This window comes from Ambystoma mexicanum, chromosome 12 (genome assembly GCF_040938575.1).
Source record: "Ambystoma mexicanum isolate Mex_15411 chromosome 12, UKY_AmexF1_1, whole genome shotgun sequence".
Lineage (NCBI taxonomy): Eukaryota > Metazoa > Chordata > Amphibia > Caudata > Ambystomatidae > Ambystoma > Ambystoma mexicanum.
The window spans coordinates 1,103,221,749-1,103,293,837 of NC_090936.1; positions in this window are offsets into that span (position 1 = coordinate 1,103,221,749).

Consider the following 72,089-nt stretch of genomic DNA (forward strand, 5'->3'; position numbering starts at 1 on the left):
TGCAACAAGCTGATATGCTCAAATGTCTGATTTACAAAATGTGTGCCATTATCTGACCTCATTACTTCACATACTCCCCATCTGGGAAACAATTCCTGCACTAAGAATTTAGCTGCACAGGTGGAATCTGGGTGTGTACAAGTTCCTGCTTCAATCCACCTTGAAAAGGGACACACTATAACAATCATGTATCCATATCAATTACATACTTGTATCATATCGACATAGTCGATGTGTAAATGCTGAAAGGTGCCAGTGGGTCTTGGAATAACCCCCTAACTGTGCTCAGTGTATACCCAGCTGTGAATTTTTGACGAACTATACAATTTGTCATAAAAAATGCAACATGCTCTAACAGATTTGGTACAAACCAATCTTCAGCAATCGTTGCTGCAAGATTCTCCTTAGTTGTGTGCGCAGGGTAGTGTAGCTGGTTCTCGAGCGCGACCATCAGCACCACTGGCTCTGCAGCCTCTGCTGAATAGTGAGACGGGAGTCGTGCACTTACCAATGTCTGAAACTCCCCATTGGCTTTGTGCTTTACCAAAGCGGCATCCGTATATATCTGTCCATCATTTTGATCGATTCTTGAGGAACCCTCAATAAAAACAATTTCTCCACCTGGCAAGGCATTTTCTTTTATTCTTGAGATTTCGTCATTGAACTCTTCATAGTTCAAACTATCATGTGCATGCTCATCCTCTGCCAGTGGTTCGGCTACAAACATGGCAGGATTCACTACTCTGCATCAAACTATTTTAATCACTGGATTTGATATGACTACCTCATAGGCAGAAGCCCTTTGAGAAGTCAACGTTCCTTTTGGTTTCTCTAGAATGGCAAATAATGCGTGCTCTACAAATAACGTCATAGAGCATCCCATCACTATGCTTGCAGCTTTCTCTATGGCAAACGCAGCGGCTGCCAGCGATTGTTCACACGGAAATTGACCCCTCATTACTGAGTCTAGAATCCACTGTAATATGCAAGGGCCTTGTGCCCCAATGTGGTTCTCTGTGTGAGTACTGCTGTCATAACAGTGCTATCTGTATGTAAAAATAAAAAGAATTCCTAAGCATAATTGGGAATCCTAATACTATAACTGTGCAAATTACTTTTTTCAGCACTTCAAACCCTTCTTCCATTTCCTCAGTCCACACATTTTTTTCCTGTGTTGTCTGTGCCTTCTTTAAAACCTGCAATAAAGGGCTTATTTATGAGCTGTAGTCAAAGACCCATGCTCTGACATAATTACATAATTAGAAAAATCTCTGCATGTGATTTATCGTGTGTGCTTTTGCAGTTTTCAAAATAGCCTCAGCTCTCTCAGGAGTAACTTTTTTTCCTTCCTGTTAAATCAATTGGCCAATGTACAACACTTCTTATTGAAAATACTGTAACTTCTCTTTGTCAACTTTATATCCTTTGTCAGCAAGTATGATCATCAGCTGAACAGAATCACATCTGCACTCTTCCTCTGAAGTGCTATAAACCAAAACGGCGTCCACATATTGTAGGACAACGCTTTCTAAATCGATATTGCTTAAGTCCATCTGCAGGACTCTACTGAAAAACGATGAAGACTCACAATACCCCTGTGGCAAACGAGTGCTTTTCAGACATGTTTGTCTCAAAGTAAATGACGTCAGATCCTGCAAGTCTTTGTGCAATGGGATTGAGAAAAACGAATTTTACAAATCAATCACAGTGAAATATCGTGCTCCAACAAATATATTACATGGAATCGTAGACGGGTTAGGAACTAGATGGAACTCAGCTTCTACAATTTGGTTTTTTGGCCTTAAATCTTGAATTAGTGTCCAAGACTCCCCATAGATAGGATACACAGCAGTATTTCACAGTGACTCTGATGTCACTAAGATACCCTGGTCCATCATGGCGGAAATCGTTTTAAAAATACCTCATCTGCCCCTTGAGACATGGGATACTGTCGTGCTTGAGGTCAAATTGCTCCTGGTTTCAATTTAATCTTCACTTCTCCGATCCCCTTCAACAGGCCTGCGTCATAGGGACCTGTAGTCGATAATGAAGCTGGCACTTTTGCCATGTCTTCATCAAAACACTCAGGAAGTTTTTGCGCTATCATCATTTTCTGAGGCACCTCTTGTTTGATTGCTTTTCCCCAATAAGTGATGCACATTTCAAATATCACTTCATCATCAGATGGATGATCGCCAAATAGATCATCATCAGTGACGTCAGTTCATCTGTAACCTTCCCCAATAGCATTAATGCACACCATCATCTGCCTTTGTCATCATTCCCATCAAGCAAATCCATTTCACCTTGCACTATGGCTGCTTGCATCGTTAAGGGAAAAACTTGTCCTTTCTCTTCTCGCATAGGTATTTTTTGGCCTAAACAAAAATTTGTTAGGTATTCTCATTGCTCTGCCCACTAGACCTGGTAGATATGTCAATAAAATGCATACTCCATAATGAACAAACTTCTGGTTCTAAAGGTATTGTTTGCATGTCTATTTGTCCTGAAAATGCCATAATAATTTTGCACACGTTTAAATAATGCATCCCTGGTGTTGAGCACACTATGCCCTCATCGGTAAGCGAGATTGTCATATTCAACTTTGTCATTAAATTTCGACCCAATATATTGACAGGTGTCTGTCTCGAATATTGGAAAGGCACCTTCATGTTGCATTCTCCTATAGAGACTGGTAATTCTTCAGTGGAAGGAACTCTGCTTGTAGCTCCTGAAAAGCCTTGAGAATTCATGGCAGTGACAGACATCAAAAACATTCCCTCTCATATACATGAGCGCGTTGCACCCATGTCTACTAAAAACGAAAAACATTTGCCTCCTTGACGTCTACCCTTGGTTCCTCATGAGGATTCAGCGTCACAGATAGTGCTGAACACATCAAGTCTCCCAGTGAGCTGTCCTATTACGGGTACAGCCTCATTCCGTTACCCGTGAAAGGATTCCCTCCATGGACAGTGACGCCCCCTATTCTAGGAGTCGTTACTTGCCCTGTACTCGCGCTCTGCTGGACCTGCATCGGCGTGTGCTGTGACTGCCCTTGTGGTGGATCCACTGCTACCTGCTGTGTCTGCAAGCCTTGCTCTACTCTTGCCGCTTGCTGTTGCTGCTGCATCGTGTGATTCTGAGCAAACCCATCACCACGCTGCTGCAAATATGCAGGCGGGTTTGACGTTCCCCCTCTTCAAAATGGATCGTTTTGCACAAACCCTTGACTTCTACACATACGAGCAAAATGCCCTGTCATTCAGCATGTCCAACATATAGGTGGCTTCCTAATATGCACATCCTGCATGTTTTGACCATCATTCTGCATATTTTAAAACCCACCTTGATTGCTCTGGAAGCTTCCCTGATTATTCTGCCAATTTCCTTGATTATTCTGAAAACCTTTTCCTCGAAATCCACCCCTTCCACACGGAGTAAACCCATTATTACTCTGATCAAACTGCCTTTGGTTATTCACTTGTGGCATATTTGCAATCTGCTGTGAATTTGACCGATCTACGCTGGTCAACATTGCCCCTTCAATAGCATACATAGATCGTTTTTCCTGCACTAATTTTGCCTCCTCACTCTTTCGGGCATTGTCTTTTTTGCAATTCTTTTCCTGCAAGAGTCTGCAATAATGCGCATTGGTCAGCTGAATCTCTGACCACGGTTTTGCCTCTATACCAACTAACTTCTTGAGCTGCTTCTGTTCAGGGTCTGGTAGCCCTTGTCACAATATATGATAAAACACAGGTATAGATTTTCCCCAAACTTCGCGTGTCTCCATGCCTCTTGAAAATTCTGAATGTAAACGAGCGGATCATCTCTGTCCTGCACCTTTTTTGCCATTATAGCTCTCATATCGGACGTGTCCGGATACAGTACTCTAAGCGCTTTCCAGACTGCTGCCCTACAGTTATTGAATGTTGCTCCACCATGAGCAGTGTTGACTGCAGTCACACCAGCATATCCTGCCCTTGTCCATTTGTCATCAGCTCTCTCAGCTCTCTCACCAAGTATGGTGATTAAGAGACCCTTAATGTCCGCTATAGCCAGCATGTTTCCTCCCGCCATTTTCTCGAACTCATGTATCCACTCCCCAGTGCCAGAAGTTAAACTCAGGAGTTTACACCTTAAATTATCCTTGTCCATCTGGGGCCACGGTATATACTGTGATATGACCCCTCCTTTCTCTAACAAGGGAAACTGTGATGCCCCAAACTCATTCTCATCTATCATCATTTGTCTGGCCAACAGAGGGACAATGTTACCACACCGCCTTCTTCCTGGCAATGATCTTAATCTGCTCACATAAGGCTGCGACACCCCCCTCTCACCATGGAGTTGCCCTTTAGGTTGATTGACTGTGTCAACGGTTCTAACGCCGTAGTTACAGGTGTGTTTAAATCTGCATTCTTTCTCCATTGAAAAACATCCCTCAGGACCGCATACGTTCCCTCTTTCTTCCCCATGGCTAGTGTCTCTGTCTTTGTCCGACATTTCCTGTGCCCAACTCGTGCAACTTCTCTTCTCGTCATCTCTATTTAGAGACAGCTCCTTTTGCCTCGTACTACATGAGGCTTCCCTTGTGTCATACAACTGAGTGCTTTCAAGTCGATCATTTTTTCCCTTCCCTTTAATTCTTTCTGAACTTTCATGTCATGACAAACTTTAGCGATCGCTTCCCCAATGCTCCTAGAGTCAAACTCGTCTTCTAGATTTACTCTTGACGGGCCTGGTAATGACTCGTATTCGGGAAGACTTCCTCTATGTCCTCCCATGCTACTTCTGGCTCAAGATCTCTTATCTCCATTTCCAGGCGATCAATATCGCGTGCTCTCTGCCTTCTTTTAATTTCCATATCATCGTCAAATTCTGTTTGTTTCCTTGCTTCCTCTCTAACTCTGTCTTCTTCTTTTTTCTTCATATACCTCCTCTCATTTGCCCTGCGTATCTCCTCATGTTTTCGTCTTTCCATTCTCTTATCCTTTGACTTCTGTCCCTCCACTTCTATTCTTTTTTGTTCTTACCTCTCTTGCCCATCGATCGCTCTCTGTCTGTTATCTCGTTATCTTTGCTCTTCTGCTCTCTTGTTTTCTTGACTGCTCTTCTTGGTATAACTGCTCTCATCTTTGCCTGTCATTCCTTTTTGCTCCTTCGTCTTTCAATCGTTCTTCTCTTTCATTATCTTTTTTATCTTGCTCGTCTTGATCTTCCTGTTGTCTTACCTCCTTAATGCCTTTACCATCGAGTTTTAGTAAAATCTGACCACCCATCTATTTGTTCTGTAAAAGCGCTATCTCATCAGCTTTATCTCTTTATCCCTTTCATCTTTTTATTTCTCTTCCTATATCTAGAGGTGTGCTTGATCTATCTCTTCGCTCCTTATCACGTCTCTCCTTGTCCCTCGGGACCTTAGAGATTACATCTCTCTCAGTATTTTTCTCTGTGTCCTCGTCACTGCTTTGCACATGGGACTCATATGCTGGGTTACTGTAGCCTGTTGCTGCCTTAAGCTCCCTCAATGGGTATTGCACATCATCTTTCTTGCTCTCGTCTCCTATTTCAGTTGGGGTGGGGGAGCAGAGGGCTCCTCACCCCCCTCTTTGCATACATTAAGTATCCAATCTATAGGAGGCGGTTCATCTCGCTCCTCTTGGTACATCTTTCAAAGCTCTAAACTAGCTAATCGTTTGTCCAGCTTCTTTCCAGTGTATGCTACATGCAGATATGCCATCACATGCTGTAGGACTGCCTTCGATAGTGACCCTCCTTGTGGCCATGACATGAACATTTTATCTGCGGTTCCTTTAACCCATTTCGCACTGTACTGTCTAAGCTTGGGTGCATGTTTCGGCCACAGATGCACAAGTGAAGTATTATCTTCCATTCTCAACTCGTCTAATCTTAACCTGTTTGACACTCGTTTATGTTTAATCACAGATTAAAAAAAGGTACGCTTCTTAAAAATAATACAATATGAGCAAGCACCAATCGTCGCAAGTTTCAATCACGCTAACCACAATTTTTACTTTAATCTTGCTAAAAAACAACCATCAGGTTCAATTCTAACCAATCAATAAATGTTTTGTACTTATGACATCATCTCTTCTAAAAACCACATAAAACAAACAGACACACTCAACCGGTTACATAAATCTCTTACGATCTTTTCTCCAAGACTCATCTTGCCCTCTAAAATACTTTGTACCAAGTATAAATTACCCCTTTAGATCGCCTTCAATCAGATCCGTGGTCTACGTGTTCCACTATGGGACTCTGGGTTCAAATTTCTTCTGTTACGTTTGTGAAAAACGCAGGCCAGGGTGTATCCTCTTATTGTGGCCTCTCTCACGATTATACATTGCTCGGCCACACTCGAGTCAATATCTCAATCCCCATATATATATATTACACTCTTACTCTCACGTTATATTTTAACCCGCCACCCTCCGCTACTCACTTTTTTCTTCACTCATCACCCATGCTTTTTGTCAACTCACTAAACTTTTTACTCTCTGATCGTCCACCATTTTTATCTGCCTTTTCAACCTTCCGATTGATCTGCTTCACGTAGAAGTGGGAGGGGATTCTTTGGAAACTAGGGGACACGTCACACCCGGTCTTACAAGACTTTTTAAGTACACTAACCACTATCTACAGGGAGCTTAACGTCCTTTCAGACAAATGGCAAAGATCATCCGATATTGCCGAAACTCTAAAGTTTACTTAGATCGATGGCTCTGAACCATCCTCTCCATGCTACCAAGTGAAATGGATAGTCCAGCTCCTTTGATGAGTAGCAATTACCCTGGAGATGGATGGGGATGCAGACTTTACTCATACATCAATAATAGTGCCGACTCAGGAAGTTGACAAAAGGAAGACTGTTTTATTATCAATTTTCTAAAACAGGGAGCATAACGAACATCAACGCAATCGCTCGCTCCTCTTACTCGATGCATGTAAGAAAAAACTGAATATTTATAAGCAATATTCGCCATCAATGACGTTAACCAACGTGTGTACTAACGTCATGCTATGTGGCAAACTAAAGAAACGTATAAGCATGAGTGATTGGCTCTGAGTGAACATCTAAGTATATGATCCATACTAGACTGAAAAAGTGTAACTATGTGATTGGTTACTTAACATCAGGTGGGGCAACTAAGCCGTTCCCTAAAAATGACCACTATGAACGTCACTAAATACACGACGTCCCATTGGTTTACACACTATAGGACCTGTAAATGCGCAGGTCTTCTACAATTGGTTGACACTTTATCCTCCTTCAGTACTTTTCCACCTATGTTAGGAGCCTGCAGGCTGGCCATCCAGGTGCTGGTGAGGTTGCCTTAACTTTGGCTTCCCATCAATTAGCATATCAATCTATCATCACCTCAGTGGTCTACTGTCATTTACACTTTTGAAGCTCACCCTTGAGAGTGTTCTTAGCTCTGGGAAAATTAGGGAGTGAGTAGCACAGTCTGCTCTGCTTCCGTGCGTAGGTGTGACCATCTCGTTCATCCAACTTAATGCTTCCATGTGACTGGAGATCATGGAATCGAGCCTTTTCGTGCATTCAATATTATTTTTTAATAAACCTCTGACGTCTTCCTTGTTATGTTCGTGCCTTCTGAACAGGAGTCTTGTTCTTTCACATGACTTTGTAGCCAATGTCAGTTCACTCCAGTTTGATAGGACCTTGATTTCTTGGCTCGTCCAGCCTCGCCTTCTGAAATACACTTGTAATTCAACTTGCTTTTTAACTGTGAAACGCTGAAAAAAGGCCTTCTTTGCTACTGTCCAACCTGCTATAATACGTTTAGTGGAAACATCCATAGTCCTCTTATTCTTATATAGGTATACGTTGGCACTTGCCGCAATCTATTTCACTATAAGCTTAAAGCTAGCTTCATAATTACTTTGCTGCTTGCGTTTCTTTTGCGTCTGTACACGTGTAAAATAACTTGATATCTTCATCTGTTTCTGTGGCATAAGGTTCTTCACCTTAACCCAAGATGTCACTTATCCTTGTTACTTTCTTGATGCCTTATAGAATATCTGCATTCTCTAGCCACGACATCTGTTCTATGTACATCATCTTCAGATTCATGTAACATATACTGGTAATGGTTAGTGACATTACCATTCATCCTTGCCACTTATTGGCTCTGTTTCTTCAGGGATTTCATTCAAATGGCCATCATATTTCTTTGTATACAGATATGGTTTTCTCAATGGGTACCTTGGCTCCCAGATTCTCTCAGATACTGGCACTCTCACTGGTACTGGACTGAGTCCCTACTCTGCTCTTTGTCGATTCAACTGTTCTGTGTATGTCACATACTCTGGTTTCCAGCATACAGGTAAAAGGGGCGGGTCGGTTGAGGTGGGGTACTTGGCTCCTCCTCTACAGTTGGTTGCATATTATGTAATTGGCAGTTATTAGAAATGGCTGAAAGTTGTTAAAGACAAGCTGTTAGACCTCAGCTGTAGTTATTTATGGAGTGAGCCAGGCAGCTTTGACAGTAAAACTAAAGTCACTTTAAAAGAAGCTTTGGACAATGGGGCCCTGTTACATTGGGTGAATCCTATGGAGTTTGGTGTGAAGACCAGCTAATACCTTGACATTAAAAGTAACTGGGGTTTTGAAAAGTATCTTTCTTGATTGGAAAGCCTAACCCATAGCAGCATACTGACAAGATTTTGTTTCGATATTCTCCCTCTAGCAGCTGTTGCCTGCAAATGGCCGCCAGGTCGCCAGGTACAGGGCGCCAAGTACTATCCGTGCGATTGTGATGTTATTGAAACATGTCATGTGACCATATGTTATGTACATAAGGATTATTGGCACGTCATAATACACTTGTCAGTAGATGTGTACATAACTCTATTCTTTAACCTATTTTTGTTGTTGTTTTGACTTGTTTTTTTAGCAATGCATTGCATTTTAGATTGTGGTCGTTCTTCTTTTTAATTGTATTTACTTTACCTCCCATGTTGGGGATCAGATAGACTGAACGTTTCTGAAGGCGTCTATTGATGCCTGCACTTTCATGGCTTCTTGCTGAATAAAGTAAGGCTTAATAATCAACTGCCGATTGTTGGAGTTCATTTTTGTGAATCCACTGTCAATTTGTGAGTAAACATCGAGAAAAGTGTTGAACGCATTGCTTAGATTAGTAATTTCTATTTCATGATGTCTATGTATGGATGCTTGTGCGAAGATGCAAAGTAGTATGGATGCTTCATGTTAAATGAAAATGTCAGCGAAGCTAAAGCAGTCCGACTGTGGTGTATTCTTTTTAGTTATATCCCTCAGTTATTTGTAGTGTTTTAAAGTGACCTCCCCGCGTTGGAAGTTAGAAGACCGCCTGAATTTCCTTCATTATTATTTTAAATAGAAATAAATATTATGATTTAAACAGCCTCTTCCTTATTCCAGATTTTGCAATGACACCCCGCCCCCCTCCCGCGGGGTTGTTTCAGGTGATCTGGCGTCCAAGGCGGCTGTCCACTTCCTTCCTCAGCACTCCATGCAGGTACTGAGCTGAGGACACTCCTTCCCCAACAGAGGAGGTTCCAGTCTCTGGTCTGACCTCTGAGTAGACAGGTAGATTCTCTCCCTTGCTGGAACCTTCAAACATATATCAAGACAAACCCTGATGATTCCACAATAAAAGATTACATTGAAACTTCATAGAAGGCAAACGTGTTACAGCTGGGCAATGGACACAACCAGGTGTGTGCTCTGCTGCTCAGTGTTAATGCACCACTAACAGGTATTTGCAAAGCACAGTATTTTACACGTGCATTGCATTTTGGCACTGGCGGCTGTTGGGGAAGTGCTATCTCGTGCTGAGGGTTGCAGTGGTGCCTGTGACCCAGTGGCCATTAAAGTTGTGTCCCTGTGTTTTAACATTTGTGTCAGGCGTCTGTGTCCCTGATAGTGTCCCCTTGCCCTTGTATGTGTCAGGGCCAGATTCCTTGGTCCCATGATCCCATTTCTCTGTCACAGACTCTGTGTCCACATGTATGTATTTTGGGGTCCATGTCCTTTTCTTGTCCATGCCAGAATCACAGTGTCCTGGTGTTTACGTGCTCGCTTCCATATGCCAAGGTCTACGTGTTAGTTTCAGAGTCAGTAATCGTGAAGATGTCCTAGTATCAGAGTCGGTTTTCTGAAGTCCCCTTTGCTTTGCTCCTACAGTCAATATCTCAATGTCTTTGACCAAGGCCATTAACTCCATCTTACAGTGCCCACATCTGTGTCCTCTTGGCCAGGCAGTGTGCAAAGCTAAGACAATACCTGACATGCCCAACCCGTGACCGAGGTTAATTCTCACCATCTCATGTATACAAATACTTATCCAACTGAGAGCTCTATAACCTCAAAGTATAACTGAGAGCTCCATACCCTCAAAGTATAACTGAGAGCGCCATACCCTCACAGTTTCACCGGGAAGCTGCAGCGAATTCATGATCGCCTATCTTGCATAGGCCCAGACACGTGGACAAGATCCTGCCTTTAGCAAAATATGTATCATCCCAAGCAGACACACCGTGCAGGGAATGACTCTTTGCATTTAACGATACATCCCTTATCACCCACCTCAATGGTACTCATTTTATCAACTTCAGGCGAATGAAAGGTTGAGTTGGCCCTGTCAGGATTCAAACCTGTGATATGCAAGTTACATCTTTTTAAAGCAGGTGCCTGTACCCAGTGGGCTATCAAATGGCTTTGCTTTTGAGGCAAAAAATTCTGAGGAAAGTGTAATTGTGTCTGTTTGTGGAGCAGGATTTGAAACAGTAGTGGAGGTGTGAGGGAGGTGGAGATGTTTCATAGAATTTAATGAGGAGACACAAAACGCTGCCAGATGTTTCCCTGCACGCTCTTCTCCAGCTGTTGAAAATCACAGTTACCTTTCCTCACTTGAATGTGTCATTCGCTCCCTGATGATCAAAGGTTTTATCTCTTCCCTAATCCCAGGCTCAGATTTTTGCTTCTCTGAAGTCAGCTACTGGCTCTATCCCACCGTTGCTAGGGAAGACCTGACTTCTGATCCCAGCTACACCACTTCATGTGGAGTGATCCTTGAAAATGTATTGAATTACGCCGCACCTGGCAACATTGGGGCAGGTGTGCTTAGAAATATGTTAAACGCAAAAATTACTGCCTTTATCAAATCGTGTGGTTTTAGGAAGCACCATTTTCATGCTGAGACTTCTAGCACAAACGCATAATGAAAAAAAGGCAAGACGCATATCCCAGCTTGCAGAGTAGTGTGGGATAACAAGGGCAGACTGGGAAAAAGTGACTCTTTTGCCCTAGGGGTAGCTGGCATCTCTGGGTGTAGCCACTGACATGCAGAATGCGACTCACCCAATCTTTCATTCCCCCTAGTAGCTGGTACTGTTTTTATTTATAATTTCTATTATACATCTTAAATCTGCCGTATAAAGACTAATGCTATGTAGTCATTGATCGCCCACATTGATCAGTGTTTTTTCCATGCTTAGCCATGCCCCCTCCACCATCCCCTCCCCACACCTGGATACACCCTGCCATTGAGAGGAACCTGATCAAGACAGGTGCTCCTACTTCACACATGGTGGGTTTGAGCAATGTTTTGAAGAAAATGTCAATTACATGGGTGGGGCGGCAATGTGAGCTCTTCAGTGCACCCGAGTCCCCGCTGTGCAATTTTCCACATTTGCAAGACCTAGCGCAAAAAAAGGTAAAGAGGTGAAATTGCCTTCTCTTCTTTTTTTCACCACTGCTTTTTTTAAAAGGTGCAAATGCTGCACGCCAATTCCGCATTGGCAGACCGCATTTCCCATTTATTTCTATGGAATCCGCCTGCTTTCATCAAGAACATTTACAGGCGATTTCCATAGGTATTTGCTCATTTTAGGCCTGGATGAAAATATCATGCAGGTGTGAAACCAAACGATTTTGCAGGAGGAGAGGAAATGCTAAGGAGGGGGGGGGCAACCTAAAAAATCGAGTGCAAAAACAGGAGGAAAAGCGGGCGTGAACCTATTCCAAAAATGAATACTATGAAGATGGACAGACCCCCTGCTGACTAAAACCCTGCACAATGTGTCCAGGAAAACCCAGAATGATGTCCTTTTTCGGCCACATTTTCCACCTGTTTTTGCACTGCACAGATTTGGAAATTGATTTCCCAAAAGGCCTCCGGTGTAGTGGACGAGCGTGCTGCGTAATCTGTTCCACTCGACTCTCTTCCAGCAAATATCGCTGTGCTTATTTCATGAAACTTGGCCGATGGCCACGCTATTGATTTCCTCTTTATTCTCCTATTATTGCCAAATCAAATGAACCAAGAGACACTGCAGTCAATTGGTGCCTTGCCGTCTGCTCTCTCCGCTCTCGCAGTCCCATGTCGCTAATATGCGGGCCTATTGGGGAAACAAATGCAGCACCATAAGTGATGTTATTGGAACCAAGTGGCGCAGTAAATCGCACACGCTCTGTTTATTGGCTTCAGAGAAAACCAGCAACACAATATCACAATAAATCCAACAGATGAGCCAGGAGGCTGCTTTTATTAACGGCCAATGCCAAATAAGGGGATTTTGGGGCCCAGGGCACAGATGCCTTTTGGGCTCCTGACGCCTCCGAATCAAAGAAAATAAGGGATACGGAATGTCTGGTGGTGCTCTTCCCCGGTGCTGGAAATGCAAAAAAAGTTACTTGCACTGAGGTCGGGCTGGGGGCATTGCCCCAGGCAAGGCCTCATTACGACTTTGGCGGTAGCCATGTACTTAATAAGGGCATGGCTGCCACCAAAACCGGGTCCGGGTTCCCTGAATTGGGAATTAGCGGGCCATTCCGAGTTTGGAGGGCCCGGTAATTCCTCCTTCAGGGATCCCGGGCCCACACCTTCCCCATTCCCATTTGAGCCCCCATAGGGCTCAATGGGAATGGGTGCAGGGAGCTAACAACGGGCCGATTACGACCGGCCTGTTGTTAGCTCCCTGGTCCCCTCGCGGGCCCCGGTAAGGACGTCTGGTAAAACCAGACGTCCACATCGGGTCCCGCGAGGGAACCTCGTAATGAGGCGGAATGGGTTTAACGGGTCCGCCACCATTAGCAGCACCCGTTAACCCATTCCGCCAGAGTCGTAATGAGGCCATCTCTTCATAGAATCCAAGCCTGGCGATTTGCATAAAAGCAAAGAGCATTATGAGAACATAGAAATGCCCACAATTATTAATTCGAAACATGTCTGCTAGTGATTTATCAAGAAAACCTTTTGAGCAAATAATGGAAGTTGGACTCTGCTATTTTCCTTTGTCACAATACACAGCCTAACAAAAATAGTCTGTAAATGTTAAAATGTCGAATCTTTGATTGTATTGTTTATATGCTTAATAAATAAGTAAATAAAAAAAAGAACAAATTCTGTAATTCGCTCGAAATATATATGAACATATGGACAGCTGCCAAACAGTTTGTGAGAATTTGGCTGTTCCCGCAATCAGTCTCCTGCGCCAAGTCTTCTGAAGCGGGACTGCTTGTGCACACATGAGCCCTACAAGAGAACAGATGTGGGTGTTCCTTGGGCTAGCCCCTGTGCCCCTCGGGACAGAGCAGCTCTCTGGCAAGACACACATTGCCAGAGCGCCGATCCAGCTCAATTCCAGTGCTGCTCCTCCCTCACTGCAATCACAACCCATACTCTCTCCAGATTTGCTGGAACCAGAATAATAAACAAGTGGCTTTTCAAGGGCAACGCTCTCAGTCCACAACGTGTGTCAATGTGCACCAGCATAGCAACAGGATACATTTTAAAAATAGGAGCCTCGAAGAGGGTGTAGGCTTAGATGCAGGGCAGAGATCAGTAGCGTATGAAAAAAGCACACAGGGCCCAGCATAGACAGAGGACTGAATGCCCGACATAAAAAGAGGACTGCATGCCCAGCATAGACATAGGACTGAATGCCCGAGCATAGAAAGATGACTGAACGCCCCAGCATAGACAGAGGACTGAACGCCCCAGCATAGACAGAGGGCTGATATCCTCACTCTTTCACAGAATGTAAAAGTGCTCACGCATGGAGGCAGATTAGAAGCAAAGAGAAAGGTGCACATATCATCGCATAGAATAGATAGTGGATATGAGTTAGAAGCTACCAGAAAAGTGCATATATGCTAACATACAACGAGATTAGAAGAGAGCTGGGGTTTTCAAGCGGTATTGCTATTGGTCAGCAAAGAAACACATGACTTTGTGGTGGGCAGGACATCAAGGCCACTATTATTATTTGGGAAGCAACACTATAGCAAGTGAAAGCATGACTGAGGCTTTTTTGAAGAGCAAAATTCAATCACTATTAGGGGCTGACACTTTTGATATTTTTAGAGATTGGCATTTTTGAAAGGTTTGACCCCACAAGATTAAATAGGTTGCCCAGGATCACAACACGTTGGTTAAGAGGTGAAACTTTGATTTGAGCCAATCTCCAATGTTTGCACTTGACACATTATTTTTCAGGTCTTATCGCAGAGCAACGTGCAATTATTTGTGAATGTTTGACTTTCCTGAACTAAAACCATACTCTGTTTTGTAGAACTGACTTGGAGAGTACACAAACAACATAATCCAACTTTCATGTTCTCCATCACCATGCACTGGCATAACACCTCCAATGCCACTGCCCCCCCCTGCTGGGCAAGGGCAGCATGGGGCCACTCGGATCGCGTGGGTGCCTCCATTACGCTAGTGCACCAAGGCAAGAATAATGATATGATATGATAGTTTATTTATATAGCGCATACACACAACGTGTTTCAAAGCGCTTCAAGGCAAGGGAGGGAACAAGGGAAAATACAATGACATTCTTACAGGCCATGAACAGTAAGGATGTGAAATTAACTATCGTACTCGGCCTTGTGACATTTCAGATAGTGCAAGAGCTAAGACATAGATAAGGAAGGGAGCGGGAGAGTGGGAAGGAAATGGAAAGAGACAGGCGACTACAGTACTAGGCCTGACGACATTTCTGGTAGAGCCGGAGAAAAACAAAAGGTGAGGGAGAGGGGTGCAGAAAGTGAGGGGAGGAACAAAACAAGCGACTATCGTATTAGGTCTGACAAAATTTCAGATAGTGATGGAGGGGGGCAATAAGGGAGGTGGTAGGAGACAGACGAGGTTGCTATCATACTAGGTCCAGGGACAATTCTGATAGAGTAAGTGCATAGAAGAAAGTAAGGTGAGGAGATAGGAAAAGGGAGAAGGGATAGGAGGAGAGAATAGAGAGTAAGCAGTCAAAAAGAGTGGGGAAGCAAGAGGGGGGAGAAAATACAATTGCAGAAGTCAGTAGTAACACATAATGTTGCAAGCCAGGATACAAGATGAAGATCGGAACAGCATGATTCAGGGCCACCATGAGTACAAGAAGCAAAAGAAGTCCAGCATGAGAGTTGAGAAAGGGTGACGCACCGTAAATCAACGAAGTCCATAAAAGTCCAATCCAGCATTGGCCACAAGACGGTAATGGTGAAATCAACATGTATCAGGACAGAGTCCTGCAGAAGTAGGCTCTGGGGGGTTAGGGGAAGCAGGGTACAAGACTGAAGCAAAACAGGCAACACCTGTGTGCGAGAAGGGTGGGCACAAGGGAAAATCATGAGGGGACCACAGGAGGTCAGGATGGCCTGTGGGGACAGAGGGTGTAAACATATGTTGGTGCATGCTTAACTGCTGCCTGAGCAGGGGGTCGGGCCCTGGATCCTCCTTGTCTGAACAGGTCCAAACAGGAATTGCCCTTTTCATTGTTTGCCCTTCACTTCAGACGCCCGGGTGAGAGACAACCTTGATCTAAGAGTTAAGAGCATGAAGGAAAAGGCAAGTCTAAGAAAGTTTGTGGTGCTTAGGCCAGGTGACCTAGATCCACTTGCACCTGCTCCCCAGCTGCAAAGGAAAAGAGGCAGGAGGGCTCCTTAAGTGGGAAAAGAGCGGCAAGCAGGAAGGCCTCAGGTGGGCGGGGCTTGCTAAGTGGTGAAAAAGAGTGGCAGCCAGGAAGGCACCAGGTAGGCGGGGCTTGCTATGTGGTGAAAAAGAGCAGCAGCCAGGAAGGCACCTGGGGGGCGGGCTTAGGGCAGGTGACCTAGATCCACTTGCACCTGCTACCCAGCTGCAAAGGAAAAGTGGCAGTAGGGCTCTTTAAGTAGGGAAAAGAGCGGCAAGCAGGAAGGCACCAGGTAGGTGGGGCTTGCTAAGTGGTGAAAAAGAGCAGCAGCCAGGAAGGTACCAGGTGGGCGGTGCTTAGGCCAGGTGACCTAGATCCACTTGCACCTGATCCCCAGTTGCAAAGGAAAAGAGGCAGGAGGGCTACTTGAGTAGGGAAAAGAGCAGCAATCATACTAGGTTCAGGGACAATTCTGATAGAGTAAGTGCATAGAAGAAGTAAGGGGAGGAGGGGAGGAGATAGGAAAAGGGAGAGGGGAGGAGAGAACAGGGTAAGCAGTCAAAAAGAGTGGAGAAGCAAGAGGGGAGAGCAAATACAATTACAGAAGTCAGTAGTAACACATAATATTGCAAGCCAGGATACAAGATGAAGATGGGAACAGCATGATTCAGGGCCTCCATGAGCAGAAGATGCAGAGGAAATCCAGCATGAGAGTTGAGAAGGGTGACACACCGTGAATCAATGAAGTCCATAAAAGTAAAATCCAGCTTTGGCCACAAGACGGTGATGGTGAAACCAGAATGTATCAGGACAGACTCCTGTGTGCGGGAAGGGGGTGCACACGGAAACAACACGGGGGGGACCAGAGAGGCCATGTGACCTAGATCCACTTACACCTGCTCCCCAGCTGAAAAGAAAAAGAGGCAGGAGGGCTCCTTAAGTAGGGAAAAGAGCGGCAAGCCGGGAGGCACCAGGTAGGCGGGGCTTGCTAAGTAGTGGAAAAGAGCGGCAACCAGGAAGGCACCAGGTGGGTGGGGCTTAGTCCAGGTGACCTAGATCCACATGCACCTGCCTCCCAGCTGCCGTCATACTAGGTCCAGGGACAATTCTGATAGAGTACGTGCATAGAAGAAGTGAGGGGAGAAGGGGAGAACACAGAAAAAGGGAGAGGGGAGGGGAGGAGAGAACAGGATAAGCAGTCAAAAAGAGTGGAGAAGCAAGAGGGGAGAGTGAATACAATTGCAGAAGTCAGTAGTAACATATAATGGTGCAAGCCAGGATACAAGATGAAGATGGGAATAGCATGATTCGGGGCCACCATGAAAACAAGATGCAAAAGAAGTCCAGCATGAGAGTTGAGAAAGGGTGACGCACCGTGAATCAATGAAGTCCATAAAAGTAAAATCCAGCATTGGCCACAAGATGGTGATGGTGAAACCAGAATTTATCAGGACAGACTCCTCTGTGCGGGAAGGGGGGTGGGGGCACAAGGGAACAACACGGGGGGACCATAGAGGGTGGGGATGGCCTGTGGGGACAGAGGGTGTAAACACATGTTGTTGCATGCTTACCTCCAGTCTTAGCAGTGGGTTGGAACCTGGATCCTCCTGGTGTGAACAGGTCCAAACAGGAATTGCCCTTTTCTTTGACTGCCCTAGCCTTTGGACCCCCGGACGGGAGACACCCTTGATCTAAGAATTAAGAGCAGGAAGCAAGAGGCAGGGCTAAGAAGGTGAGTGGTGCTTAGGCCAGGTGACCTAGATTTTCTTACACCTGCTCCCCAGCTGCAAAGGAAAAGAGGCTGGAGGGCTCCTTATGTAGGCTCCTTATGTAGGGAAAAGAGTGGCAAGCGGGAAGGCACCAGGTGGGCGGGGCTTAGGCCAGGTGACCTAGATCCACTTACACCTGCTCCCCAGCTGCAAAGGAAAAGAGGCTGAAGGGCTCCTTAAGTAGGGAAAAGAGTGGCAAGCGGGAAGGCACCAGGTGGGCGGGGCTTAGGCCAGGTGACCTAGATCCACTTACACCTGCTCCCCAGCTGCAAAGGAAAAGAGGCTGGAGGGCTCCTTAAGTAACGAAAAGAGCGGCAAGCAGGAAGTCACCAGGTGTGCAGGTCTTAGGCCAGGTGACCTAGATCCACTTACACCTGCTCCCCAGCTGCAAAGGAAAAGAGGCTTGTGGGCTCCTTAAGTAGGGAAAAGAGCGGCAAGCAGGAAGGCACCTGGTGGGTGGGGCTTGCTAAGTGGTGAAAAAGAGCAGCAGCCAGGAAGGCACCAGGTGGCCGGGGCTTAGGCCAGGTGACCTAGATCCACTTGCACCTGCTCCCCAGCTGCAAAGGAAAAGAGGCTGGAGGGCTCCTTAAGTAGGGAAAAGAGCAGCAAGCAGGAAGGCACCGGGTGGGCAGCGCTTGCTAAGTGGAGAAAAAGAGTGGCAACCAGGAAGGCACCAGGTGGGCGGTGCTTAGGCCAGATGACCTAGATCCACTTGCACCTGCTCCCCAGCTGCAAAGGAAAAGATGCAGGAGGGCTCCTTAAGTAGGGAAAAGTGCGGCAAGCAGGAAGGCACCAGGTTGGTGGGGCTTAGTCCAGGTGACCTAGATACACTTGCACCTGCTCCCCAGCTGCCATCATAATAGGTTCAGGGACAATTCTGATAGCGTAAGTGCATAGAAGAAGTAAAGGGAGGAGGGGAGGACATAGGAAAAGGGAGAGCAGAGAGGAGGAGAGAACAGGGTAAGCAGTCAAAAAGAGTGGAGAAGCAAGAGGGGAGAACAAATACAATTGCAGAGGTCAGTAGTAACACATAATGTTGCAAGCCAGGATACAAGATGAAGATGGGAACAGCATGATTCAGGGCCACCATGAGTACAAGAAGCAAAAGAAGTCCAGCATGAGAGTTGAGAAAGGGTGACGCACCGTGAATCAATGAAGTCCATAAAAGTAAAATCCAGCATTGGCCCATTGGCCACAAGACTGTAATGGTTAAACCAGAATATATCAGGACAGACGCCTAAGTGCGGGAAGGGGATTGGGGGCACAAGGGAACAACACGGGGGGACCAGAGAGGGTGGGGATGGCCTGTGGGGACAGAGGGTGTAAACACATGTTGGTGTATGCTTACCTGCTGTTTTAGCAGGGGGTCGGAACCGGGATCCTCCTGGTCTGAACAGGTCCAAACAGGAATTACCCTTTTCTTTGACTGACCTACGCTTTGGACCCCCGGGCGAGAGACGCTCTTGATCTCAGAGTTAAGAGTATGAAGGAAGAGGCAGGGCTAAGAAGGTCGGTGGAGCTTAGGTCAGGTGACCTAGATCCACTTACACCTGCTCCCCAGCTGCAAAGGAAAAGAGGCTGGAGGGCTCCTAAGTATGATATGATATGATATGATATGGCATTTGTAATGCGCCTATACACAAGTGTTTCAAGGCGCGACGAGGCGGGGGGTCAAGGGGTTGCAGACAACGATCCTACTAGGCCAGGTATCATTCAGATCGCACAAGTGCAAGGGTAGAGGGGAAGGGAAAAGTGCAAGGGGGAAAGGGAGAGGGAAAAGTGCAGTACAGGGTTAATAGCATACAGGATAAAAAACAAAGGCCAGCTAGTGGCAAGTGCGAGGTAAGTGCAGACAAGTGCTGGGAAGGGGGGCTGTAGGGATACAGACACAGTCCAGCAGTGCAGGGGTTGCCAGGGAGGCAGTGCAGGGGAGAGTGGCTGGGCCAAGGACCGAGAACGGTGAGTGGCCCAGTTGCAGATTCAGTGCAGTTTCAGTAAGTTTAGCAGGGGAGATGGGGAGAGAAAGCAGAGGCAAAGAGGAAGGTTTTGAGGTGCTTCCGGAACCGGAGATGGTTCTCCTCAATTTTTGGGGAGGCAGGAAGGCTGTGCCAGAGGGAGGCACCTGCAGCGGAGAGAGATCTGCCCCCAACTCGTTGTTTGGAGAAGCGGCTGACCCTGAGGGAGTTGGAGGCGAATGAGCGAAGAGCTCAAGAAGGAAGATATTTAGGAAGAGAGAGTTGAAGGTATTTTGGCCCAAGGCCCCAGAAGGCTTTGTGGACAATGCAGAGGGTTTTGAACTTGATCCTCGCAGTCACTGGGAGCCAGTGTAGTGATTTCAGTCCTGGAGAGATACGGTCCCTGGGCTTGAGGCCAAGGACAAGTCTCGCAGTCCAGTTCTGGATGAGTTGCAAAGGGCGGAGAGTAGAGGCAGGTAGATTTAGATAGAGGCTGCTACAGTACTCCAGCTTCGAATGAACCAGGGCTCTAGAGACAGTGAGCTTCTGGGGGAAGGAGAGGAAAGGAAGGATACCTCTGTAGAGGTGTAGCTGGTAGTGTGACTTCTTAGAGACGTCGGGTATGTGAGGAGAGAAGGAGAGTGCGGAGGTGAAGATGACCCCAAGGTTTTTTGCCTTGTAGGTAGGCGCAGAAAGAGGGCCAAGAGAGGCCGGCCAGAGAGCTGCAGGGAAGGAGGGAGTAGGTGTGCCGATGACTAGGATCTCAATCTTACTGGCATTAAGGCAGAGGTCGTTGACGGCACACCATTCCAGGATAGCAGAAAGACAGTCAGAGATGAGGGAAGGAGAAGAGGAGGCCGAGGGTAGCCTGAAAATGAGCTGGGAAAAGAGTGTCAAGCAGGAGGGCACCAGGTGGGCGGGCTTAGGCCAGGTGACCTAGATCCACTTACACCTGCTCACCAGCTGCAAAGGAAAGGAGGCTGGAGGGCTGCTTAAGTAGGGAAAAGAGCGGCAAGCAGGAAGGCACCAGGCGGTCAGGCCTTAGGCCCAGTGACCTAGATCCACTTACACCTGCTCCCCAGCTGCAAAGGAAAGGAGGCTGGAGGGCTGCTTAAGTAGGGAAAAGAGCGGCAAGCAGGAAGGCACCAGGCGGTCAGGCCTTAGGCCCAGTGACCTAGATCCACTTACACCTGCTCCCCAGCTGCAAAGGAAAAGAGGCTGGAGGGCTCCTTAAGTAGCAAAAAGAGCGGCAAGCAGGAAGGCACCAGGCGGTCAGGCCTTAGGCCCAGTGACCTAGATCCACTTACACCTGCTCCCCATCTGCAAAGGAAAAGAGGCTGGAGGGCTCCTTAAGTAGCAAAAAGAGCGGCAAGCAGGAAGGCACCAGGTGGGCAGGGCTTAGGCCCAGTGACCTAGATCCACTTACACCTGCTCCCCAGCTGCAAAGGAAAAGAGGCTTGTGGGTTCTTTAAGTAGGGAAAAGAGCGGCAAGCAGGAAGGCACCAGGCGGGTGGGGCTTGCTAAGTGATGAAAAAGAGCAGCAGCCAGGAAGGCACCAGGTGGGCGGGGCTTAGATACAGGTGCCAGAATCTTAATTAATGTGAGCTTAAAGGATTTCATCTGGGTTTTGTATTCTAAAGCTTTAAATACACCAACCACAGATACATTTGGAATTGTATGTATGATGTGCAGAAACAACTTTGAAATTGTATAAAAAAGTCAAACCATTTCTTGTGCCCAATAATAACATCTGAAAATGTTCTCACCAGAGACCTTTGATATTTAGTCAGATCTCTTCTCTAGATGACCCCTCAAATGGCCCACATCAGGGGAGTTGCTAGGTCTGGAAAAGACCCGGGGCTAAGCTGATGTTGGAACTGTTGGGACTGGGGGCTAGCTAGTCTTTTGGCTGTAGCTCCTGAGATTCTATCCGGGGCTACAACCAAAAGATCAGGGGCTATAGCCCCCTTAGCCCCCCCCTAGCAACGCCCCTGGCCCACATAAAAAGAAAGATCAGATAAAGAGCTAAACACTGCCACCCCAGCATGGGAGGAGGCAAACATTCTCATGCCAGGCCGCAGAGCACTATACAGTGAGATAAGATGATGATACAATGAGTTGTCCACTCTCTGCCGGCAAAGATAGGATATGAGCCGCAACACTTGGTTTGTGAATTTGATTACCTAATCACCTTTCCCACCTAACACTTTATGCTCTTTATTGGGGGTGGCTGCCAGATTTTATAACCCTCATTTTGAGGAACCAAACCCTAAACCTGCATCATACTTATACTATGTCTTTTCTTTTAAAGCTAGCACATTCTGGTGCAGTGTCGTTGTTTTGTAGTGCAGTAGGTGTTACTATCACAAAAGCATATATACATGCACGTTTATTAACCCCAGACATAGGAAAGGCTGAGTCTGCCTTGCTTGAATTTGGTACAGTGGCCGGGAATATGAACGGAAATCTCTGTAAAGAGTGCTTACCACACTGAGCTATCTTGTGAAAAATCATTGCCCTCAAATGTATCAATATGCATGTCATCGTTCAGGATTGCGCACAGCCAATCTATTCCCCACAGAAGGGCGAGAAGGCTACGGGAGTTGTGCTATAGTGATCTGGCAAACTCAGGCAGAGTCTAAAAAATGATTGCATAGGGAAAAAGTGCAGCGGATGCGCTTTTTTCATTTGCGCTAATTTCTGAAATGCACAGGTCAGCCTATTCTGCATTGGTGTATTATAGGCTCACAGGGCCTGCCGCTGTGAAATGCGGTACAAAATAAACATTAATTTCTATCCGTGTTAGAAGGATAGGAATGGAAGTGGAAGAGCAGTGGTGAACACCACTTCTCTCCAACTTGAAAGAAAATGCATGAAAGGTTCAGGAACAAACCTATCGTGCATTGGGAGCTTCCCTGCGACTAGCCTAAACAGAAATGCACAAAAATACCCAGCTATTTGCTGAAATGAGAAAAGGGATTGAAAAAGGGCACCTGCATGTGTGCATCTAACATGCACAGATTCAAAAGCCCTTGTTGGATTTGTGTGCACCTTTTTTGGGTGCAAGTGATGAGATGCACTAGCACATTGCTTGCACCCCAACAAAATATTTGAGAATCTGTCCCGCTCTATGTAGCACAGTGAACACAGAGCACTTTACAGGATTTATCTATAAAAGCAGAATGTACTTAGGTACATCCTCCCGGCAGCATGTTTAGAGTCTCAGAGGCTCACTATAAAGCATCCTGGCATGTTTTTTTTAAAAAAACAAATGGGCACTGACTTCTTTGAATCATGTGGGTGCCCCTGCCTAGGTGGGGGACCCAGGAACAAACACATTTTGCCCTCCAATAAAGACATCTGTGAACAGGGCTTTACTGTACTCCTTGTGAGCCAGAACAAGTGGGGACCCGGCATATTAGGCCCTTTCTCATGCATTTGTGCATTTTATCGAATGAAGTTTTTAGGATGAATTTGTGAAAAGTTGAACAAACTGTAACACATAAAAGCAACACAATAAATTGTAGTTTCATGCTTTTTCCCCCAGGCCAGACCATTGGAAGTTTGCATGGGAAACAGGCCTGTGGCATCACCTATCAAGCAGTGGTGCTTGCTCCTCCGTAGTTCTGACACTCTGACATACCTACTGCAGAGCGTGGCACTGCTTCCATTGTGGTAGTTGTCCTGCTACTGTAACAGTAATACTGCAGAGCTTGCACTACTTGCAGTCCCAGTAGAAGGCGTCCCACACTTAGCAGTTGGCCTGCCACTATGAGAGGCCTGCTGCTGAGTGTGTGGCGCCTAGTGCCAGGGCTCCTGGACGCCTCTGCTTCCCTTTGTGTTGTGTTATGGACTCTATCAAGATGGTGCAAAACACAAACTTGAAAGCCATTTGTGTTGGTGTAGGGACCATCGTTCCAATGGAGTACGAGGGGTGACTGGATTGTGCGGGCGGATGCCCACATGATTCCCAATCTTTGGTGGGTTGGAGGATCCCCACAGCTGACTGTCAATCTTTATACCGCAGTGGAATATTTAGGTGGACTTGCAAGTATTGTCAGAATCTTTCCTTCGAGCGACTGTCTTAGGAACCATTTCGAGCTTAGTGTTCACCTATTTATGGGAGCGGGGGGTTGCATACTAGAACGTGGTTCATGAATGCATGGTTGAGGTGTAGGCAAGCCACTATGCTGAATGGTCCTTTGATCTACTTCTATCATTATTCCACTATCTCATTTGCCATCTTGGGGAGCACCAAGTAGGTGTCTGTCGCATGGTAGTGAATGCATGTTTGAGGTTTAGGCAAGCCATTATGCTCAATGGTCCTTTGATCTACTTCTATCATTATTCTACTATCTCATTTGTTGTCTTGGTGACCACTAAGTAGGTGTCCTTTGACATTGCCATTTCTGTGCCAGCGTGCAATCATCCACGTCTTGTGCTTCTTGATGTGTGTAGAAAATGGGGATAGACATCTACATCATTGTGTGCTCCCAGAGGGATGCTGGGCTGAATCCTGGAAGAGGGGTAGAGGGTTTGTTGTCCGTGATTGCTATGAACTGGTGTCCATATATGTACAGATGCACATGTTCAATATTGTGTTACTATCCTTTCGTACTTCACCAAATCACCATTGTAGTAATCAGAGGCACCTTGTACCCCCGTCCTGGGGTCAACAGACCTTATTCTGCTGGGGAACAATAGCACGATTAAGGGTGCAGTGAAGGGGAAGGAAAGTGGAAAAGGGGTTGCAGACAGAGGGAGGTAGGCAGGGCTCAATGGTTGTATTTATTTGGATTCATGTTCATCCATTTTATGTGGACTATCTTTTAGAGAGACATGACACATCGGAGTGGCATTCTGAAAAGCCATTAAAACCTGTCTTTTTTGTTAACTCTTGAGTTTCAATTACTGTAACGGAAGATTGATTATACTCGTGCCTTGATGCAGATCATACTGTCTGTGGCACATTATAAATCTACCTAAATACAAAAATACTAAATCTTAGAAAGCAATATTCTGTTCCCCTTTAGGATGCTACTTCAGTCTGCCTGACCCCCACTCCCTCGGCCTTTGGACCTTTACAACATGTAGCGCCCATATTGTATCGTCTGTATCACCAAGCTCGCAGAAGCTTCCAAGGTGCCTCACCCTAACATAAAGGCTGTCTAGTGATTCAACCTATCCTTGCCATGGTTGTTGTAGGTTGAACCTATCATAGTTCGGATTAACGTGGGGTTGAACTATACTTTTGGTTTCACTTATTAGCTGGTTATGCCTCTGAACTGTTCTAGTATCCTGACATTAATCCACAAACCTCCAGTATAAATTCTGATATCTGCTCCATCATGGAATCAAATTCCAGATCTTGCAAAGCCAGACGGGCATATTGTGATCCTTGCATTTATGAAATCTTAGAACATATACATCTGCAAGGGCTGTGATTAATGTTTGGTTCATCTGTCCATAGTCCGGCAATGTGCAGAACATCGGGTACTACTTAGCGTGCTTCCATGATAAATAATAAAACCAAACTCCTGTCTATAACTTTACCATCCCTATGCGTGAAAATGTGTGTAATGCTCTTTCACAGGCCCCCAACGCACTGCAGCGCAGAAATGAGGGACACAGAGCTGGAGGAATGGGATGCAATGGGCCTCATTACGACCCAGGCGGGAACCATGGCGCTAGAAGCGCCATGGTTGCCGCCGGTATGTTACCGATTCCGCCATGGTGAATGCCGGAATTACCGCCCCATTCCAAGGTTGGCGGGCAGTAATTCCCCATTCACCATTGGCCCTTCCCTATTCCCATTTTTGCCCACATAGGGCTCAATGGAAATGGGGAAGGCGGTAGTTACGGTACTGCAAATTGCGGTACCGTAATTACCTCCAAGGTCCCTTTGCGGGTCCAATCCTTAACGGCTGGTAAAACCAGCTGTTAAGGTGGGAACCCGCAAAGGGACCTCGTAATTAGGCGGTAATTAGGCCGTTAACCCCTTACCGCCTGGGTCGTAATGAGGCCCAATCTTTATTTCACTTTCCCTTTCTGCCCAACGCGGCCACCATCCACGCATGCGCAGACCTCACTGGATGTGCTCGGCGTGCTGAGGGCTTCTCGTCGCGCCGAGTTAACTTTGTCCGTGTCAGAACGATATCAACCTGCTGCAGTCTTTGCATCCATGCCTTGCCTTAAACCGTGTAAAGAGCACAGTCTGAAAGTGGATTCTTAAATGCTTGAGATGGGTCAACTCCCAGTTGCTTTCACCTGTGAACAGCATGCTTTTAAAAGCCCTCTGATATTTAATATGAGTTGTACAGTAACTATTATTGCTATGCTGCTCAGATCCAGATCTTGACCCTGTGTATATGCTGTTGTGCTTTGTTTCCAGGTTAGGAGAGTCCGCAGCACTCCATTTCAGTCTAAGGCCTGATTTGCAAACTCCTTGTTTTCCAGTCTGATACCTGCATTGCAAGCTGTGTGCCTGGAGTGAGTGAGGAGTGTTTTTGCCTGGCCCAGCTCCCCCTCCAAAGCGCCTACTAGCCCATCCAAAGCGGGCCCTAGGCCCTGCAGCGCCCCTCCAGCCGCCTCTCCCCCTTCCTGCACCGTCCTCCATCCCCGATCCCTCCCGCCTCCCGACCCGCCCCCCCTGCTCTGATTGGGCACTTCTGCCTGTGCTTCCTGGGTCCATTGACCCGAGATCACCGGCGCCTCTTTCCACTGAGGACGCCAGATGAGTGAGGAGTGTTTTTGCCTGGCCCAGCTCCCCCTCCAAAGCACCTACTAGCCCATCCAAAGTGGGCCCTAGGCCCTGCAGCGCCCCTCGAGCCGCCTCTCCCCCTTCCCGCACCGTCCTCCATCCCCGATCCCTCCCGCCTCCCGACCAGCCCAGGCCCGCTCCCATTGGTCCACCCACACTTCATCACTGGTCCTCCCAGGGCAGCCCTCTGCCCTTGCAGCCCTGCGGCTAAGGGCCCCAAGGCCAAGGGCGACTCCAATAGAGGCGGCTCGAGGAAGTGTCAGCAGGTGTCCGCAGGGGAAGCCAACCCAATGGCCAGCCGTCAACCAGAAACTACAAGGACCAGTAAGGTAGGGTGGCTCGGGTCGGGGAGAGGTACAGCTCTACCCTAGATACCTAGCCACTAGGCTAAACCAATGTCTACCAATATGAACACCCCCGTCACCCCAAACTGCATTGACAGCAGGGCCACTGTGCCCGAATTGCATTGTCTGTTCTCCAAATTGCATTGATAGCAAGGCCGCTGTGCCCAAATTGCATTGTCTGTTCTCCAAACTGCAATGACAGCAGGGCCGCTGTGCCCAAATTGCATTGTCTGTTCTCCAAACTGCATTGATAGGCCTCTCTCCCACTACACAAGTGTCTCAAACATAGCAGGGCCGCCGAACCCAAATTGCATTGTCTGTTCTCCAAACTGCATTGATAGGCCTCTCTCCCACTATACAGGTGTCTCAAACTTAGCAAGGCCGCTGTGCCCAAATTGCATTGTCTGTTCTCCAAACTGCATTGACAGCAGGGCCGCTGTGCCCAAATTGCATTGTCTGTTCTCCAAACTGCATTGATAGCCCTCTCTCCCACTATACAGGTGTCTCAAACTTAGCAGGGTCGCTGTGCCCAAATTGCATTGTCTGTTCTCCAAACTGCATTGATAGCAGGGCTGCTGTGCCCAAATTACATTGTCTGTTCTCCAAACTGCATTGATAGGCCTCTCTACCACAACACAGGCGTCTCAAAATTAGCAGGGCCGCTGTACCCAAATTACACTATTTGCTCTCCAAAATGCATTGATAGGCCTCTCTCCCACTATACAGGTGTCTCAAACTTAGCAGGGCCGCTGTGTGGCAAATTGCATTGTCTGTTCTCCAAACTGCATTGATAGCAGGGCCTCTATGCCCAAACTGCACTGTCTGATCTCCAAACTGCATTGATAGCAGGGCCGCCGTGCCCCATTGCATTGTCTGTTATCCAAACTGCATAGATAGGCCTCTCTCAAACTACACAGGTGTCTCAAACTTGGCAGGGCCGCTGTGCCCAAATTACACTATCTGTTCTCCAAACTGCTTCGATAAGCCTCTCTCCCACAACATAGGTGTCTCAAACTTAGCAGGGCCGCTGAGCCCAAATTGCATTGTCTGTTCTCCAAACTGCATTGATAGCAGGGCCGCTGTGCCCAAATTGCATTGTCTGTTCTCCAAACTGCATTGATATGCCTCGCTCCCACAACACAGGTGTCTCAAAATTAGCAGGGCTGCTGTGCCCAAATTACACTATTTGCTCCCCAAACTGCATTGATAGGCCTCTCTCCCGCTATACAGGTGTCTCAAACTTAGCAGGGCCGCTGTGCCCTAATTGCACTGTCTGTTCTCCAAACTGCATTGGTAGCAGGGCCGCTGTGCCCAAATTGCATTGTCTGCTCTCCAAACTGCATTGATAGGTCTCTCTCCCACTATACAGGGGTCTCAAACTTGGCAGGGCCGCTGTGCCCAAATTGCATTGTCTGTTCTCCAGACTCCATTGATAGACCTCTCTCCCACTACACAGATGTCTCAAACTTAGCAGGGCCTCTGTGCCCAAATTGCATTGTCTGATCTCCAAAACGGAATTGATAGGCCTCTCTCAAACTTAGCAGGGCCTCTGTGCCCTAATTGATCTGAGGATCTCCAAACCGCATTGATAGGCCTCTCTCCCACTATACAGGTATCTCAATTCTAGCCTTCAAGCAAATTTAACTAACTCTCAAGTCACCAGTGAATTACGGTGGGGGGTCACTCTAACTAGGGCCTCTCGCATCACAAGGCGAAAGTCCAAACCACCCACCAACTAGCAGATACCCCTCCCAACCTGCACAGCCTGCTCACCACAATGAACTGCGCTCAGGGAGACGGACAGTAAAGAGAGACACCGATAACACCCAACTTAATAACCCTTACCACGCCCCTTCCCCTCCTAGGACAGCGACTGAACGAGTCACCAACTCCAGCCGGAATACCACCTACAGACGGAGCCCAAACTATTAGCGGACTCACCCTCACCCGCCACTACACCACAAGACCGCAAGACAACCAGACCAAAGCAGAACCAACTAGAGGTAACCAAACAAAGACTAAACAACTCTCAATCTGACAATGCCGCGCAAACGACCCATTCCAAGGAAGAGACGAAGAGATGAAAGAACAAACACTCCAGAACAGCAACTTAGAACAACAACTGTAGACTGGACCCCCGCAGACAGGAACACAAACCGAAGCAACTCTGAGAGAAGAGAAAAATCCCTCTACATAACTCCATACCTCGCAGACAACTGGCCACCACGGCAATCCAACCCAACATTAGAAGCAGCAACATCAAACAACATAACACAAGCAAGTAGAAGAAGGATGACCAACACAAACAACAAACAGACGACCAACACAATAACACCCTACATCACCAAATCAAGAGGAACTTCCCATCAACAACCACAACTCCCGGAAGACGAACGCGATGAAAACACAAAAAACCCATGACAAAACCTAGAAGAACTCTGCGAAGACGCCGACACCCCGAATCCCACAGCCCAACAAGTAACCGACCAGGAAGGAAACGTCAACACCGAACAGAAAACGACCTTGACAAAGCCCAAACCAAACAACACCTCTAAACTTCACTGCAATCTAATAAACGCAAGATCCATGTCAAAACATTCAACAGAGATCTTCAACCTACTCGATGACAACGGCATAGACATCCTGTCCATCACAGAAACATGGCTGGACGACAACTACAAAATCACACTCCAAAGCTGCCTTCCGACCGACTTCAAATGCCTACAAATAAACAGAAAAAACAAAAAAGGAGGAGGCATCGCTATAGCATTCAAAGAAAACCTGAAAATAAAAACTGACAAACCACTCAACATCCTCAACTGCGAAACCAGGGTGATACACCTAACAGCGAGCCCAAAAACCAACATCACATTCATCCTGGTATACAGACCACCAACATATGAGGCAACATTCGTCGATAACTTCATAGAAGCCATCACCAACTTAGCCATCAACCACGAACACCTAATCATCCTGAGGGATTTCAACATCTGGTTTGAAGACAGCCACGCCAACTCCCAAAACTCACTAATTGAACAACTCAGCACCATGAAACTGCGACAACTAGTCAAAGGAGCAAGGCACTCAGCAGGACAGACCCTAGACGCAATTTTTGCCAAAATAAACTCATCACCGCGGCACCTCCGATACAAATACTGTGGAGCGACCATCTCATCATCCCATTCGTGATCGCTCTGCCTACCCAAGCCTACATCCAACATCCAAAACTCACACCCACCACCAAAAGAAACTGGAAACATGTCAAAGAAAGCAACCTATTCGAACAGCTGGAATTAACAAACCCTCAACTACAGAATTGGAGCTAGCGGACCTAGACGGGAAAGCAGAGATACTGCACAAATGGATCGCGGATACAATAGACAAGATTGTACCAGAAAAACCTTTCACCCCATCAAAAAAAAGAGCAATGGCAAAATGGTTCACCCCACTATTAAACGGCATGAAAAAGAAAAACAAAAAAATGGAATTGGAATGGAGGAAAGAATACAACCCAGGAAAAAAAAACACTGTACCAGAAACAAATCGGCGCATACAAGAAGGAAATTCAAAAGACAAAGAGAAGACATTATGATGACAGAATCAACAATGCCACCAACACACAAAAAGAAATGTTTAGCATCATTAAAGAAATGAGAAACCCACCAGGCTACGATAACACCCCAACCCCATCAGAAAAATTATGCAATGACCTGGCAAACCACTTAAAAGAAAATCAATGACATCCGACAAACCATTCAAAAGCAACCAACCACAACACACAACCCAACAAACTTAACACGGAACCACAGCACAAACTCCAAAGCTTTCCTGAAATATCAGCAGAGGCATTCGCAATGCAGGTTAAACGAAGCAAGAAAGCGGGATCACCCATGGACCCCTACCCCCCAGACATCTAAAAATCAATCCTGGCACAAGGATCGCCCGCAGAACACTACAGAAACCTTCTAAATCTATCACTATCAACAGGGACTGTACCGAAGATCTTCAAATCAGCATACATCAAGCCACTCTTGAAAAACAGAAGTGGCGACGTAGATGAACTTTCCAACTACAGGCCGATCTCTAACATCCCCTACCCAGCAAAACGTCTAGAAACCTACGTATATAAACTAACCCAAGAATACGTAGAAAAACACCACCTGCTGGACCAAGCTCAAATCGGTTTCAGACCAGCGAGAGGAACGGAAACAGCACTACTATCCATCTGGGATGACCTCAAAACTAACGCAGACTCAAACACTACCTCAGCCCTTATTCTGCTTGACCTCTCCGCAGCCTTTGACACAGTTAGCCACGACACCCTGACAAAAAGACTAGAAGACACAGGTATAACAGACACAGCACTACGCTGGACCAAATCATTCCTAGCAGACAGAACAGAAACCGTATGGATAAAACCTTTCAAATCCACTCCACGAGTTAACGACTGTGGAGTGCCACAAGGATCCTCACTATCTCCAATATATTTCAACATCTATCAGACTCCGGTCATCAGAATCTTCAAAAAATACAACATTACATGTTACAACTACGCAGATGATACTCAGATCATCTACAAAATCAAAGACACCGATGCCGACCACTCAGCCCTAACCAACTGTCTAAAAGAAGTCTTCAACTGGATGGATGCCAACAACCTGAAAATCAACCCAGGAAAGACAAAATCATGATCATATGCAAAGACCAGGAGAACAAAACCACCATCCCATGGCCTACGGACATGGGAAACGCACCAAAACCATCGAAAGTAGTAAAAAATCTGGGAGTCCTAATGGACAACACCCTTACCCTGGAACCACAAATAAATGCAACAGTGAAGAAATGCTTTTTCCTCCTCCACACAGCAAGAAGAATTCTACCTTTCCTCTCCTTCACGCACAAAACACTCACTATCGTCACCCTAATCATGTAAAAAATTGACCATGCAAACAGCCTCTACCTCGGAATACCAGAATACCTCCTGAAGAAACTGCAACGGATCCAAAATGCAGCAGCAAGACTACTCCTCAAACTATCCAGAAGAGACCATATCACTCCAGCCCTAAAAACACTACACTGGCTCCCAGTAAAACAACGCATCACCTTCAAAACAATGTGCATAACACACAGACCAATCAGCGGACAAGGAGCAGAATTCCTACAAAAGAAAATAACAGTCTACAAACCAATGAGGCCCCTCCGATCAAGCAACGAAATTCGCCTGGAACTCAAACCATACCTTAAGAAAAAACGTGGAGGCACCTCCTTCTACCACTTAGCCGCAAAAACCTGGAACGACATCCCAAAAGAAATAAGAAACACTGAAGATCACCTAAAATTCAGGAAATCACAAAAGACCTGGCTCTTGCACAACAGACTAAATCTGGAAAAAGGATGACTAAACCGGAAAGGACACGGACATCCCCGACCCGCGGGTAACTCCCACGGCACCTGGACGGGTGACACCAGATAGACTGGAACACAGCCGGCACGCGCAGAAACTGAGTCAACTACCCCAGACAATCCCGCCATCACTTTGCCCGCCCCTTAGCTACCGCCAGACACCACCGTGATGTGGAACTGTCGAGATAATGGCAATCACCACATGACCTGAGAGGTTGACATTGGCAGGTGCACTAACCACAGGAGTATGAAGGGAGATAAGGGGAGCTATGAGAGAGCATGCTAGAGGTGGGGGCCAGAGGAGTAAGGAACCTTATATGCCAGTTGGACCCAGATCAGGACAGAGCCGCATCAGGGGAGACTACACAAGCCGAGCGCCTCAATTCAGGATAGAGACGCAAACTAACCAACCCTACTAACAATTTCCCTTTTCTGCATACACCTCTCAAACTCCAAATCAAACACAACCAAAACCTACAACACAACAAACCGCCCAAACCTCACTACATCGCAACAACAAAACAAAAACACACATAGTATTGCACAACTGTACACAACAACTACCGGCCGCAAACACCTCAGGCCCAGCCAACGGACCCACCGGGCTGAGGACGCCAACAGCACATCACTGCTCCCTTGCACTTTTCCTGATTTCCCCCACTAACTCAACCTCCCCTCCTCTTTCAGAGCTGCCAGAGCACCAGGGGACCACTCTGGTGGTGATAGCGTGCGGTACAAATGTCCTTTAACATTAACATTAACATTCCTTTGTCTGTGATGAATACCCTTGCTCCATGATAGATTTCTATCCGTTTCTAGTGTCATTTCATGTAGCTGTGGTAGAGCCACAATATAGTATGAGGCTTCCACATCATTTGTGTTTGTTCCAGAGTGAGAGTTAGCCCTGCTGCCTAAACATGCTTTCTGCTAATACTTTCCCTCTCTGCGTAGGCATGTTTAATGTCGTGTGTTTCCTGCCCCTAACTGAGATTCCATTGTCCCAATCACTGACTCCAAACTCCACTGCAGCATTTCCTCTGTCATAGATTCCTTTCCAGATTTCCCCTGGATAAATCTCATGTGATTTTATCTGTTTCTAGGCTATAGCTATCTTTCAGCAAGGGTGCCGGTCTGTAGGCGCTTTATAGCGCCTTGCACCCACAAAAAGCCTTAACTCCCTTTCCCCATAGTGATGCTGGGTCACAGTGTAAGAGCAATGGATGCAGTATGATTTGGTGATCTCTCTGCTGGTGCACAGTGTCTTATGCAGTCTTCATCATTCTGTCTTCCACTTGTTCCATATACTTTTACCTTTGCTCTATTGAGTGTCTGTGCATCTCTCCTTGTCCTGTGCTCTTTACACTGCAAATTCCAAGCTGGCTCCAGTCGCATAATACAGTCCAGTTATTACCTCTGTCCAATCCGCAGTTATTGTGCAGTCTTGTTATTCCATCCTGCCCACTGACTTACTGCTCTGGTCTCTTATTCTCAAAGAACAGTCCCAGCCCCAGTCCCTCTCTCCTGTCCTGGGCTGCATTCTTGTGCTGTTTCTGTGAAGCTAAGAATTCCATATTGTTCTCCGCATTTCACAATTATGAGTGTGAGGTTGTTGCAGGGAATGACCATGGTAGTGGCCATGTAGTTATGGTTAAGTTGCTGTTTCCATAGGAAGAGCATTTTCTGGGTGGCTTATAACTCCGCTCCCCCTGGACGAATCCTCACCAAACTTTGCAATAAAAGTATATGGGCCACTCTGAATTTGTATGTAAAGTTTGGTGAAAAATCGTCCAGGGGGAGCGGAGTTATAGGGGGAGTCCCAAAACGTTTTTTCCCATAGACTGATTGCGCACGGCTACAGGTGAAACCGCTGGACGGATTTTGACGAAATCTGCAGCAGGTACAGGGGCTTGGTCCAGAAAGTGTGCTTTTGTAAATTTTGTCACCATACATGCTGTACGTTTATTTATAATTAAGAAAAGGTAGGTCTGAAATAATTAGTGATATCTATGTTCGCTCCGCGGTCACACTTCCCTGTTAGGTCGACGAACAAGAAACCGATTGGCTAAGGGGCTGCCGTCATGACCGCGTACACGCGATGTCTCTGCCCATTGGCTGCTGCGAGACGTGTTCTGCGTCAGATGGTTTGGATGAGCCCAACCTCTTGGATCCGCGGAGAAACAACCAGTGTACACATGTTTTTTTCATTACCCTATTTTGCTGTGTCACAGAGCATTGGGAAAGGTTCAACAGTAAGAAATGGATGATCTAATCATTTGTTCTTCGGCCATCATGATTTAATTTCTATGAACACCTTTTATGTACAGTAAAGGTGGGGGATAATAACGATAGCACTTCAGTCCATATAGTGGGCAGGTAATTTGTAACACTCCAGTCCATGTAGTGGACAGGAAATTTGTAACTCTTGAAAGCACACAGGTATAGGTAGGCAACATTGAAATTGACAACATGCCGTGAACGCATTATTTTTCCCAATGGCTATTATTATATTCATTAGTACGCCGCCATGGGTGGCACATTCTACGGTGGTAGTGGCCAGGGGCTACAGTCTTACCATATGGGTGATTAATGCACTTGTTCTTGGGGTCGGTCGTCGTGATGTAATGTGTATGGACATCTTGTACGCACAGTACACTTATACCTATTTAATAACGTATGTTCTATGGACTCCTTGTACGCACAGAAAAGGAGGGGTCCAATAAGGCCAGTATTTGAGGCTGTGCACTGCATGGGGGAGTTGTTACATTTGTAAGGACACGTGTGGTGTTAGGGAACATTGAAAATGCCTACATGCTGTGAATACATGACTGTTTCCAATGCTTAATATTATATTCATTAGTACGCTGCCATGGTTGGCACAAGGTACGGTGGTTGTGGCCAGGGCCTAGAGTCTTGGATGCATGGCCGTCGGCCAAAGGCCGAAGGCCTTACTTCCAAGACTCTAGGCCCTGGCCACAACCACCGCCGCATGTGGCACCCATGCATACACCTCTTGTGTTGCATTTTCTTTGGCAAGTTGTGGGGAGTGCGTGCAGTGTTGGGTGCATGGCCAAAGGCCATGCAACCAAGAACAAAGTGGTAAGTACAAGACTTGGAAGACACTGCACACCCATCCCATGTAAGATCTACAGACATACACCTAGGAGGGAAGCCTCTGAGTTTAGACCCAAGAACAAAGAGGTGGATGTGGGGAGATCCTGCACTCTTGGGTGCAAGGCCAAAGGCCATTCACCCAATAATACACTTATATGTACTTTTTGATGTATGTTCTGTGGCCTCCTTGTACGCACAGAAAATGAGGGGTCCAATAAGGCCAGTATTTCAGCCCGTGCCGTGCACGGGGGAGTTGTTAGATTTGTAAGGACACGTACATTACTGTTTCCAATGACGATTATTAGATTCATTAGTATGCTGCCATGGTTGGCACATGCTACGGTGGTTGTGGCCAGGGCCTAGAGTCTTGGATGCATGGCGTCGGCCAAAGGCCGGAGGGCTTACTTACAAGACTGTAGGCCCTTGCCACAACCACCACCACATGTGCCACCCATGCACACACCAGTAGTGTTGTGTTTTGATTGGCAAGTTGTGGGGAGTGCGTGCAGTCTTGGGTGCATGGCGGAAGGCCATGCAACCAAGAACAAAGTGGTAAGTACAAGACTTGGAAGACACTGCACACCCATCCCATGTAAGATCTACAGACATACACCTAGGAGGGAAGCCTCTGAGTTTAGACCCTCATATTTAGTTTACAAACCAGTGTACTGTGCATTGCGCTCAGTTTCTGTGTTTGCTTTTCTAATCCTTGGGTCTGGGGGAAAAAATCCTTGTCGGATTAAAAAAACCCTTCATTTCCTATGGTACTAACTACTTTCTGTTTTCGTTTCAGTGTTTCTTCATCTTTCTGATCAATGTTATGTTTGTTGCGTTCCTGCCCATTTTTAACAACAGTTAGATGATACCTGTAGGCGTATTCTAACTGTACATTTGTTCCTGCATATTTTTGATACTCATTCATTTGTGTCGTTGTTACATCCTGTTTCCTTCATCTTTCCCATTAATGTTTTCTTTGTTGCCTTCCTGCCGATTTTTAACAGCACTTAGATACCTATAGGCATATTGTACCTGTGAATTTGTTTCCAACGATCTGTGATAATCATTTATTTGTGTCATTCTTCCATCCTGTTGGGTAGTTAGATACCTGTAGGTGCATTCTTACTGTGCATTTGTTCCTACAGATTTGTGATACTCATTCATTTATGTCGTTGACATATCCTCTTTTCTGTATCTTTCCCATTAGTGTTTTCTTTGTTGCCTTCCTCTCGATTTTTAACAACAGTTAGATACGTATAGGTGTATTCTGCCTGTGCATTTGTTTCCAACGATCTGTGATAATCATTTATTTGTGTCATTCTTCCATCCTGTTGGGTAGTTAGATACCTGTGGGCGTATTCTAACTGTTTGTAGTCTTTCAATTACTTTGTTGACAATTTTGAAGTACACATTCTTTTGTAACCTTTGGCTTCAAGAACATTAAATACGCATTTGTTAGGTTAGCTGGCAACCTCTGCTTTAGAGTTATGGTGCTATCATTACATTGAAAACATCCAGAATTCTTTTTAATGTATGCAGTGTAGTGACCTGCATTGGTTATAGCTCCTGCATGGTAGATTATTCCTAATGTTGTAAAGGGTTTCTTTCCAAGTGACACTTGACCGTGTGTAAATCAAGTTAGTTTGCAGTTGTTTTTGGTGCCATCTGCATTATAACGTAGAAGCATAGGTATTATGTAGGCACTATGTGATTGTATCAGTAAGGTAGAACGATTGTCTGAATTGCAAATACTACATAATCTGCCATGGTTTGCATTTTGTACAAGTTGCAGAAATGGAATGCTCTCACAATTGGTATGGAAATATACACAAATCGCTCATTTCTTCCTGTATCACTTTGTTACAGAGAGTACGTTTCCACATGTACGAAATTTGGAAGATGTCATTTACAGGTATGCTTTTGTTTTCCAATATTAATAGTATGCACATTCGAAATTCTTCTGGATCTTCTTGTGAGTTCAAAGTGAATCTCACCATTCCAGCACAGTCGTCCAATTGTTGCCTTACACCATGAACACTGTATGTGTTGTCAGGATTGCTTGTTGCATTTCTATGCAGCACTAACATTTGCAAACACAATTGGTCTGTGCTGTGCAGGTAAATATTGTTAACAATTGGTGGCAATTGAAATAGAATATTCATTGCTACATTTGCATAGCAACCTTCCCTACTTTCATTTGTAAATTTGAACGAGCCAGCAAGTTCTGTATCTGAGTGAATTTTTCGGTTTTTCTGTTGCTTCTTTGCCGACGTAACTGGTTTACATTCCCTAATAGATTCTTCTATGTTTGCGGCAATTGATGAAACTTTAGCTTCTTTTCTTTTTTTCCGAATTTCCTGTTGCATTCTGTTGCATTTCTGTTTCATTTACTTTTCTTTTACCACGTTTCACTTTATCTGGAACAGGGTATTGTTTCAGATGAGGGGTGTACAGTGAACGCAATCTATTGTATTCTAGAATATCAGCTTTGCCTTTACTTGAATCAAAGTGTATTAGCAATAGACTGTCAAGTGTACGTAAGCATGATAATGCTACGTAGCTCATGCCTTCCTTAAACACTGTCTTTCCTATATCTATCAATGCTTTCTCTAGGGTAAGACCTTGGGATTTATGAATGGTAACTGCATATGCAAGAGTTAGAGAAAATTGCTCTCTACGTACATACATGTCTTTGAAGAGAACAAATCGAGCCATTGAGCGCCCTATCCTTCTCACTTCTGAAACTTTATCAAAGCGAATATTTACAAACTGAATGCTGCTATCACGTGGGTATGATTGAAAGCCAGCAACTGTGCCCAGTGCTCCATTAACTAGCCCTTGCTCTACATCAAGGTTACGTTTAAGCATTACTCTACAATTTAATGATAATTTCAATACTTTTTCCAACCCAGCTGTGCTGGAGATTGAATTTTCTAAACTATTTAGTCTTGTTGTGGCTTGCTCACACATGGGTACTGTCAAACCATGTACGTCTCATTTGTCTGTGGCGCTAATTTATATTATTGCTTGTATTTCTTTCTTTAACATTGTTTCATTGAATTTGAAACAGCTTGCAAGAGTTGGCATTAAGGCCATACAATTGACATTTTTGTGCGCTATTTGTTCCATAACATCAGTTGCACATGCATTATCGCCATAAAGTGCATGTATATGCCGCTTTTTCAATACAGCTTATGCTTCTTGTGATAATACACCAACTCTAATACTTTTTAAGATGTTGGCATAAGTGAGATCTGCAGATTGCAGCATGTTCTCAGTTAATTCTCTGTATTGGAAATGTTGCCAAAGGTTAACATTACCTATGCTACCAACAGTTTTCCGGCAGAGTTTGTGGCCTAAGGTTTTAAAAATCAGTTCACCTTTTACTGGTGTCGATTGGAGAAGATCTCTGAAAAACGATAATGTGTTTCCCTGCAAAGAGTTCTTCGTTATTACTTTTAAGTACTTCTTGCAATCTGAGATGAATCAAAGCCAACATTAGATTGGAGACCATGCTCACTTCATCTATTAGTAGCGTTTTAATTTGTTTCAATACTCTACGTAATTCCATTGCAGCTCTTGCAGAAAGTTTGTAGTAGTCTAATTCATTTTGATGCTCTACTGGAAGCACTAGTAATCGGTTTAAAGTCACACCATCTATGTTGTAGGCAGCTAAACCTGTGGGGGCTGTTACAACAGCTGACAGTTTGTTGTTTGTCAATTGTTGAAGGAACTTGGTGAACATTTTGATTAAGAATGTTTTCCTTGATCCAGCTTCACCACTGACGTACAGCAGTATAGGTTTGTAATTTTGGCAGGTACATTCTTTATTTTCGTGTTGTACGCCATGCACAATTTGTTTTGTTACCTCTTCAAAAATGGTACACTGATCGTTGTTAAGTTTTCCTTGTTGTACAGTTAAGTCCTCTGTATCTTCTTGATACTGATACATGGTGTTTTCTACTTCTGCCATAGCAACTTCAGCCTCATTTGCTATTAGTGGTTGTCCTAATGGTTCTTGACTTCCTATTACAGAAGGTTGACTACTGTCGGAAGAGTCTTTATCTAGTTGGGCCTGAATTTATTCTTCCTGGTGCTGCCCATTGTGTAACATTGTTTTGTACTGCGTAAAGTTAACATCGGTGATAGTGCTTTCATTTGCATTGAAAGCATCTTCATAGCACTCATAATTATCTAGTATGTCTTCCTCTTTTCTCCATGTTTTGAAAGTTGTAACAGAGACATGTAATATAGTTATTTCTGTTGAGGAGTTTTTAATGACAATTTCACATGATTAATTAAGCTTCGTTTGTTAAGTTTCACTAAGCTCCCTTCACAATCAGTAACTCTATAGCTACATTTGCTTTCATCGGTTTTACATTATTTTTGTATGCAAAGTTTTGAGCTATGTGGTATAGACACATGCTTTCCAGAGTGGTACTCCTGTTCGGATAGTATGTGTCCAGTAAATAGTTTTTTAGAATGTCTTGGCTGTTGGGATCATTTCTGGCAATTGTTTCTATGTCCCCATATGATTTTGCACTCTTTTTCTAGATTTTGCAGGACCAAGACTGAGCCATACTATGTTGTCTGATTTTCCATACAAAGCAGTGCCGGTTAAATGCTCTGCTGCTTCATAGGCCCCACATTCTCTATGGGGGAGCATTTTTATGCCTAGGCTGTACAATTTCTGTGATAATGTTTTGTCTGATGCTAGGTCTTCCCAGAGGTCTTGAAGCACTGTTTTTCTTCTTTTGTTAAGTAGGCTGTAACATATTGTGCAACAGTAGTTTTATTGTGTGCAATGTACTGCACATCTATGTTTGCATTCCATACTAGGGCAATGATTGCATTGTAATCATTGATATATTTTGATTCTTCCCTTCTTTTTATGTAATACATGTTTTTAGGTGATTTACCTTTAACACTATGTCGAACTGAAGACATGAAATTGCTTACTTCACCTGTTTCTGTAACTGGTCTAGGGAAACCAAAGCAGCATTTGGTGTAGTATTTATCTTTGTTTTTGTATTTACGGCTACAATATTTGCCACATTTGTGTCTTTGAAATTGTAAAATTTGCCCACGCAGCTCACAATGTGTCTGTTGGGCAGGGATTTCACATGTGACATATTTTTGGATAAACTGCAAAACAGTGCTATCACTGTCGTACCCAAATTTCGGTGCACCATTGATCCATAATAGCATGTGAATATGTGGTGCTCCTCTCGCTTGATATTCTTTTCTCCAAAAGAAGTGTTGCACTTCTCCAAGGGGAGGAACAGTTTTATTGCAAATAAAGTGTAGCATTGCAATGAAACGATGATGGAAATATCTTGAGACATTATCTGGATCTAGAGACCAAAGTTCTCCAGGTTTTAATATATCTATATTGTTTTTGTTGCCGTTTGCTATGCGTAGGAACGCATGTAAATCTTCCCATGCATATTCTGCACAACTTAGCGTAACAAACTAAGTTGGTGGTCCAAGATTTCCCATCATGCAACGCACGTCTCAGTGCCGTTGAAACCAGTATTCCTTTGTACCATGCATGTTTGCAAACAAATTTGTTATACTTGATTGGAAAACTTCATCTTTTTCTTGTACTTTTTGTATTAACTGCGTAGCTGACATATTTTGAAAGTGCGTTCCAGATTTAAGAATGTGCGCAACTCCATAACATAGTGTTGTTAATTCACTTTCATAGAGTAGGTGGAATATGTATTCCACATTTTGTCTAAATCTGGGATCTTGCGAATATATTCGAAATGAGAGGTATTCTGATGCCCCATTCTGAGTGGGTCTATCGTCGTATCTCCCACCTTTGCCAGTAGGAAATAGCAGTGGAAAAGCACGTACTTCTATACTTTTTTCCCAAATACTCATTGGTGACCCTTTGGTTTGTCGCATTTGGTACGTTTCTAGTGCATCATCTATACTTTCATTGGAATGCAATTGATGAATTGTGTAATAGTCCAAAAGAGTGGATACTGTAGCTGGATCCAGAAGATTGAATTGTCCAGTTTCTGATGGCTCTTGAATTATTTCAGTTGTTTGCCTTAAGCTTTCATCAATACTTATTTCCTTGTAGTATTCATTGTTGTCTTTTAGATATTGCAATGCTTGTGTAACTTTGTGTAAGTCTACTAATTGTTGCCAAATTATTTTGTCCTTTGTTGGTACTCCATTTACCAAGACTATTAAAGAATGCTCTATTGAACGTTCCACTCCTAGAGTGTGCACATTTTCCGTTAGATCTAATGGCAAGTAAACTACTTTGCCACAAATGCCTTTCATCAATTCAGAGAAAGGTAAATTTGCTGTTTTTGGATGAAGGCGTATAATTGCTTGAAATGGGTGAACTGTTTGAATTATTATGCTCTCATACAAATTGAGCTGTTGCAGGATTTTTGGTAATGGAAACAATTCCAAATTATTTGTAATTGCACGTGAAGGAGTATGGTTGTCTAATTTTGCAGTACAGTAACAGCAACATATTAGGCGTTCAGTTATTTCATATTTGCTTTTAGCTAAAAGGTACAAAGCTAATTCAAACCATTTAGAGTCTTCATTGTTTTCAATTTTGTGTGCTATGTCCACATTCTTTGTGTTCCTTTTGTAAAACGTTCTGCGGCAACATACACACACATGGTTTGGTACTTCAGCCGATGACCTTTTAAATTTTAGTATTTCTTTTTTGTATGTGTGTAATAGAAGGTTGCTATTTGCAGAATTGTCGCTACTATGCTCTGAAACTGTTGCATTTTCTACGTGGCTCTCACTTCCAAAATACTTTTTTCTGAATACAGTCCATTTCTTCTTGTAAGTATTTGGGTGTACCATGCAGAAGAGTGGTATTTAATTGCCTAATTCTGAAGCTGGACTTTTTGTACAGTATATTTTATACACTAAATTTTTTACTTTGGAATGATGTACTGATATTCTTTTGATATCATGGAAGGTACTTTTGCAAATAGGCCCAGAAATGCAGGCTAATGAATGTCCTTTTAGTCCTGTGTGTTTCCGCACTACACAAATAAGCATATTTTGCAGCACTTTCATTTTACTTTTGTCTTTACCTTTTACATATTGATTGAGGATCAGACGTAAAGATTTGAAAGCTTTGTTTGGAATGGCACACATTGATGTGCACGGCCATTTGTATACTGGACAGTGTGGTTCTTCTGAATCGAGAGGTAATTCTGAGTTTTCAGAAGATAGTTTTGTAAGTATTGTTTCTTGTTCCATGATGGTAGTATTGATTTTCTCATACCCTTGTCCACTGCTATGGATGGGAATTGTGTTTGTTTGATTTTGTTTGTATGCTTCTTCATTAAAATATGGCTTTGTGGTTGTTGTGTGACTCCATTCACCACCACAAACATGCAAAAAAAAATGTTTTTTCACATTCCGTTTATTGCTGAGTTTCATTTGTAGTTTGGTACTTAGTTTTGTTAGTGCTTTCATCCTTTTTAACACTAAAATGAACAACTTCCTTTTGAGAAGGATTGCATTGGCCACACGTGCTTGTAGAATTAACTTTCTATGGTACGTTTTAAGGGGTGAGGATGATTTTGGTCCTCTTCTTAGTAGATTCCAAAACATTTTTGCTAAAATACTTTTTTTACTATGGGTTCTTCTTACACTATCAGGATTATTAGGAACATTGTTAGCTGTACTGGCAGCTGTTTTTTTGACAACATTTCTGTGTTTTGTGACACTTTTTTATGGAGGAGGTACAGTTTCGGTAGTTGAGATTTCTTTTATTATGTTACCCAACTGCATTAGGTGGTTTGTACCAAGATTCTCCACTAACTCTACAACCGGTGGATGCTTACATTGGGCACCTTTATTTTTATTCGCTCTAATTCTGTGTTCCTTTCTATGGAGCTGCTTTTTGGTAGGCCTTCTATGGTGTCTGTTGAAAAAAAAAAGTATACTTTGGTCTGTTGTCCAATGTATGTGTGCTGTGTGCATGTGTGCATAAGTGTGATGGGGAAGCTCTTTGGCATGGTGTGTCAACGCACAGTGACCCCTAACTATCATTTGGTAAGGCTACTTTACTGTTTGTATACTAGTACAATGTGCTTTAGATGAGAGTACAAAGTGCCCTACTTGTGACGAGAACCATTATTAATAAAAAATTCCACAAACTTGCTACCGCAACTTATTTTTACAATCTAACTTTCTAAGGATTTCCTATGTTATTTCAGTACCAAACACACATGGATTTGTCATCCATTCCACCTGTTATTCTTTGTTCAATAAATGAATATTTGTAGGTAGAATGGTTTACAAATGAATGCTTCCTTTGGTGCCCAAAATAAACAAATAACCCACGCAGCCTCTTTATGGAGTAGTTACAATATGAAGGTTGTACTGTACTTACTTTTTTGTGCAAGATGTCCAGGTTTCTTCGGATATGTCGTCTGAAGTGTAGTTGCTGTTGATTCTCAGGAGAGTAGTATTCATTGTGAATTAATATAACCGATATGTATGACTTTGTGTGTTTGCAGCCATCACGATACTGCAGACTTTACTTGTACTTCTATCGTCAGAGGATTCAACTTTCATATTTCAACCCAGTCCACGTGCACATTTCACTTCTCTCTGTGCAGTCTTTGCATACTACTTTCAATATGGTACTTGAAAGTCCTTCAAAATAACTACATTTTTTAAGGGTTTGCAAATGCTTTGTTCTTTACAAAGTGTAGTATGCATAGGAGAGAGGTTTGTAAGCGATAGGGCAAAGTAGTAGATGGGCAAACATTTTGTACTTCTTAATGAAAAGTACAATGTCCAAAAATCGGGAGACCCTCCGAAGGACAAGTCAGCACCACAATCGGGAGCGATTACTATTCTCATACGATCACATTGCAAGTAGCATTACTGTTGGCAGTACAGAGGACAGAACTCTGACATTTTCACATACAAAATTGAGGTCTGCCCTAAATTATACTTCTCAACTCACACGCTTTTGGCGGGTGTCACCCGCCTTGTAAAGGGCAGACTCACCTGCCAAGCCTCCTGCATGGCCATTCATTCCAATGGGCGTCTCACCCGCCAAAAACAAAATCAGCTGATTTCACCCGCATTTCAGACAAAAATGATTGAGAGCTATTATTTTGCCTATTTTAAATCATAAGGTTTCCACATGTACTCTGATTAAAATGTATATACCTGTACTCTATACTGATGCATGTGGACATGCATGGAGCTGTACGTAGAAATTCGCAATCCTTGCACAGTAGCTTGTGAAGTAGGTGCTTTGCAATGGTATGCGATTTCCATTGAGAATCATCAACAGTAAGTTTGAAGTGCGCAATGTTGATGACGGAGTTAAAATTAGCAATGTTCTATGTGATTGGTGGATGATTGTGCGCCCGCTTAGTTGTGTCCAATGAGGGACTCGCTTTGGTACCGCTGTAGAAAGGGTGGAAAGACAGGGTAAGAGTTATGTGCCGCACGTAGGCAACGCTTGTCCGCTGGTAGGGCGTGTCACATACGGGTTTCTACAGCAAATCCTGCATGGAAAGACGACTGTAGGCATCAGCCAATCAGATGTTCACATTACTCTTTTGTGTCGAAAGACGGTGCGCACACTGAAAATGGCAGAGGTGCAGAGGGTCAGGGTTTTGCTGCTTGGAGACATTTTTGTGCAAGACTTACAACACTATGCCGAGAGTAGGCATGTGGCACACCATTTCGATGTGCGAGGAGTGGAGGTGGTGTGGAGCGCTGACACTGATGCCAATGCTGTGGCAATTCTGCAAGTTTGCAGAGACATGCATAGAATGACCACTGCTCATGTGGTAATTTTGCACTACAGTGCTTGCCATTTGGGATACCTGACTTCACGTACTTTGTTGGCAGATTTGACACAGTTGGTTGAAGCACTCATGACCATCTTCCCAACATCGAAAGTTATTTTCTCTGCTTTACTCCTGAGACTACAATGGAACAACACTTCTGTTTTCTGTCCAGATCAAAGCATTCGGAGGTGCATCATCAATCGTGGCATGCGTGCATTCATGCTACGAGTTTGGTATGTTTTTTTGTAGCCACGATAATATTGCTCCAAGCAATGCGCATTACTGAAGGATATGGTGTTGCGCTATCCTCTTTGGGAAATGGGATGTTCTTTTCGAACATAAGGCCTGCTTTAGAGAAGGTTATGTAATGTTTGCAAGAGTAAGCAAGGACAAAAAATACAAAAAAATACATAAAATACCACATGTCTGTAGGATATGTGGCCAAAATTTTTTTTAAAAAAGGGGAAAAAGGGGAATAGTAGTTTAATGTACTTTAATGTACCATTGTCACGCTCTGATCCTGTACATGTCCACGAACATGGCGGTAGTTAGCAGCCAGCACATATCACCACCGGGGATTGAAGGGTGGAGCTGCATGTAAATGAGAATGAGCGGAGCTAGGGATTGGTCCATAAAGTTCAGTAGGTGTGTTCTGACCAACGCACTTTAGTAAGACCATCTTCTCCCTCACAGGACAACACACAGCCATGGCTTTCCATGCTCGGAAACAGATTGTCTGGATTGTGGGAGACTCATGGATACATTGGTTGAAGGTGCATGCAGAAAGCTGCAGTTTATCTACAAATCTCGATTTCCACATGCGGAAGTGCACTGGCATGGCATGCGTGGCATGAGATGGCTGGACTTGGTACCTCTTCGTGTTACTTTATAGACAGAGCAATCTACAGATATACTCATCATTCATTGTGGCGGAAACAGTTTAGGCCATGTATCTGGAATTTCTTTACAATTTGCCATGAAGGAAGGACTCGCGAAGCTCATGGATATGTTTCCAAATTGTCAAATACTTTTTTCCCGTATTGCCCAAAGACAAATATAGTTGCGTTCTTCTGCATTTGGTCCACAAATGGAGAAAGCGAGACGCAATGTGAATAAGGCTGTGTGTGCCTTTTTAAGAGACGTTGATATGTCCTCTTTCCACAATGAAAACATTTTGTTTCATAGCAGTTTCATTTTCCGCAGAGATGGAGTCCACCTCACACATGCTTGCAATCAGATGTTTCTTCACAATGTACACATTTTTGCAATCACACTAATCTATCTGACAATCCGTTTTCCCCAATCCACTGCTTTTGACACACACAACACACCACCAAAAGGCTTTTTTCAGAGCTGCCACTTACTCCCAACGTACACTTTATAACGTTTGCTCCTCTTGCACCCTCCCTTTTTCCCCCTCTATGACTGTCCGCAAACTTTTGCTGAACTCTGCAGGGGTCTACGGCCTTCACTTCATAGTTCTATTGTTACACTGAGAAAGGCGGCTCTGAAAAGAGCCTTTTCTGTCATTTTTGTTGTTTTTACGTTCATTGATTAACAGCACTCGACACACTAGGAGAAGAGGCGAGAGGAGGGTAAGGAAGGGACACCAGCCACGGGGATAAGAAAGGGCAACTGAACAGGGAAATATTAAGGGTGATCATTATTTAGGTAAGGAGCAAATCTTCTGGTGCTTGGTGACTGCAGCCTCAAAATCACTTCGAAAACTTTCCCCCCTGCAGAGTACTGCATCACAATACGTGCACACTACTGTCACCTTTGAAAGGTAAGGGTCCACAGCATTGCAAATGGCTTTTGAAGCAGCTGGCGGGAGGTGCTCCCCCACAGGAGTGTCTCTTGTGGTGGGAGGATCGGATTCCGAGGATGCTGTGGAGGAACACAAATGACTACACTCTTCATATGGCACCACCTTGCGAATGTCCGCAGCGTGGAACGAAGTGAGGTGTCGCTTCATGGTTGTCGTACCAAAACTGTACGCTCCAAATCTCCCGCGACTCAGCACCACATTGCACTGGTTACACTTCACCAAGTTCGCACATGCTTTTGGTACGTTCCCATAAACGGAAAACAACCGCCACACCCACGACTCCCGCCTAGTGCGGAGTTCCACCACTTCATTCCCTTCCTCCGCTTCTTCCGCAATCTCTACATCCTCACCCATATATCTCTCTGCAGGCCCTTGGTGGGGTGGTGATGGTGGCGGGTTTGGGGGTGGTGCAGAGGCTAATAACCCAACAGCAGCCATGGAAGCCATACCAATTAGTTTCCTTTTGGTCACTACAGCAGTAAAGGCAGCGCACCTCAATCTGCTATAGCTAGAAGGACAATGAAGATGGGCTCCGGTGTGTGGCCTTTTGTAGGGATGCAGGGGTGTGCCTCGTGACCGTCTTCATCCCTACAAAGCGGTACACACATTTTACACAGCAACTCCTGAGGTGGCCTATTGTTTGGGATGTGTGAAATTACATTTTTACACTCCACAATACTTTGCCTTGTGTCTACAAGTTCATTTTTAGTGTTGCGGAAGCACACAAACCGCGGAAACTAGTCCCCACGCTCAGCGTAGGTGCGGTCACAAGATGACATCCTCAACACATCCGCCCCCGTAATGAAAGTCCCCTGGACAGCAAATGCAAAGAATCTAACATGCGCATGCGCACAAGTGTCCTACGGACAGTGTTCGGGTTCTCAAAATACTTCAAAGTGCAACTCAAGTGAGACGGACAGTTAGGAACTGGCGCAATGTTCGCAATCCTTTCGTTTGTACTGCGCATGTGCACGCATGCTATGTTCACTGTACGGACAGTTCCAGTGTCCTTAGGACAACTCCATTTTGTTTGCCTACGAACTTGCCGGCCACTGTGCCTGTTCTACGGACGGCACCATTTTGGCTGCGCCCGATACAGACCGCTATACTGTCCTTCACACACTCCCATTTTCCTCATTTACACCCATTCTGGACATCTGGTGTGTTCTACGAACATGTATTATCTCGTTTCCAAGCGGTACGGCAAGGTAGTATATCCTTTGGACACCCCTTTCTGTTTATGTACGCACAATTTCAACAGATGGTGCAGTCACACATCACATCCGTCTTACTTGACATTAGACAGCACCCACATTCCATTCCTTGCGGATAGGTCGAACAGGCGCGCTGTTCGCGAACATTTTACGTCTTTTTAAAAAAAAATCTACACACAAACTCTTTCTCTACAACTACTGTACAAAAACATTTCAAACACACACACACACAAACACACATCAATCTGAAGAAATAGCGGGGGAAGCAGACACTCAAACAAATATCGGGAAATTAGGATTCAACACGGGCTGGTTATGAGGAGAAGATTTGTGAGGGGAAGAAGGGATGGATATTTCGTCAAAACGTCTATTTTCCTGTTCAAGGTGGTTCACTAGCGAATGGAGAAGCAGGGCAGGTGCTGGTGGGGCAATGATAACAAACTTTTCCTCTCACACAGTCCTCCACCAACTCCCGTAAACTTTGAAAATTGTCATTCAATATGTCAATTTTCTGCTCTATCCTTTTTATCCTATCTTTTCGTTTGTTGCCCTGTCTTCTTTTCTTTCCTGGTCTGTTAAAAAAAATACATAAATTGAATGCCTCTAAAATACAGGTAACTATTTTGCATATGCAGAGCATTGTGTACCATTATTGTCGCTGTCTTCAGGCATTTCCTCATGTGGGAAATATTCCTCCAGCCACTCCAAAGTACTAGCCATTACTGAGTCAAAACAACAGAAAGAAATGTTTATTTCTGCACCACATACCACAAAAAAACCTCATCCATATAAAAAAATTACCTGCACTCACTCTTTTGCTGTAATCTCCCTTCGTCCTACGGCGTCCGTCCACTGTCGTTCCAGGCTTCTGTGAAGTGATTACGCTGGAGGCATCCTTTCTTTTTTATGGTACCATCCACTTCATTCTATATGGTTATTAAATGTGTTGTTTTCTTTTCCCAGCTTCAGGATTCCATATTTACTTATTACTACTTATAATATCTTTATGTCCTTCTTCTACGTTGCACACTTTTTGTGTAAGACAATAGTACATTTTCAGCTACCCTCCGCCTCTTTGGGTAATGTTGATCCTGTCCAACCCCGTCCGCAAACAGGCACTCAGTCCATCCCTTTCCAATATCAATAGGGAGGGGTTCTGTATGTTCTATGTTAAATGTATGTCAAGTACATAGATTATACTACATATCTCTCAAAATCACATGATTACAGTGTATATTCTGCTCAACGACTTAATTGCCACAATTTCATGCTTAAGTTCCACCTTGCAAAAACCTATACAATTCCCTACAAAAAAAACTTTGTTGAGGGGTCGTTATGGTTAAGTTAAGTTGCCCAACAAAAACCTGTACACTTCACTAAAAAAAAACTTTCCTCCTCCCCTTTATGCTTCAAATTAAAACCGAAAACCCCCTGAAATTCAACAGTTATGGTAAAGTAAGCCCCCAACCCTGTGCACTGCTAACACTAACACCCTGACCATGAAAGATGTCATCTCAAATGTCAATTCTGACATCAATGATGACATCACATGTTTAGCCCCCTGTTTAGCCCCTTTCTTTTCCTTCCCTGCCTTACATATATATGTGCATTCAGTAAAAAAAAACACTAAAGGAATGTTATACTTAACAGTGCAACCAAACACCACTACACATTCCCCGATTATAGTAAGCTAAGCAACCATAACTCGCACCATCTATGTGCATTGCTAAGACTAACACCCAGGACATCAAAGATGACATCATAAATATCATTGATGGTAGTGGCTGTGTAGTCAGGGCCGGTCTTAGGCCAGATTGCACCCCAGACGGGAAGCATCGTTGGCACTCCCCATCCCCCCCAAAAAATGACAACAAAATTGAATGTTACAAATGTTCTTAATGGGGCACTCAATAAAGAACCAGATGGGAATGTGATACAAAATGCATACATTTGATACTAGGCGACGGTCTTAGAATGTTACTTGTCTTATGTGTCCAAAAAGTAACTTTTCTTGACTTTGACATTGCAAATTCGAAGCATAAGCACACATTTTTTTAAATTAGACATGAGAACATTTGCTTAAGTGCCTAAATTGCAGACTGGTCTCAAATGCCAGCTACACCGCAAATTGTGTGATCCTGGACACGTGATTTTATAGTACTGTGATATATCTGTCAAAATTTGAAGAGCCTAGAAGTTATTCAGTTCATACTGTACCATACATGGCAGCATTATCCATTCTATTAGGGAGATGCTAGCCCAGTCCTGGATTTAAGTTTGCATTCTCGGAGCTGTAGTCCTGGATTTATAGTGGGGAAATCCAGAACAACAAGTCCCCGAATGCAAAGTTAAATGCAGGACTTCCCTATCATCCCTTGACCGGAATAGATATGTTGGCCTGCATGGTGTACACTATTATAAAAAGGCTCCTTCGTGGTATTTGTTTCATTTATACGTCAGCTTTTTAGAGTACCAACTTTGGTTGGGTGATACTGTATATGTTCTAAGTAAAGTGTTCTGGTGAAAGCTCTATATAAATAACATATCATTATCATTGCTATATTTGTGAAACTCCCTTACCGAACACTCTGCGCTCGTACAAGGTGTAGTCAACCAATTATAAAATAAGGCACCCACACTGTAGATTGGTGACCACTCTATTCTAGCAGGCCTGGCTGAAGATGTGTGGGGGGCCATTACAACATGATGGTTGCAGGCCCCCTGCTTAGAGTGAAAACAGCCTGCAGCACCCGTGGGTTGTATACATTACAATGGCAACAAAGGTAAGGTTAATAGCCACCCATTATCACAAGATGGTCAGCCACCAAGGAGCTTAAACATGAAATGCCCAGTGAAGAGCTCTAAACCCTTCTTTGGCAAGAAATGACTGATGTAGAGGAACCAGTTTTGGAAGGCACTGAGTTGATAAGAATACTGTATATCCTGTGGGAAGAGAAAGTGCAGTTTTAGAAATTAATATATTGAAAGACTGCTGACTGGCAATCTGGGGGCAGTTGCTGAGGGCCCCCTGTCGCTCAAGATACATTTAATTTGAAAAAGTTGAAAAGCCCTGATGCGTCCCTATACTTGAGTACAGTGGGCTTCGCTAGGTACGAAGTCCTTCAGCCTTTATTCACCACCCATGTAAACTACAGAGGCCTCAGAAACTACAGTTCACCACCGTCTTTCGCAGTGATCTTAAAAGCTTCATATCTAGAGCAGTGGCATGACTCAGAGGCCAGTCTCCTGTCCTGAGAGTTCAGAACTCACCTGCCTGAAATAAATCTCGGCACAGAACTAGGTGCTTTCACTTGGGGGTGAGGGGTTGACTCACTCACCTGCATGATGCCGCTGGGGGCCCATTTACCTGCTGTTCTAGTGAAAATCTACATTGGGCATTTCTATCACGCCACTGTAATATGATTTCAAAATGACAATTTTACATAAATTACATGCATGGGATATATATCTCTGATGAGGGAGACATTAGAAGTGCCTCCCTTCTGCTCCACGTCCTCGTCCCGCTGTGGGGGACAGCATTACAGCACCTAGATAATATGACACTTCTTGTGACACCTCCTCCTGAGTCCTGCCCTGACTGGACCTGCTGCTCCTGTGCCTGGGTCTTGATCCTCCAAGCGTGATGGTGATTAATCTCTTTAGAGTGTCCAGTCCCTGCTGTCCGGCCAAAGCATGAGCTGATGGAAAAGCACAGCCAGCTGAACAATCACCCCTTGACTGGAGTGCATGCGCTGAGGAGGAGGCACGTGCGGTCAGACCTGGCCAGGCCCGAAGAACTGACAAGCAACAAATGTTGCTTTCCACTATGATGCAAAAACTGCCATGCAGACCCCAGGTGCACTGCTAGCCTAGCTTTTACCACTGAGTCTGCTTTCGATTAGCACTTTGTTTTTTTGTATGTAGGTAGTAACGTAGTGTACTTAACTTTAGCACAATAAAATGAAATGATGCAGCACTGAAGCATCAAGTATCATGAATGATGGTGGTGTTGGAGCCCTTTTGGAGGAGTTGGGCAGGCGCCCCCTAGAGCCTAGCACATCAGGCAGCCGCCTGCACAGCCTGATGCAAAGACCAGCCCTGCGTGTAGTTATGATTAAGTTGCTGTTTTCATAGGAAGAGCACTTTTTGGGTGGCTTATAACTCCGCTCCCCCTGGACTAATCCTCACCAATCTTTGGAAAAAAAGTATATGGGCCACTCTGAATTGCAAAGTTTGGTGATGTTTGGTCCAGGGGGGGAAACTTATAAGGGGGAGTCCAAAACATCTTTTTATCCCATAGACTGAATGGGGGAAAACTTTGCGCATGGCTACAGGCCAAACCGCTGGACAGATTTGCACCAAATTTGCGCCAGTGTCAGGGGCTTGGGCACAAAAGCGTGCTTTTGTACATTTTGTGACACTCCATTCAGTAGTTCCCTGAAAAATTATCATAAAGCATGTCTCTAAAAATTAGTGATATCTATATCCGCTCCGCGGTCACACTTCCCTGTTCATTCCGTGGACAAGATTGCAATTGGCTATTCCGTGGCATGCTGCCCGCGACCATGTTGCGCTTTCACCGATTGGTTGTGGCACAGCGTGAAGTGCGTCGTAATCTTTCGATACGGCCGCCATGTTTACTTCATTTTCTGTTGAACGCAAACATTGCCGCTAACATACCTAAACCAAGAAGACACCAATACACTTTTTGCACTTATGGAACACTGTTTCGAAAGGTGAGCATTAATGAGACGTGGTAGTAGAAAAACAAACATTGAAGTATTATTTTTAGCACTGTCATACGGTACGGTGCGACTTGCTACTCATTGTATGAAATGAACTTACTGCGTTCATTTTACAACACATACACATCATTACTGCAGTCAGGCTGGCGTCCTACTGTTTGAAATCTGAGCCTGCCATCTGCACTATTTTGTACACACAGCCCTTCTGCACGTGTATGAGAGTAGCCATTCTCATGAATAGCCGCTGATATGTTGGTGCAAAATGAGAAATTATTTGCATTCGGAGTGAAGGCCACTGCGTTTTCTGTTTTCAATACGAGCTCAGTACAGCCGCATATTTGTCGACACCCATAAGGGTCCCTGGTTTTTTAACCTTGACGTACAGGGAAAGAGTAGAAAGAATGTAGGGAGTAACAGTTTGAAAAACATATCGCTTGATAAGGTTATGCTTCAAAAACGTTTCCTCCGACCATGCAAAATGATTTCCTGAAGAGCCACTTGTCCCCATACACTACTGTCTGACTGCAGCGACCGCAGTGGAGGCCGTCCAAATCATGTAAGTGTATTTCTGCCGACTATATACCAAATTGACATTATTTCTTCACTTAGTACAAATAAACATTTTCCCTAATGATTTACAAGATTCATGTTCCGGTGCAATTTTTCCCCCATTATAGACATTGCACATTGTCGCCATTTGTAGGGTACCACTACATTTGCCCAAATTATAATAATATTTAATTAAAAAAGTATGTGTTACAATTTTGTTTTGTACAAAGGTTGCGTGGTGATACACGTTTTGTTTCCCATTCCACCGCGCAGCTACCTCCAAACAAAAATGTTATTATTAATAATGACATTCCAGCTTTCAGTGCCGTTAGATTTTTTACCCCAATATGGACATTGCACAATGTCACCTTCCATAGGTTCCCACTGCATTTCATCCTATTGAATTAAATTTTCACTAAAAATGTTATTTATTACAACTTTGGTTTATCCAAAGGTTGCATATTCATACATCTTTTTTTCCAACTTTCCCCCTCAGATATTTCATTCCCTATTGTCATTGTCACGGATTACAGCTGCAGAGTGACGGATTTTGCAACTGTCAAATGCAATTGTTTATCACTGGTTGTCTAAGCATCACAATTCACTGGGATGATTGTGTCGTCCCTCTGTGTCCTTACGCTTCTGTCGTCATAAGAAGTAACATTTCATCCTTTCTGCTGGTGTAGATCACAAAGGTTGACGTCGTCTTGCACATCAAAGTGGGAGGAAAACGACTACTTTGGCGGCAACGCTCACTTTCTGTGTGTGAAAAAAACAACGTGGCCTTTCCCATTTTCATTGTCACCGAAAGAGACAAACTTAACACTTCTATGGAAATGTGAATAGGTCGATCATTTCGCACAGTTCATTGTGAAACCAAACTACTTTACTAATTGCATAGGGCGATGAATTCGCTCAGTTTATTGTGAAATAAAACTACTGTACTAATTCTTAAATGTTAGTGTTTTCTTTACAAATGTACTCTCTGTTTTCACAATGTGGTAAAATACATTGCAGGTCGTAATGTGTTCTTTTATAGGTACTACATCATGGCACGTACATCCATATGGACGCATTTGTTTAAGCAGCCAAGGAACGTTATGGAGAAAGGTACTTGCATTGGTTGTGGGAGGGTCAGGCCCATCTCATATGCTTTAGTGCCGTCAGGCCATTTTCTGTCACCATCAGGCCAATTTCTCTCACGCAGATGCCCTATGCACAGAAATGTTTGTAAAATCATATATGGTTACACCCCCCAATACACATATCTTCACACCTTTCGACCTGTGCCACTTACGAAATTATATGTCGAAAGGTGAGTGTTAATGGTGTTGCTTCCAGTATTTCTGACGTCATTATGCTTCACATCACACAGTTTGTTTGGGATTTTATGTCAACGTAAGTACGGTACTCCTTTGCGTTTTTACACTCCTTTTTACACAAAAAAATCACTACATGTACAACACATGTATGTAAAGGTCATTACAACGACCGAAAAGCTTCGTGTTGTGCATGTGATTGTGTTCTCATTTTTAACAAGTGTCATCATGTACATAACAAATGAACGGTACAGCTTCCGTCTCTGAGGGGTAGCCTCTATGTATGGTTAATGGCCACAATGTCGGGGATGTGGCTACTGGTCTTTACTGGAAGGGACAAAACATTGCATTCAGGTCGCCATGTCCACCAGGCACTGCCTTTGTGCTTAAGAACTTGCTCATAACCACACATTTCTGAAAGAACACAAATGTGGTGCTCCCATTACGGTCAAACTGTTTCATTTTTGCTTTCTGCAGCCTGCAATGGAAAGCGAAGAAGGCTTTCTATCCAACACCCGTTTTCCCTTTCTATGGTGGCCATCTTGACAAAGGATTTGTTTTCTTCAACCGGGCAATCCTCTTTTTTGGTACCACGCATTACTGCTGTAAAATCTTGATTGCTAATGGCATTTATCCTGCACTCTTTGGAGGGGAATGGGGTTTAATGATCCAGATACTTCGGTATGCACTCGTGCTTATATTGTGTTGAAGACTTGCATTGTGGAATTCTGCGCCGGAAAGTTTGCGATTACAAGTTCCTACCAGAATACCCAATGTACTTTCCCACTATCAACCAGTTACACATGTCATTGTGAAGTGTGTATGAATTTTCGAACACGCCCCCATGCTGTGCACCAGCATAGGATAATGTCGATTTCTTCAAAAGGTGGGCAGTTACTTCAAACGTTCCTTTACAGTAGTATGCTTATGTGTTACTATTAGAACTCTGATAAGTGTAGTACAACATTTTTGTTAAAGTACTATTATGATGCTTTTACACTACTAAAAAAACTTTGCTACAGGGATGTTATGATTATGTTGCCCTCGCAAAAACCTGTAAAATTCACTACAAAAAAAACATGGTTGAGGGGACGTTATGGTTAAGTTGCCCTAACAAAAACCTGTGCACTTCACTACAAAAAAATGTTCGCCCTCCCCATTATGCTTCACATTAAAAATGAAAACCCCCTGAAATTCGACAGTTATGGTAAACTAAGCTCCGAAACCTGCCTCCACCCCTGTGCACTGCTAACACACTAACACCCAGACCATGAAATATATCATCTCAAATGTCACTGATGACATCACTGATGACATCACATGTTTAGCCACTTTGTTTTTGTTCCCTGCCATATATATGTACATTCAGTAAAAAAACTTTGTTAAATGAAACACAGTGAAAGCAAACACCACTGCACATTCCCCCATTATGGTAATTTGTGATGTCATCTTTGATGTGCTGGGTGTTAGTCTTAGCAATGCACGTAGGTGGTGTGAGTTATGGTTGCTTAGCTGACCATAATTAGCAAATGTCAAGTGTTTTTCGGTTTTACTGTGAACCATAACATCCCTTTAACAATGTTTTTTTACTGAATAGACATATATATATCTGGCAGTGAACAAAAACAAAGGGGCTACACATGTGATATCATCAGTGATGTCATCAATGACATTTGTGATACCATCTTTCATGTTCTGGGTGTTAGTGTTAGCAGTGCACAGTGGTGCGGGCAGGTATGGTTGCTTAGCCTACCATAACTGGCGAATTTCAGGGGTTTTTCGGTTTTACTTTGGACCATAATGTCACGTTTGTAACGTTTTTTTAGTGAATTGCCCAGGTTATTAGTAGGGCAACTTAACCATAATGTTGCCTTAACAAAGCTTTTATTTTGTGAATTGCACAGGTTTCTAGTGGGGCAACTTAACCATAACGTCCCCTTAACAACGTTTTTTTTACATTATTTTAAGGGTTTTTTGTAGGGCAACTGAACCATAACGTGCCTTTAACAAAGTTTTTTTTACTGAATTTCATAGGTTTTTAGAAGGGGAACTTAATCATAAAATCTCGTTAATAAAGTATATATACACTTTCATCATGTGATTTTGTGAGATATTTAGTATAATTTCGTTATATACATGTAACATAGAACATACTGAACCCCCTCGTTAATGATATTTGAAAGGCACGGACTGAGAGCCTGTCTGCAGATGGGCGCGGACGACGTCATCACTACCCAAACAGTCAGGGGGCATCTGAAATTGTAGTATTGTGTTATACAAAAAATGCTCAACTTTGAAAAAGGACACATAAAGGTATTATAATTACTAGTAAATAAATAGGGAAACCTAGACATCTGAAACAAAAACCATGCATTTAATGATCATGTAGAATGAAATGGATTGTACCATAAAAACAGAAAGTATGCTTCCAACGTAATTACCTCACAGAAACTCTGTAGGTAGGACCGACAGTAGACGCACGCACTAAAGCAAAGACAAATTACAACAAAAGAGTAAGTCAACTTCATTTTTCTTGTATGTGTGTGTACTTTTTTTGATATGAGGGGCAGAAAAAATAATTTTTTTCTGTTCTTTTGATACAGAAATGTGCAGTACTTTGGAGTGGCTGGAGGAGAATTTTCCACATGGGGAAATGTCCGAAGATAGCGATAGTAATGGTACACAGTGTTAGGCATAAGCAAAATAATGTTCAGTATTTTATGGGCATTTAACATATATATATATATTTATTTGTAGCAAACCAGGAAAAAAAAGAAGAAATGCCGACAAACGACACAGAGGAAGACAGGCTGAAAAGGATAGAACTTAAAATGGACACACTGAATAACAATTTTAATAGTTTAAGACAATTTGTGGAGGAATTTGTCAGAGGAAAAATATGTTATCTCTGTCCCACCTGTACCTGCCCCCCTTCTCCATTCCCTAGTGAACCGTCTCCAAACCTTCAAGAAGAAAATAGACGTTTTGATGAAACATCCATCCCTTCTTCCCCACACAAATCATCTCCTCACAATCAGCCCGTGTTGAACCCTAATTCCCCTATATTCGTGTCAGTGGGCCTCATTACACGGATGGCGGAGAACTATGGCGCTATTAGCGCCATGATTCATGCCGGTAAAATACCGGCACCGCCTTGGCGGAAAGGGGAACTACCGCCCCATTCCAAGGTTGGCAGGGCGGTAATTCCCCCTTCCACCATTGCCCTTCCCCATTCCCATTTTTGCCACATAGGGCATAATGGGAATGGGGAAGGCGCTAATTACGGTACCGCAAACTGCGGTACCGTAATTAGCTCCCTGGGTCTCTTTGCAGGTTGGTTTTTAACGCCTGCAAAAAGCAGGCGTTAAATCCCCCAACCCGCAAAGGGACCTCGTAGTAAGGCGGTAAGGATTTACTGGTACCAGTATTTTACCAGTACCAGTAAATCCTTACCGCCATCCGTGTAATGAGGCCCAGTGTCTGCATCCCCCTGTATTTCTCTTAATTGACATTTGTATGTGTTTTTAGAAAGTTTTTGTATATTTGTTGTAGACTAAGGGTTGGAGTAAAAAAAGTTTTTTTAAAAAGACTTAAAATGTTTGGGTGCAGCGCGCCTGCTTGAGCTAGCCATAAGGAATGCAATATGGAGGTTCTAACGGCAATACACCTACCCGTACCAATGCCAACCAAGATGGAACTGATCTTAGAATGCACCATCTGTGCAAGTTGTGCGTAAATGAACAGAACGGGGCATGCTAAGGACATTAAATCTCTCCGTACCGCACACAAATGAAATAAAACATGTTCCTAGAACATAGCAGGTGGGCGGGATGTATGTAAATGAGCCAAATTGGAAGTGTCCTAAGGACATTATACCTGTCCGTATTGTCCGCAGCAAGATGGAACCGTCCGTAGAACAGGCGCGGTGGCCGGCATGTTCGTTGTCAAACAAAATGGAGGTGTCTTAAGGACGCTGGACCTGTCCGTACAGTCATCAGGTACGCACATGCGCAGTACACCCATAAGTACTGCGAACATCCTGCCTGTCCCTAACTGTCCGTCTCACTTGTGTCGCACTTTTAATTAGTTGCAGGACCCGAACACTGTCCGTAGAACACTGGTGTGCATGGGCACGTTTGTTAGTCTGCATTTGCTGTCCAGCGGGCATGCTTTTCCCTCACAGATGTGTTCAGGACATCATCATGTGACCGCACCCACACTGAGCGTGTTGACTAATTTGCGCACTTTGTCTGCTTCCGTAACATTGCAAATAACTTACACATACATGGGAAATTATTTTTCAGTATAAAATCACCATTTGACATGTCCCATACAATAGCACTACCTGTGAACGTGTTGTTTACAATTTTTGCAGAGCTTTTGAATGAACCATATGGTCACAAGCCTCACCCCTTGAACCCTATAAATGGCCACATCCCCAAGCTCATCTTCATTGTGCTTCTGGCTATAGCAGTTAGAGTTGTGCTGACTTTACTACTGTAGCGACCATTAGGCAAACAATCCTTATGGCATCCATGGCTACTGTTGCTGCATTAGCCTCAGCACCACCCCCAAACCCTCCACCACCACCAACTCCCCAAGGGCCTGCAGAGGGATATACGGGTGAGGATGTAGAGATCGAGGAAGAAGAGGAAGTAGAGAATGAGGTGGAGGAACTCCACACTACAAACACTCGCCGGGAGTTGTGGGTGTGGTGGTTGTTTTCCGTTTTTGGGAACGTACCGAAAGCACGTGCAAACCTGGTCAGGTGCAACCAGTGCCAGTTGCTGCTGAGTGACGGAAGACCTGGTGCGTACAGCTTTGGCACGACAACCATGAAGCGACACCAAACGTTATTCTACAGTGCGGACATTCGCAAGGTGGTGCCACGTGAAGAACGTAGTTGATTGAGTTCCTCCAGAGCATCCTCCATGTCAGATCCTCTCACCACAAGAGACACTCCTGTGGTGGAGCGCATCCCTCCAGCTGCTTCACAAGCCATTCATGATGCTGTTGAACCTTACCTTTCAAGGGTCACAATATTGTGTGTGTACTGTGACGGAGTACTCTGCAAGGGGGAGAGTCTTCGAAGTGCTTTTGAGGCTACGGTCACTGAGCACCAGAAGAACTGCTCCTTACCTAAGTGAAGCCCACCGTATATCTTTCTCCACCTGACCCTTCTTATCCCTGTGGTTGGTGTCCATTCATTACCCTCCTTTGCCCACCTCTCCTAGTGTGTCGTGTCCATAAAAGGAGTAAACTGGAAAATTACAATATTTACAAAAAAGGCTCTTTTCAGAGCCACCTTTCTCAGTTTAACAATAGAACCATCAAGTGACCGTCGTAGGCCCCCTCACATTTTTTGAAAAGTCAGCGGACATTTGAAGGACACTCAAAAATGGAGGGGGCAAGCAAAGCAAAACCAATGTACTTTTCACTGGAGTAAGTGGTGGCTCTGAAAAGAGCCTTTCGGTGGGGTTGTGTGTGCTTCAATAACTGTAGGTTGGAAAAAACGCATTGCCAAATGGGTGTCTATGATTCCAAAAAAAGTTGCAATGCATGTACATTGCGAAGAAAAATCTGATTGGCAGCATATGTGAGATGGACTCCATCTCTGCGAAATATGAAAGAGCTGCGAAACAAAATGTTTTCATTGTGGAATGAGGACATGCCAACATCTTTTAGAAAGGCACAAACAGCCTTATTCACATTGCGCCTCACTTTCTCCATTTGTGGGCCTAATGCAGAAGAATGCAGCCACTTTTGTCTTTGTGTAATACGGGAAAAAAACTATTTGGCAATTTGGAAACATGTCCATGACTTACACAAGTCCTTCCGTCAGTGAAAATTGCAAAGAAATTCCAGAAACATGGCCTAAACTGTTTCCTCCCCAATGAATGATAAGTATATCAGGATGACGCTCTTTCTGCAAAGTAGCGCATAGAGGTACCAAGTCCAGCCACCTCATTCCACGCACGCCATGCCAGTGCACTTCCACATGAGGAAATCCTAGATCTGCAGATAGACCACAACTTTCTGCATGCACCTTCAACCAATGTATCCATGAGTCTCCCAAAATCCAGATGATCTGTTTTCGAGCACACACAGCCATGGCTGTCTGGTCTCCCCTTTTCCCCTTGAAGTTGGGCTCTGAAAAGAGCCGTTTTTTTTCTTTTTTTGGGCAGATGCCTTACAGACACCTGTTATTTTGTTTCTTTTTTAATATTTTTTGTTCTGACTTTACTCCTACAACCATTACAGAACCTTCTTCAAAGCAAGCCTCACATTCCAAAAGAACATGGCATTTCCCAAAGAAGATAACGCATCACCATCTGCTTCAAAATAAGCTGCATTACTAGGAACAATGTTCTCGTGGGTGCAATAAAACATACCAGCATGTACCAGCATGTAACATAAAAACACGCAATGCGTGATTGATGTTACACCTCCCAATACTTTGATCAGGACAGAAAACAGAACTATTGTCCCATTTTCTTCTAGGCAGTAATCCAGAAAAAAATAATTTCGCAGTTGGAAAGATGTTCATGACTGCTTCAACCAACTGTTCTAAATCTTTCAACAAAGTACGTGAACTCACATAGCCCAAATGGCAAGCACCGTAGTGCAAAAGTACAACATGAGGAGTGGTCATCGTGTGCATCTCGGTGCAAACTTGGAGAAGTGCCGCAACATTGCGATCAGTCTCAGCGCTCCAGACCACCTCCACTCCTTTCACATCAAAATGACATACCACATGCCTACTTTCAGCATAGAGCTGTAAACCTTGGACAAAAATGTCTCCAAGGACCAAAACCCTGACCCTCTGCGCCTCTGCCATTTTCAGTATACGCACCGTCTTTCGACACAGAGGAACAATGTGAACATCTGATTGGCTGATGCCCACAGTCCCCTTTCCATGCTGGATTTGCTGTAGAAACCGTATGTGACACGCCCTACCTGCAGACAAGCATTGTCTACATGCGGCACATAACTCTTAGCCAGTCCTTCTACCCTTTCCACATCACTTGCGATTCCATTTCCTCATTGGACACAGTTAAGCAGTCACACAACCAATCACATTAACCATCCCTACATCTAACTCCGTCATCAAAATTTCACACTTCAAATGTACTATTGATCACTCCGAATGCAAGTCGCATATCATTGCAAAGCACCTACTTCAAGAACTACTGTGCAAGTGTCGCGGATTTCTACGTACAGCTCCATCCATGCACATATGCATGCGTATAAACTACAGGTATGCATATTTTACTCAGAGAACATGTGCAACCCTTATGATTTGATTTAAACAAATTAATGCCACTAAATCTTCATAGTCAATACATATCAACGGTCTCCCTTTAAGTACAAGATGTCCAATTTTTCATTGACAAACCACACTACTTCTTACTGTCTCCCGCATAAGCTATACATACGTTAGAACTCTCCCTATTTAGTGGGAAACTTGATTTTCCATTAGGAAATGGCACCATTTCTTTACTGTGTACCGCCTACATAAATGCTACTTCCAATACGATCGTATGAGAAAAAGTAAACACTCCTGATTGCTGTGGTGACATTTCCCTTCGAGAGTCTCCTGATTTTTCGCAATCGTACTTATGATATGAACGTACATAATTTTTCCCCATTTACTGTAATGACCTATCACTTACAAACCTCCCTGCTATAGGTAGCACAGCTTTGAAGAAACAAGACATGTTAGTAACCTAACAATTGTACGCATTTCTGAAGCACGTCCAACTGACATATTGCAATTAACAAAGAAAGGCAGCACCTAGTGAAGTGAAATGCACACATGCACTGTGTTGAAATATCAAAGGAGAATACTCTGGCGAACAATACAAAATTAACGTGTACAGTAACATCACAGCTTTAAACACACAAAGTTGCTAACTTCTTCTTTTTACAATCGCAGTGAAGACTACTCTCCTGAAAATCAACAGCATCTACACTGCAAACAACATATCTGAAGAAACCTGGTCATTCTGCAAAAAAAGTAAGTACAATATGACCTTCATATTGTAACTATTCCTCAAACAGACTGTGTGGGTTATGTATTTAATTTGCGCACCAAAGCAAACAGTGATTTCTGAACCATTCTACCCACAAATCCCCATTTATTAAACAAAGAATAACAGGCAGAATGACTCACAAATCCTTGTATGTTTGGAACTCAAATAACATACAGATACCTTAGAATGTTAGTAGTAGAAAACAAATAGCTGTTTCAATTTTATGTCAGTACGTTCACTATTTATGCTTCTCCTCACCGCTAGCCCGAAAGCTTAAGGGAAACAACTGAAATAATTGAAGAGTCATCAGAAACTGGACCATTTCAACTTCTGTAACCTGCTGCAGTATCCACTCTTTTGGACCAGTACACAATTCATCCATCACATTCCAATGAAAGCATAGATGATGCACTAGAAACTTACCAAATGCGACAGACCAAAGGTTCACCAATGAGCATATGTGAAAAAAGTATAGAAGCACGTGCTTTTCCACTGCTATTTCCTACGGTCAAAGGTGGAAGGTACGATGATAGACCCACCCATATTACGGCATCAGAATACCGCTCATTACGAATGTATTCACAAGATCCCAGGTTTAGACAAAATGTGGAATACATATTCCACTTACTCTTTGAAAGTGAACTAGCAACCCTATGTTACGGAGTTGCACACATTTTGAAATCTGGAACCCACTTTCAAAATATGTCAGCTATGCAATTAATACAAAAATTACAAGAAAAAGATGAGGGTTTACAGTCAAGTATAACAAATTTGTTTGCAAACATGCGTGGTACAAAAGAATACTGGTTCCGAGGGCACAGAGACATATGTTGTATTATCAGAAACCTTGGACCACCGACTTGGTTTGTTACACTAAGTTGTGCAGAATATGCATTGGAAGATTTACTTGAGTTCCTACGCGTATCAAACAACAACAAAACCAATGTACATTTATTAACACCTGGAGAATTCGCTATCTAGGTCCAGTTAATGTGTCAAGATACTTCCATCATCGTTTCATTGCAATGCTACACTTTATTTGAAATAAAACTGTTCCTCCCCTCGGAGAAGTGCAGCACTTCTTTTGGAGAAAAGAATACCAAGCGAGAGGTGCACCACATATTCACATGCTTTTATGGATCAAAGGTGCACCTAAATTTGGTCACGACACTGATGACACTGTTTTGCAGTTCATCTAAAAATTTGTCACTTGTGAAATCCCTTCACAACAGATAAATAGTGACCTGCACGGGCAGATTTTACAATTTCAAAGACACAAATGTGGCAAATATTGTCGGCGCAAATACAAAAACAAAGGGAAATACTACACCAAATGCCGGTTTGGTTTCCCTAGACCAGTTACAGAAACAGGTGATGTGAACAACTTCATGTCTTCAGTTCGACATAGTGTGAAAGGTAAATCACCTAAAAACACATACTACATAAAAAGAACCGAAGAATGTAAATATATCAATGATTACAATGCAATCATTGCCCTCTTATGGAATGCAAACATAGATGTGCAGTACATTGCAGACAATTCCACTGCTGCTGCACAATATGTTACAGCCTACTTAACAAAAGCAGAAAAAACAGAGCTTCAAGACCTCTGGGATGACTTATCATCAGACAAAACACTATCTCAGAAATTGTAAAGCCTAGGCATAAAAATGCTCTCTCATAGAGAATGTGGCGCCTATGAAGTGGCAGATCGTTTAACTGGTACTGCTCTGTATGGAAAATCAGACAACATAGTATGGCTAAGTCTTGTCTTGGTCCTTCTAAATCTAGAAAAAGAGTTCTGAAATCATATGAGGACATAGAAACAATTGCCAGAAATAATCCCAACAACCAAGACATTTTAAAAACAATTTACTGGACACATACTATCCGAACAGGAGTAGCACTTTGGAAAGCATGTGCCTATACCACATAGCTCAAAACTTTGCATACAAACACAATATAAAACCCGATGAAAGCAAAGGCAGATATAGAGTCACAGATTGTGAAGGCAGCTTAGTGAAGCTTACAAAACAAAGCTTAATTAATCATGTTAAATTGTCATTAAAAACTCCTCAACAGAAAGAACTATATTACATGTTTCTGCTGCAACTTTTTAAACCATGGAGAAAAGAGGAAGAGATACTAGATAACTATGACTGCTATGACGATGCTTTCAAAGCAAATGAAAGCACTATCACCGATCTGAACTTCATGCAGTACAAAGCAATGTTGCACAATGAACAGCAACATGAAGAAGAACTTCAGGCCCAATTAGATAAGCACTCTTCCGACAGTAGTCAACCTTCTGTAACAGGAAGTCAAGAGCCACTAATAGGAAATGAGGCAGAATTGGCTATGACAGAAGTGGTAAACACCATGTGTCAGTATCAAGAAAATATAGAAGATATAACTGTACAACAAGCAAAATTTAACAAAGATCAACGCACCATTTTTGAAGACATAACAAAACAAATTGCACATGGTGTACAACACGAAAATAAAGAATGTACCTGCCAAAATTACAAACCAACACTGCTGTACGTCAGTGGTGAAGCTGGGTCAGGAAAAACATTCTTAATCAAAATCATCAGCAAGTTCCTTCAGCAATTGACAAACAACAAACTGTCAGCTGTTGTAACTGCCCCCACAGGTTTAGCTGCCTACAACATAGGTGGTGTCACTTTACACCAGTTACTACTTCTTCCAGTAGAACACCAAAACAAATTAGACTACTACAAACTTTCTGCAGAAGCTGCAATGGAACTACGCAGAGTATTAAAGCAAATGAAAATGCTGCTAATAGATGAAGTGAGCATGGTCTCCAACCTAATGTTGGCTTTGAGTCACCTCAGATTGCAAGAAGTACTTCAAACAAACTACGAAGAACTGTTTGCAGGGAAACACATTATCATTTTCGGAGATCTTCTACAATTGACACCAGTGAAAGGTGAACCTATTTTTAAAACCGTAGGACACAAACTGTGCCGTAAAACTGTTGGCAGCATAGGAAATGTCAACCTTTGGCAACCTTTCCAATACAGAGAATTAACAGAAAACATGTGGAAAGCTGCAGATCTCACTTATGCCAACATCCTAAAAAGTATTAGAGTTGGTGTACTATCTCAGGAAGCACAAGCAATATTGAAAAACCGGCACATTCATGCACTTTATGGCGATAATGCATGTGCTACTGATGTTATGGAACAAAAATGTCAATTGTATGGCCTTAATGCCAACTCTTGCAAGCTGTGTCAAATTCAATGAAACAATGTTAAATAAAGAAATGCAACCAATAATTGAAATTTGCACCACAGACAAACTAGACGTACATGGCATGACACTACCCATGTGTGAGCAAGCCAAAACAAGACTAAGTAGTTTAGAAAATTCAATATCCAACACAGTTGGGTTGGAAAAAGTATTAAAATTATCCTTAAATTGTAGAGTAATGCTTAAACGTAACCTTGACGTGGAGCAATGGATATTCAATGGGGCACTGGGTACCGTTGTTGGCTTTCAATCATACCCACGTGACAACATTCAGTTTGTCAATATTCGCTTTGACAAACTTTCAGAAGTGAAAAGGATAGGGCGCTCAACTCCTTGATTCCTTCTCTTCAAAGACATGTATGTAAGTAGAGAACAATTTTCTCTAACTCTTGCATATGCAGTCACCATTCATAAATCCCAAGGTCTTACCCTAGACAAAGCATTGATAGATATAGGAAACACAGGGCCTCACTACAGGTCGGTAAACCCGCCGCCACTGTTAATTCCGGACTGACCGATCCGATTCCTGCAGGCGGGAGGTGATCTTCCCACCAGGTCTGACCTGGCGGGTTGAACACCTACCGCCTGCAGGCGGATGTGGAAACACCAGCACCATCACGACATGGTGCCAGTGTTTCCACTTCCCTATTCCCATTGAGTCCTATGGGACTCAATGGGAATGTGATTTACACCATTCCGCCTCCAGGATTCCCAGGACACCAGGGTCGTAATGCCCTGGTATTTCCGGGAGTCACGGAGGCGGAATGGTAATATGAGTCCAGCAGTAACTAGGTGGTTTTACCGCCGTAGTTACCGCCGGACTCGTAATGAGGCCCACAGTCTTTAAAGAAGGCATGAGCTACGTAGCGCTATCACACTTACGTACACTTGACGGTCTATTTCTAATCAACTTTGATGCAAGTAAAGTGACCGCTGATATTCCTTGCATTTTAGAATACAATAGACTGCGTTCACTGTACATCCCACATCTGAAACAATATCCTGTTCCAGAAAAATTTAAATGTGGTAAAAGAAAACTAATTCAATCAGAAAAGCAACAGAATCTGACAGCAAATCCTTGAAAGAAAACAAAAGAAGGAAAAGGTTCATCAATTACCACAAGCAAAGAAGAACCTATTAGTGAAAGTAAACCAAATAGGTTTACTTTCAAAGAAAAAAGAGAAAATACGAAAAAAGCACTCTGATACAGAACTAGCTGGTGCATTCAAATGAAACTAGTGTACGTTGCTATGAAAATGTAGCAATGAATATTCTATTTCAATTGCCAGCAATTGTTAACAATATTTACTTACACAGTACAGACCAATTGTGTTTGCAAATGTTAGTCCTTCATAGAAACGCAGCAAACAATCCTGACAACACATACAGTGTTTACAGAATAAGACAAGAATTCGATTACTGTGCTGGAATGGTGAGATTCACTATAAACACACAAGAAGATCCACAAGAATTTCGAATGTACTTACTACAAGTACTGGAAAACAAAAGAATACCTATATATGAAATCTTCCAGATTTCATACATGTGGAAACATACATGCACTCTCTGTAGCAATGTCATACAGGAACAAATCCCAAATGAGCGATTTGTGTATGTATCCATACCTAATTGTGAATCCATTCCATTTCAGCAACTGGTACAGAATGCAAACCATGCCAGATTTTGTACTATGTGCAATTCAGACAATCGCTCCACCTTACTGACACAAATGCATAGTAAGTACATAATACTTATGCTACTACGTTATAATGCAGATGGTACGAAAAACAACTGCAAGCTGACTGGATTCACACACGGTCAAGTGTCACTTGGAAAGAAAACCTTTACAACAGTAGGTATAATCTACCATGCAGGAGCTACAACCAATGCAGGTCACCACACTGCATACATTAAAAAGAAATGTGTATGGGTGGAATGTAATGATAGCACCATTACTCTAAAGCAGAGATTGCCAGCTAATCTTACAAATGCGTATTTAATCTTCTTAAAGCCAAAATTTAGTGACTAATGTGTACTTCAACATAACCAAAAAATGGAGTGAAAGCCTACATACAGTTAGAATACGCCAACAGGTATCTAACTGCCAAACAGTCTATAACAACAACACAGATAAATGAATACCACAGAAGCATAACAACAGATGCACAATTAGAATACGCCAACTGGTATCTAACTGCTGTTAAAAATAGCAACAAGGCAACAAACATAAAATTAATCAGAAAGAACAAGGAAACACTAAAAGAAAGCAAAGAAATAGTTTGTAGCATAGCAATTCAAGGTTTTTTTTAATCCGATAAGGATTTTTTTCCCCCAGGCCCAAGGATTTCAAAAACAAACACAGAAACTGAGCAAAATGCACAGTACACTGGTTTGTAAACTAAATATGAGGGTACAAAAAAAAGCTAAACTGTCTATTACGCAGTGTAATAAGTCTTCATAAAATGCAAACACTAACATGCTTTTTTCTTTTATCACAGAAATTAAAAAAGGCTAGGTCCACCAAGTACTGCAGTGAGGTAAAACATATATGGATTCTGCACAAATTAAACAGTAAGTATAATTACAGTCATTTCATACATATGCGAATCAACACAGCTAATCTATAGAAGTAATATGGTGCAGTGGCTGTAGGCTGGGCCTTGCATCTTTGATGTATAACCTACCACCTACGCCCTACGGCCAAGCAACCCACACTAAAGGTCCTACCCACAACCATCGCTACATATCAAAACCATGGTGCTTCTAATTCCACTACTTCTAAGTTTAGTTTTGGATGTATGGTCTGCAGCCATGCAACCAAGACACTAGAACATACACACAACCACAGCACCATGTTCACTTATAACTTCACTGCTTATCACTTCAGTCTTGGGTACATGGCCTTTCGCCATGCACCCAAGACTCTGGGTCCTGGCCAGAAACAGCAAAGCATATCATAAGCATTGTGGCTTCTAATTTCACTACTTACTACGCCCTCCCCACAACCACCTGAATGATGTTTCATAGTACGAGTGTACCTATGCCTGTTATATGCTGCAGTAGTTGTGGCCACAGGCGACAGACTTGGGTGTAAGGCCATAGATTTTTGAATGTATGGGTATGCAGTGTATAAAATCCATAGTGGATTACAACTGCAGTGCTTATAACTTTGTTCTTGGGTGCATGGCCTTTGGCCATGCACCAAAGACTCTAAGTCCTGGCCACAACTATCACACCATATCACACTCATTGTGGATTGTAACAACACTTCTGCCATGCAGCCAAGTCTCTACACACCCTCCACAACCATTTGACCCATAAGCAATACTACAATTGTATCAATTTCTGTAATATGCTGTGGTGGTTGTGGCCAGGGCCTAGAGTCTTGGTAGTATGGCCTACCGCCATGCACCCAAGACTCTAGGCCCTGGCCACAACCACTGCAGCATATTACACCCATGGTCCCTTATAAATGAGTGACACACCCATACAATGAAACATTATAACTGTAGCATGCACTCAATTTGTACCCAGGACTCTAGGCCCTGCCCACACCTACCAGATACATAATTGAATGTGTGGGTGTGATGTATGAATGAGATATCTTGCACTGCTTGTGGGCAAGGTCTACAGTCTTCAGTGTATGGCCAAATTAAATAAAGGGCACCTGGCAGAGCCCTGAAAAACCCAGGAGGGAATACTTAAATAAACTGAACCAACATTTCAGGGTGGGAGGTAAAGCAACAATTCCAATCTAATACCAGAAAGAAACAGTTAGTCATACTGCAATCCTTTTTTCACAAATGTATATTTTTAATAACAAATGGATAGTATTAGTGGGGATAGAGCACCCCAGGCATATTAAAGACACAACAATACAAAATGAGTATGGTCCAGTATGGACAACTGGATCTCAATGTGATAACACAAATGGTATACTGCTGTTTTAGGTGGATCAAAAACAGTTATGCAGTCACAGAAGTAGAACATAAACCCACATCAATGGACATGTATATACAAAAGACACAAAAACAATGCTTCCAATGTACATCGTTTGAATAGTGATGTCAGCGACACAACAGTGTTTCGGCCTAAAAGGAGCTGTGTAGTGCAGCTATGTGAGCAGGCCTTCATCAGGACGTGTGGTAACCTTGGAGGTAGTCCTGGAGTCTCTATCAAAGATTTATCCAGTGCTATGGTATGCAAGAATATCCATCATAAGTCAAGATATCTGGGGGGCACTGAGTGTGTCATGGAGGAACAGGACTTGAACCTCAACAGGTAAGTTGAAAATTCTCTGCGAGTCAAAGTGGAAAAACCCACTCTAAACTGTGATTCCTCAGCCAAAGGTGCCCAGATATGGCTAAAAAGTGTATGCGCGAGTCAGGGCCGAGCAGAGAGGCGAAGCGTCTCAGTACGCGAGCGCTGTCAGAGTGTCTCACTCTGACAGCGCTCGCTCACTCTGACACTCGCTCACTCTGACAGCGCTCGCGTACTGAGACGCTTCGCCTCTCTGCTCGGCCCTGACTCGCGCATACACATACGTCCGTGTCGAACGTGCCCCCCGGCGCAGAACTTCACCCTACAAATGTGAGTGCTATTGAAAACATATGTTTCCCACCCCTTGAGGGCAACTCTTACCTATGATCATCATCCTGCCTCTGTGTAGCACATACAGGGGCGCTACGATATCCACTGTAAGCTGGACACCCACCTGACTGTGTCTAATCCCACCTTGAACCATCCATATTGACTAGTGGTTGACGCATCCATACTCACCCTATTCCCAACAAGTCCCATATGGTGCATACCAAGATGACACAATCAGGAATATCGCACTTGGCCCCAACGTTCGACCATCCTGCATCCAACTGTGATGGCGGCAGAGTGCTACATTGCACAGTGAACTTATCTCGCCTTACCACTGCATCGGGCCAGCATGCAACGTGACTGGTATATTATCCAGGATCATGCTGCTTGCCTTTAACCTTGCCATATTCTCGAATTGCATGTTGTTATAGTATCTTCATCTGGAAGTTGAATGTACTGGCACAATACACCTTTCATAGTACTTGCAATGTATATGCCAGCAGGAATATGTTAACATTGGCTATTGTAGTTCATTAAGTCGTGTCTCTCTCACTGTTACTACCACACACCTATGCACTAATATAATTTGTACACTGTAAGATTTCTATTATCTGCAGTAATGTGTAATGCAACACACAGTTAGGTGCCCTATGTGGCCGGTGTGCACTACCATTATCACATCCTCTCCCACACTGAGTACATAACTAAGCTAGGTTTCCTGCTTGCTATCACGTTTCCATATTGCATTGTTGATAACTGCCTCCCATGTACAGGTAACTACTTTCACACCCTGGGAAACATCCTCTCCAGAATTGGTTGCCATCGACACCACTATATTCCTTGCCCCACCCCATTCCTACCCTGTACTCCACCCTTCCCTGTCACTCAGGTTCACAATAACCCTCAATGCTCCACTAAGAGCGTTAACAACTTAGAACTCAGCACTGTCGTTCCAACCGCGATTATAGAACACTAACATGTCACTGTTGCCTATCTTATTTTGTGCCACACCAGATCATGCCGGTTTAGAGAACGCACTAATCAGCCTCCCTGAATTCGCAACGCGTATTCAGCCTTACAAAAGCAACAGAAACCTAATCCTCTACACAATGGCAAACACTACAAGACTCTACTAACAGGCGCAGTCAATCAACCCCTCAAATCGCCAGACTCATGGGTTTTGATCACTACCTCCGCACCTACAATAGAGCCTATACCGAACTTCAAAGGTGCTCTCATTAACGTCCGCTCTCTCGGAGCCCACGCTATTGAGATCTATGACCTAATCATTGAACAAAAACTGGATCTACTAATAGTTACAGAAACTTGGCTGCACCCAGCGTCTGGCCCTTTATTAGCAATTGCTATCCCACCAGGCTATAATATTATCCGGACTGACAGACAAATGGACAAGGAGGCGGTGTGACTATAAT